At 28.9% G+C, this 72,089-nt stretch overlaps 4 protein-coding genes across 7 annotated transcripts in view; 2 read left to right on the top strand and 2 right to left on the bottom strand.

Moving 5' to 3' along the window:
- Window positions 1–4,009, bottom strand: part of LOC133698327 (protein SCAR1-like) — a 6,328-nt gene extending 2,319 nt beyond the window's left edge. Inside the window, exons 1-7 of one of the 4 annotated variants that reach the window (XM_062121207.1) lie at window positions 3,897–4,009; window positions 3,559–3,782; window positions 3,096–3,259; window positions 2,514–2,637; window positions 2,273–2,405; window positions 1,836–1,903; window positions 1–1,754 (exon numbers count right to left, since the gene is read on the bottom strand). The exon at window positions 1–1,754 is cut by the window's left edge and continues 665 nt beyond it. In XM_062121207.1, the coding sequence (XP_061977191.1) occupies window positions 1–1,754; window positions 1,836–1,903; window positions 2,273–2,405; window positions 2,514–2,637; window positions 3,096–3,259; window positions 3,559–3,716 (2,401 nt within the window). In that variant the 5' untranslated portion in view covers window positions 3,717–3,782; window positions 3,897–4,009. The other 3 variants (XM_062121208.1, XM_062121211.1, XM_062121209.1) reach the window with 3 other exon arrangements.
- Window positions 4,010–37,667: 33,658 nt separating this feature from the next.
- Window positions 37,668–45,268, top strand: LOC133698792 (protein LIGHT-DEPENDENT SHORT HYPOCOTYLS 10-like). The gene is made up of 2 exons (XM_062121859.1): window positions 37,668–38,395; window positions 44,843–45,268. Exon 1 carries the CDS (start codon window positions 37,837–37,839, stop codon window positions 38,368–38,370), a length of 534 nt encoding a protein of 177 aa, XP_061977843.1. The 5' UTR covers window positions 37,668–37,836; the 3' UTR covers window positions 38,371–38,395; window positions 44,843–45,268.
- A 14,270-nt stretch (window positions 45,269–59,538) lies between these two features.
- Window positions 59,539–61,037, bottom strand: LOC133698971 (uncharacterized). The gene is made up of 2 exons (XM_062122082.1): window positions 60,170–61,037; window positions 59,539–60,038 (listed from the first exon to the last, which is right to left on the bottom strand). The coding sequence occupies exon 1, from the start codon at window positions 60,728–60,730 to the stop codon at window positions 60,194–60,196; it is 537 nt and encodes a 178-aa protein (XP_061978066.1). The 5' UTR covers window positions 60,731–61,037; the 3' UTR covers window positions 59,539–60,038; window positions 60,170–60,193.
- A 10,911-nt stretch (window positions 61,038–71,948) lies between these two features.
- The window catches only part of LOC133699965 (peroxisome biogenesis protein 7), a 1,307-nt gene continuing 1,166 nt past the window's right edge, over window positions 71,949–72,089 (top strand). Inside the window, exon 1 of the mRNA XM_062123507.1 lies at window positions 71,949–72,089. This exon is cut by the window's right edge and continues 1,166 nt beyond it. Coding sequence (XP_061979491.1) covers window positions 72,072–72,089 — 18 coding nt within the window. The 5' untranslated portion in view covers window positions 71,949–72,071.

The following is a 72,089-nucleotide window of genomic DNA, read 5'->3' as shown; positions in this document are numbered from 1 at the left end:
CATCAGGAAACTTCAGTTTCAGTTTAGAATCCTCAAAGCCATCAATAGGTTGGAAAGATATTTTCATATGTTCTAATGGTGGTGAAGACGTGATTGAATCGATAGAATATTTATGTCCCAGCTGCTTGTTGTATGCTTTCTCTGGAGTTGCTTGATATGTAACTTCATTGTGCCAGCTCTGCTGCTCTAATGCACCACTTCTCAGCAACCTAGCCGGTTCAAATTCACCATCATGGACCAGTGACACCTTTCTACTAAAACCATTGACAAGTAACCTATGACCAAATCCAAGCCTTTGATATGAGTTTTCATCATTTTCCTGACTGGATTCAATAGGTGGAACTTTGGGGTATGAATCATGCTGCAACTCATTTCCGGGTGTTACTGCACTAGTAATATTTCGTCCATCCTCATAGCCATGACTAATTCTATTGCCTTGATGAAAATCACCAGGTTTTTCAACTTTGGAATCTTGATCATCATGCCATGATGTGGAGCCTTTGGAAGTTCGAGCCCTTTCGATGCTTCCTGCATCCTTGATCAATCTGCCAGGTTTTCCTCCATCATTGATTGGCATGGAAGCGTGATTTGTAGGCAGCCCTGTCTCATCTTTACTTCTGGTCACAGAATCTGGACTTTTAGCATTTGATACAGCAAAATCTGGAGGCTTTGAAGGCTCAAGTCCTAACAGGCCACCATTTGTCCAGAATGTAGTAGACTGAACACTAGAAAAATCATTTTGAGATTCTTGAGACTTGTTGGAACTACTTATGATTTTATCACTCAATGGCCCTTCTGCATTTGAAATTGAAGTCGTAGAGACAGAAGATGAAGGAGGATCACTAACAGATTCTACTTTTGAATTATCTAGGACATTAGCACTTGTAGAACATTCAATGCCTGGTGAACTGTCCAGCTTAGAAGAATTTCCAGATACATGAGATTCCTGTTCATAGGCAAAACTCTTCAAGGAAACTGAGCTGGGTAACTCACAGGGAGATTTTTCATTTGAGGAAATTACAGATAAGGTACAAGATTCATATTCAGATGGATGATGGTCTGAAATATGTGATGTTACCTCGAGTATTGTCTCCTCAACTTCATTGTTAACACTGGAGGAAAATTGCTCCACTTCACATTTTGTTTGGCAATCGATGTCATTTTCAGATTCTGACTCTATGGTGTTCAGTGCATCCATGAAATCATCTGGCTCGCTTTCAACCTCATCAAGCTGGCTCCTGCTAGAGCTTGATTTTGGTGTATTTGCACCATCAAGTACAATATCCAGAGGATTAGGATTTTTAAGATTGACAGTTGATCTATCGTGTGTATTTAGGTCAGGCTCTGCTGCGAGCACCTCTGAAATTTCATCTTCATCATATTGCTGACCACTAGGCTCCACTATTTCTTCCTTTTCATCCCAAGTAACAAAAGATGAAATAGGGGCAGCAATCTGCTCTGGTGATGAAGTGTGATGAAAATTGTTATCTACCATCCCAGGTTGTCGATCAGGAAAAACTGAATCAGGGACATCATTCTGCTGCATGAACCTTGAAGAGAATTCCTTAGGTTCCTCTTCTTCAGCTTGCACAGAGGAATTTAGATGGAACACACATTCAATATACCCTGACCCGGTTCTTGAATCAAAAGAATTTGAATGATCACCCGCATCAGATTTTAACGTCGTGTCAATTGTAGAAGTTGTATGAGAAGGAGAGGTCTGCCCATTGCCATTTGGAGTGGAAAATTGCATTCTACAGAGCAAATACCATGTACACATTAATTTCATCCAATTAAACATGACAACACTAGCTTCCTTCATAAAGATACAATACCTGCCACTATGATTTGACATTGATGCATAATGGGCCACGTCTCCATTCCTTGGTGATGAATGTTTTTTCTGTTTATTTTGACATTTACAATCAGTGAAATTTGAAAGAGAAAAAAAAAAGAAGAAAAAGAAAAGGAAGCAAAACTCAGAGCAACTATTTTATTAAGCATATGCTGGGCGAGGATAATGAAATAAATTAATATCTCAGTGAAAACCTGAGAAGTCAGTATAATGAGCAAGAACGCTTGTCATCCACAAAAAAAAGTTTGGAGGAACATGCAACAATAAGTTGTTGAAAAAATATTTTCCCCGTTAATTGTAATTATGGAGAAAATTAGTTCATTAAATAAATTCAAGACTAATATCACAGGATCAGACCTAATCAATAGAAAGACACTTTTCACAATGGCTGAAATTTGTTATAGGAAAAAATATCACCTTGCTTTTCCGAGCTATCTTATCTTTTGGGAGTTTCTCAGCATCCGGTCCCGTGACATTACCAGATACTCTCCTAAAGTAGGCCGGATCCGAATATCTCTTTAAACAGGACCCTGGCCCACCAGTATCAAATCTGAATGGCATACCAAAACGAGTTAGTATCTAGGATCAAATTGAACTTCATTATTCAAAAACACCAATCAATTCACTCGGGAGGCTAAGGAGATGGGGATGACCATACTTGTCAAGCAAATGCAAACGTGGAGGATCACGACATTCTTCATAGGAGTCCATAATGAATCGCGGCAGGTCATTGTAGATGAAATGATTTTGTTTGTTTTGAATACAAGGATGCCACTCAGAACCTGCAAGATAGCTGTTTTTCATCAGCATTTGAATAACTAGAGATTCATGCAAAAAATAACAGAAATAGAGACTTGATTATGGCATATGGGGCACCGTAAGCTTCTAATAACAACTTGAGACAAGACAAGTGAACAGAGGGTAAATGGAAGTTGCCAAACCTCTACAAGTTCTTTATATGCTCAAATATCTCAAAACTAGTAATAATAGATACAGACATGAATTGAATACTAAGCATATAGGTACCATGGAAGTGCACTAGACAATTGATGATCCAAAGCGTCGAGGTTGTAACAGCTATGCTGAGGTAGCCATGAATAGCATAAAAGATATGATAACCAAACAGGCTTAAGCCAAGAGAGCCAGAGCATACAAGGTGGATTTAAATCAAATCAGAAATTCTCAGGAGAGGCTAAATAAAAAAGAGAGAATGGCTTTTATATCAGGTAACGAGCCATACCAGGTGTGTAAGCAAAATGTATGTGGCTTGTTTGGGCAAGCACCACCTTTTCAAGAGGAGGTAGCGCAGCTTCAATGTTTTGCACGCGAACCATCAATTTATGACTTCTAGAAGCTGTACTCATCACTCGCTCTTGTAAGCCATGGAAAACCTCTGCTGCAAATCTACAAAGCAGCTCAGATATACTATTTAGTTAGATTAGCCACTTGAGATTTTGTCGTCAAAATCAAAGTAAAGGCGCATGTTCCGTATTGTTAACAAACAAAACATCTCCAGTAAAGAAGAAATTTGAAAAATCTTTAAAAATAGAAAACCTCCTAAGGAGAGGCGAATCATACATACAGTTAAGAAATCGCTCTAATTTCTCCTATTTGAGTTGAATTAATAGTACAGTCACCTCTTTAATTAAAAATGAAAGAAATAGAAACTGAAGAGAAGAAATAAGAGAAGAAGAAGAACAGACTCGGCAAGATCGCCTAATTGTCGCAAGATCCCAACCAAGCCAGCAACAGCAACACCATCGAGCACAGCTTTTGAATCTCCTTCACTGTTTGCTTCCCTATAAAGCTCACCCTGTCCTAACCCGTACTCATTTCTCACTTCAAACCGAACCAGAGGCATTCTTTTTGGTTTTTGGTTCTTCTCTTCTCTCTTTATCTCTCTTAAGAGATTCTTCTCTATCTAGGACTTAAACAGCAGCGGCATTAGCATCAGTAATGCATTCAAAATTCTATGAACGAATGAATGAAATAATAACTGAAGAAATACGAGAGTAGGTGAAGGAGATTGGAGCAGCTTAACTGCCAGAGATGAACAGACGACACCCCTGCCTTTTTTCTCTTTTTTTTTCCCTTTTTGTATTTCTTTAATTTTTATTTTTACTATTTTGTTTTTAAAAAGATTAAAAAAAAAAAGGAGTTAAGCCAATACATTTATTTACATTGCCAACTCTGGAAGCCATTCTCTCTCTTCCCTTTTCTTACCCAAAAACACAAAACGGAATTTTTTTTTTATTATTATTATTATTATTCGTACAGTGAGGCTGTGAATGCAAAAGACTTAATTAGCCTTGCTGTTGTGTTTATTCACTTGGATGTACTTGGTAACTGTGAGTGAGAGAGCGGAATATTTTTTACGATTCCGAGTTGCCAAGAAAATAAAGAGTGGGGACGCTGGACAGCGTGATTTCCATGAATTCTTTGGATTTTTCTTTTTGTTTTTGGTTAAATTGTCTCTATAATGGGTTAAAACTGTAATTTACATCGTTAGAATTTGTGTATATATTACATAATTTTCAGTTTTTCCATCATTTTCAGATTCCATTTAAAACAAATTTTGAGAAAGAGAGATTTACCAACGTGGAGTGTAGAAAGGGGCAAATGGAATTTATGAAGAGAAAGCGATCTTTCTTAATGTGTGCTTTCATTTGGTAATCAATACACCATGAGAAGGGGAAAGGTAACCATTACTAATCCTCAACCCTATAATTAAAATTATTGGTATTTGTTATTGTAATGCATTTTGTTTTCTAAATTATTTTTTATTTGAGAATTTATTAAAATATTTTTATTTTTTAATATTTAAAAGTAAATATATTTTTAAAAAATATCTATAAAAAAAATACAATTTGTAGGATACAATACAAGTTGTTCGTGTGTTCTATGCATTTTTAGAGAAGGGTATTATATCTGGTAATTAGTAGGATCATGTAATAAGATGAATATTTAACTTGTTAGACTTTTCCTTGCATGACGTCCCTGCTCTTATCTAAAATAAACATTCCAAACAATTTACATATGTTAATATTTTAATAAAAGAAATTGTCTATTTTTCTACATATACACGGATTTTTTCAACAAATATTGGATACGATTGAGGATTTTCGCTATTGGTTTGATTTTGAAGACTTTGCGTTGAACTTTCTAGAAGCTTCTATTAGGTACCCATTTTGTATGATTTTCTTATTCAACTATTTAATTTATATTATATCTGGTAATTAGTACGTTCATTGTATTATCTTGCCCGCTCCTTATCAAACAAATTCGATAAAAAAATCACTACAAGCTGTTTTCTCAAACTCTACGCTTTGTATTTATCTTTTCTTTCAAATTTTATTTTTTATTTTTTATAGATATATGAATTATCATTAGTTTTTAGCTTTCTTTATCTTTTTATAAATAATTTTAATTATTCGATGGAGGGGGGGAACCTTCCATTTTGTAGTTCAAAGCCTATTATCCTATAATCATGTGGATTAATGCATAAGAGCTCGTTATACTAAGCTCGGAGAAGCTAGGAAAGGGGAGAATAATTAAGGAGAATAGGAGGCGTGTACAAAAAGGAAAAAGATATGAGAATATGTGAGCAGATCATATATATGGCAATATCTTCAATACTTTTTTATATTTTTCTTTAGTTGCTACTTTCCTTTATTTATTTATTTATTTATTTTACCATTTCCGTGTGAGATATGTTAAATTCCAATTACTTTTTTTCTTTCTAAGAGCTTATTTATTATTGTTTTGTTGAGTTCCGCGCGTACTGTATTGTTAGATATATTGATTTAAATAATTAATTATTGTACTGTACTTAAACAGTGCTAATTAGTTAAATTTTATTGTTGTGTGCTTTCGAGATATAAAATAATCAATATATAAAGACTCTAGTATTCTAAAAATATCGACAGCCTCTTAAACTTAGTTTACATGGCACGTGTCCATATTTGTTTTCTCGAGAGTCATTATTAAGTGCAAATAACTAAAATAATTGTTAAATAAGAACGACCATTTTTCTCCTTCCTCTTCTTTCTCCTGTGAAGCCCAGAACAGCAAAACTTGATCTTTAAAGTTGTCCCATTTCTCTTGCTTTGACTGCAAATATTCCACATTAAGAATACTTTATTAGCAGAGACAATCAAATAAAACGCACCGTACCATACTAGCAAAGATCTGAATAGTGAACATTATTTGCAAGGATTAATTCACGTCCAATAAAAGCAATACGCTGAGCGATTTCTGTCGGTCTAGAGAGTTGACTCATGATATGCTAAGGTTTGGTGAAGATTAGAATCTTAGTTAGCTTCCACTCCACCCAAAAACAAATATATAGTGTAAGCATGCAATTATCAACTAGGCATTTATACTATTATTTGCACCTTTATTATTTAAAGAAACTCCATGGACGTGTATCTGCAAGTAATTAATTGTTTGCTCCGAGGATATCCAGCTAAGGTTTGGATTTTTGTTTTTTTCCTTGTCTTGTACAGCTTTGGGGATGGAAATATAGCGAATCAGGCCAACTCAAAATCTAAAGTATAGATGGAAGCTTGGAGCATGATTGTAAGTGAGATACCTAGTTCTTACCTTGTCAGATACGCGACATGTGCCATCTGCCTGTTTCCTACTCTCCTCATGCATGCATCGACGATTGAGATTAATTTTGCCGAGTTGAATGAAAGTTTTAGGGTATATATTAAGAAATATATGTTTAATAAAATTAAAAATCAAATTAGTATGAAACAGTTTTAAAAAATGAATTATAATATAATTTTTTTTATTTTTAATACATTTTTAAATTAATTTTTCCAGACATGAGTTATTATATATATTTCAAATTAATTTTTTATATAACACATGTTTATGTACGTAATATATAATATCAAGTATTTATTAATAACTTGTTTTTTATTTAAAAAATCTTGACTCCACCACAACCACTACATGCATCCATTATTGAGATTTTGATATATATATATATATATATATATATATATATATATATATATATATATATATATAGTCTCAATAATTAGGCTGGTAATATTGCTGAATAGCTAGCCGAGTTGCTTGCTTGATTTGGCAGTGTATCAATCTGGTTGAGAATTAAATGTTTTTTTAATGACTTAATACCATCAATTGTATAACCAGGTGCGGAGAAAAGAAGACTGGCAGGGCCTGACCCCCTTAAAAAAAAACCATCAATATTATATACAATCTTAAATTTTAAAGTTAAAATTAGTAAAAAATAAAATTTGCCTCCTTAAAAAATATTAAATAAAAGCTTAGTGGAGGGGGGGGGGGGGATTTAGAGAGATCCCCTTCTGACCCTCTCCTGACTGCAGGAAAAAAAATCACTGAACTTACCAGATTACGCTTGTAAAACTATATTTGAATTTGCTACTCTGAAAAAATATAAAAAAAACCTAACCCAAGTAGCTGCTCTCGTTTCCAAAGTTATGGACCCAACCAAAAATCTGTAACTAATAAAATTTAGGTTAGTTAAATAATACATGGCAGACCAAGCACATTATTGGACCAGAAAACATGCATGCTGCCATGATAGCTAGTGTCTTTAGACATCTATTTTCCTTTATTAATTTAGCCTGTCTAGGCACTTCCACAGTAAAATATTACGTGTGGCAAACCAGCCACATGACGAGATCCAGGTACAGGGTATCATGCTACCATCGAGCTTCAATTCACACAGAACTTCAAATCTTCAAATGTAAAAAAAGTTAGCAACAATTGAATCAGAGGAGACTATTTTATTAGTTGACGCTTGCAATTTGTTTGATTAGATTAGAGTCTTTACTTCAAAGGGTTATCTCATCCAGCGTTCTAGATCTGTTTTTCATTTTTTAAACACCTTTGCTTAGTTCAAGGATATTAGATTAATTTAGTATATGGATTCACCGTAAACTTATGCATAGCGCTCTTGATACAATACGATATTCAGTATATACAGTTGCCTCTAAAATTTACCACAGAGAGATCTAGATATAAAAGGTGTTTTGAATTATAGTAATTATTGTTTTTTAAACTGTTTTTTATTTGAAAATACATTAAAATAATATTTTTTTATTTTTAAAAAATTATTTTTGACATCAGCATATCAAAACAATTGAAAAACACATAAATAAAATTAATTTAAAATAAAAAAAATATTTTTAAAATACAAAACCAAACAGGTCATAATATATACTGGTCATAAGTGGATGCATAGAGTTTTACTTTATAGGATGTATAATGAAAAGAATGACATCAGAGTTTCTTAAGCTCTAAAATAAGAAAGATAGCAGTGTTTTTAAGCTCTAAAAATTATAGGTAAAATGTTGAGAAAATATTGAATGCCAACAACGTTTATTTGTTATGAAAAATAACATACAAGTTATTTTAATAATAGTTATACCTAATTAATAAAACTTGAATCAAATAAAACTCTCAAATCTATGAAAGAAACATGAAAATAACTAGGATAGTAAAGAAAATTCTAAGCAACAACTTCCAAATTTAAGGTGGATATAATCCTGAACTTAGCTAGTGCTAGCCAACCAATCATATATAAAAAAAAAATTGTAAAATGCAATGAAAAAAATTTAATTTAATCCAACAATCAAATAAAAAAATACATCTTTTTTTTTTCTTTTAGAAACTTATGACTCGTTCAAACTTTTTGGATCCGAGAAGTTCAATCTTGAGCATAAATAATTAGTTAAAATCCGCATGACCATAAAGTCAAAATTAATATTTTAGTAAAAAAAATAAAAGAAGAAGAAAAAGGTCCAAACCTAGACTGGAACATCACATGGAGTCATTAATTTCTGTGTGCAATTATGGCTTCATCTTCTCTAATCAGGGATTTAATTTGATGAAAAGCACAGTGCATGTCTTCAATGGTCATCAATAATGCCTGCAGTGCTGGTTTTGTGTACTACAAGGCTTAAAATCCAATTTAAATGCAGGTTCATTATTGTGATGGACCTGGCACGAACCTTCAGGGCAAAAGCCTACACTTAAAACAAAGAAGCAAGCTGTCCTAAGAAAAATAACTATACCAACTGGCCCTAAATACCTAAGGCAGTGTCCCACAAAATCATACCTTGACAAGTAATTAACAAAGATGCCACTGGGATTGGAGAATTCACATCCCTAACAGTTAGAGGTCATGCAACTTTACCATCCACAATAATATCCACATGATATAATGATATTTCGCGTTCGTGTGTGATTTCTATATAATTGTTGGTGATATATACGGACCGGTCACCCAATTAATTATTTTTTGTTGTTGAAAAACAAAAACAAAAACAGAAAAAAAACTAATTATCTTCGAAGAAAATGACAACTTAGTCCCTAACATACATATGGCTCTATTGTTGTGCGCCATCGTGTGTGTATAATTTTTTTCTCCAGTTAGGACACATCGGTTTCTGAACTAGTTAAAACTATACTTTAGGGCATACCAAAGTTTATTTTGTCTTGTTTATCAGAGGAAGTAACTAACATGTGCAAATTACCTTTAAATTTGAAGGAATTTTTCAATTGTCACTGTCAATGAACGGATGAAAGAATGATTCTACCCAATATTCAATACCGATTACATTTTTCCTTATCTTATTCTGTCAAAAAATCATTACGTGTGTGTGTGTAGATCTATTACAAGATTTAAAATTAAAAAAATCACATAGGAATTTAATGAGCTTAGTCAAGAAGTAATAAATCTAATAGAATGAATCTTTATATGCTTTTTGGATCATATATAAAGTTATAGGTGAAATCTCGTATTATATATCTATCTGCTATTGTGTGTATTCTTAACCATTTACAACGATACTGCAAAAAACAAACAGGGCTTATGAAAACATTGTGTATTATGAGTATTTAGATTTAAGTTGTGTTTTTCATGAAATACTTTGTTCGACCTTGCAAAATGTTTTGTTCAATTTCTTCTCATGCTTTGTGTGACATGTTTGTTGTTCATTGAAAAAAAAAACTTTTATGTTTTACTATTCATTCAATTGTTGCACCAGTTAGAGATTGCTTTGAATAGCACTAATTGAATGAACAGGAAACACTTACTTTCATCTCTTTTTGTGGACGTGTTCCCTTCTCCACCACATTTCTTTCTTCACTTTTTTATTTTTCTATACCTTAAATGACATTTTTTTTAAATCAACACCTTTTTAAAAAAAATAAAAATGATAAAGAAAATAGATGAGATGGAAAATCAAAACAAACAAAATAAAAAGAAAAAAAGCATATTAGAGAAGAAAGATTTGTCGAGAAAAGGTCTTATTCTCTCGTCACTAGTTAGAGAAATGGTGGTGTTGATTGTCATAACCTAATTTTGGATCCCATAAAATTCTTTTATAAAAAATATATTTTTTCCTTTTTCATTCAAAAGTAAAAAAATCATAAATTCAAAATTCAAAAATATTTTTAAGATACAAATATGTGTTTTTTTTAACCACAACAAGTCAAAATATCATAAGAATAGTTAGATTAGAATATTATTGATGAGATAGGCTGAAGGACTTAATTGAAATAAAATTAAGTTTGAAAGTCAATTTGACCCAAATTAGAAGAATTAATTAAGTTCAAGGGCTTAATTAAACTTCTAATAGGATTAATTGATTTAATTAATGACTTATTTGAAACAAAGTTTAAGGTTGAAATCCAACTTAACCAAAATTTGAAGAATTAATCAAGTTTAAGAGCTTAATTAAACTTTTAAAGGGTTTAATTGACTTAATTAAGGATTTAATTGAAGTAATTATTAAGTTTGAAAGCTAATTTAACCAAAATGGAAGAATTAATTAAATTCAAGGGCTTAATTAAACTTTTAATGGGTCTTGTTGAGTCAATCAAGGACTTAATTGAATAAGAATAAGTTTGAAAGCCTAAATCGAGTCAATTTGCAATAATTGAAAGATCATATACCTAATTAAAACTTTAGATAGCCTAATTAGTACAATCAGGGGCTTAATTGAAAGAAATTTAAAGGTTTAAGGTCAATTGAGGACTACATTAAAGAAATGCGAGACCAGGTCCACTTTGTAAAAACTGATGAAATTCAAGTGTCTAATTGAAAAAGACTAAAGGTGAAATTGCAAAACATCCAAAAGAATAGGGCTGATCAGGGGTTCAATTGCAAAGTTTAAAAAATTTAGGGATCAAATTAAAAAAGACAAGCAGCACTACTACTCATCCGCGTTCGATACGATCTAAGTTATAGTATAACTGGGTCCATATCACCAACAATTTGAATTTTCCACTTCCAGTGGCATCTGTATTAAATATGTGGATGGTGAGTTTACCCCACTTTCATGAAGATGATGCTATCGAAGCACGATTTTGCTGGGACACTGCCTTGGCTCTGAGGGATCGTCCGAACAATTATATTTTCTAGGACAGCTTGCTTCTTTGTTTTATGTGCTTGACTGCTGCCCAAAAAGTTTGGTGCCACGTCCATCACATTAAAATTGGATTTAAAGCTCTATACATAGTACACAAAACAAAATCAGTACTGCAAGCATTCTTATTGACCATTGAAAATCTGCACTGCTTTTTATCAAATTAAATCCACAAAATAATGAATTGATGTTCTTTAAACCATTAATGCACACAGAAATTAATGAATTGATGTGCTGTCTAGGTACTTTTGGTTTGATGAACGTTTTAAATTTGACATTATGGTATCCATAAAAGTAAAAAAAGAATTCTATTTAGTTTAGAATTTTTTTAATTTTGTTTATGGTATTTTTTTTTCAAATATAAATAAATTTATTTAAATTGTATTTCAAAAACTACTTCAAAAAAAATTAATAATAAAATTATGAATTAAAGTTTTATGTGAAAACCTTATTAAATTTTAATTTTATCTTTCTAACTTGTTGTGTTTTTATTTGTGTTCTTTTCAATATTAAAATTCTCACTTTATTATATTTACTTGAATGACAAATTTTTTATTGGTTTGGATTTTTAAATTTATTTTTATATATATAGTTTTATTTTTCAAGTACAAATGTACAAATTCTTAATAGGTATCGTATGATTAAACATAATTTGTTGAATAGAATGCACAAAAAAAAAATTAACCCATTTTACATAGAAAAATTCCATAAAAAATAAAAATACAAGGGCAAACATGCCATTAACCCATTTTGTATCACTCAATAGGCCTATTAAAATTAGTCTTGGTCTTATACACCCAACAACAACCACCAACACTTGTACCAGGAGGTAGAAAAACTAAATCCCAAGTATTTGTCTTATATAAAATAGAAAGTTTCTCATTCATAACTTGTTGTCAAAGAGGGTCAAGAATTGCTTCTCTATAGAAAGAGGGCTTATAGAGACAATGAATAAAAGTTAAAAAAGAAATAAATGATGAAGAATAACAAGAATAAGAAAAATCTGGTAGCTTTATGGATTGACGTAAAGGTGAATCCACAATTTCAGACGAAGCTTGGGGGACTGTAAATGAGAATGTAGCTTCAAGGGTGCTAGAAAGTAAAGTGTCAGTACCTACAGAATGACGAGTACAAATTGATTGAACATGGGGAGATGTATCTGAGGTACTAGGAAGCTGAGATGATAAACTATCAAAATCCTAAGAAAAAAAGATCTATACAAATAAGATCAGATCTAGTTAAGTTATGAGTAATGGATGGAATAGAAAAAAAAAGTATATGCTCGAGAAACACAACATGACGAAACACATAAAGTTTCTAAGTTAGTGGATCAAAACAACAATACCTTTTTTTATCTTCACCATAACCAAGAAAGACACAAATAGAAGATCGAGAGGACAACCTATAGCGTTCTACATGAGGATGAAGAACAAAACTAGTACAACCAAAAACTCTAAAAGAGGAATAATTAGGGGCATACTCATATAACTTTTCAAAAAGAAAAAAACCTGAAATATGAGAAGATGAAATTGTATTAATTAAACTTACAGCAGTAAGGACAACTTCTTCCCAAAACTCACTATGAATAGAAGCAAACAACAAAAGAGAACAAGCAGTTTTGACAATGTGCCTATGTTTTCTTTCAGCAACTTCATTTTGCTTAGGAGTATCTTGTTATAAAGTTTGGTAAATGAATTCATCTAAGACAAGTAACTCACTATTTACTAGAGGTGTATTCCTCACCTAAATCACACCTAAAATATTTGATAACAACATAATGTTGAGTTTTGATAAGAGCTCTAAAGGTTGTATGCTTGTATATATCTCAAAGAATTTAGAACGGTGTTTCATTAAATAAACCCAATAATAATAAGTACGATCATCAATAAAAAAATATAATATCAAGACCCTTCTTTTGTAGCAACAAGAGAAAGTCTCCATACATTATAATGAATCAAGTTAAATGAAAAGGAAGAAACAGAATTATTTCAATTAAAAGGTAAAGCTGAAAATTTTATTAGTTTATATTCACTACAATCAGAAATATTATAAGTTTGAAAATTTTCTAAAGCTCATGCTAATACTAAAAATCTCAAACGAGAAGACGAAATATGATCTAAATAAAAATAACATAAATAAAAACTAAAAGACAAACGAGAACACGAAACATGATCTAAATAAAAATAACATAAATAAAAACTAAAAGAGAAATGACTCAAATAAATAAATCAACACTAGTACTCCAAAGTTGTGCACCAGCAGCGCTGCCACCGTGCAAAGGCGGAGCCAGTGGATTACTTCAAAGTTGCGGGTGTTGAACTTTTCTCGAATGGGTATAATGGAGGAGAGGACCCCATGAAGTTGGTTGATTGCAGGAGTTATTGTGTGCTTGGGATTTTTCTACCAGGGGGAGTCTTCCAAGTGTTTGCTGGCTCCTTGCTTGGTACGTCTCTCCAATCCTTCTCATGTTGCCTATACAAAGACGTCCAAGTAGATTTCTTAATTTCACTCGAAAATATTAAGTTGGTCGAATTATTGTGATGGAATTAAGATAAAGTACCGAACAATGTGACTGTACTTTGAACTTCGTGAATTTTATATCGTATTTGCAAAATTATACGCATAGTAATTGTCATCGAGTGATAAATGTTAATAACTTATTAGATAAGATTTATGGTTCGTTAATTAGTAATGAAACTGGTAAAGTATAATATCTAATTATGACAAATAAAAGAAATAAAAACATAATCTGCAGACATAGATACTATTTAACAACTAATTTATAACAAAAAAAAGTTTTCATTTACTTGAAAAGAATAAGAAATTAATTAAATTTTTGAAATAAAAATCAAGATGTGGATATAAAGAATTTGCAAGTACTAAATTAAAAAAAAAAAAAAACCTCAAAACCGTGAACCCATATTCTTATTATGAATCAAAATTCAGCACTTGAAATTTTTAAGCTCATTGGGCCAGGAGAGCTTCCAACCCAATGGCAATCATGCTAACGAAGCATTAAGAAGAGGCCTGAAAGCTTAACGTAAAAAATGCCTCTATATAACGCCCAAACCGCTGCCCTCTAATTTCTCCCTTCCATTATGTTTTTATCTTTTAATGGTAAGACCATCTCCCATACTAGTTTTATTTTATAGTGATATTAAATAGGATGTCGTATTGATTTTTTTAAAAATATTTTTTACTTAAAAATATATTAAAATAATTTTTATTTTTTAAAATTTATTTTTAACATTGACACGTCAAAATTAATTTTAACTAATTTCTACTGGGAATACAATCTCAAACAAGTTTATTAACAAATCATTTAGATTTAGACTTATGTATATATAAAAATCATTATTCTTACTGTCTTTTTTTAAATATTTTGAATCTAAATAATAATAATAATAATAAACAAGTCTCATTGAATTATTCTAAAATTTAGATAAACTATAAATATTATTGTTTAAATTTTTTTCTTGGACACCACTGTCCGTGACGCTTGGTGAAACAATTAGCTTTCTAAAAAAGAAGTAAAAAACAGCCAAAGAGGCTTTCAGTAGGTACCATTTCTAGATTTATTCCTTGCGGTAAAGCTGAAGAATATTGAAGGCAAGGCAACCCTCCTTTTCACCTTGTGCCCTAAGTCACTAACATCTTAAGGCTCTGGTCCCCATATCGATTATGTTCGATATGTCTATGAATGAATGCTGGATTCAGTACAGTATATAGTCTAGCTCACGCTTCAATTATTACGAACAAATGTTATTCCTCATATAACTTATCGCGCCTGCCTTCACTGCGTTCATAGCAAAACTCCCAAGTTAATTTCTAGTGGAAAAGAAGATGTTAATATTATTATAAATATGTTTTCTAGTATATATCATGAAATTTCTTGATTAAAAAATAGAAAGATAATGTTTAAGTTTAATGGAATGGCAAAGTGAATGAATTCCTTGCCTAATTAGATTAGGGTATTGTTTGATATTGTAATAGCGGTTGTTTTTCAAAGTGATTTTTTATTAAAAATACATGAAAATAATATTTTTTTTATTTTTATTTTTAATATCAATATATCAAAAAAAACACCAAAAAAATTTATTTTAAAACAACTTTTCTTTTAAATAAAAATAAAATATAATTTCTATGGCAAAACAACCGAACAAACAATGCACGTAGGCTTCTCTAAGCCACGCTTATGTGCCTGGCCTTTCAAGATAAAGGCATGGTGCTATTTATTTCACCAATAACATATATTTTCAAATAAAAAACACCATAACATATAAAGTAATCTTTTATAAAAAAAATAAAACAAAATATTTTGATTATTTTATGTGAATATATATATAAAAAATTAATTCAAGAAAATAAAATAAAAAATCAATAATATATATATATATATATATTATTTTTATTCAATATTCATGCGCTCTATATTTTAGAACTTTTTCATAATAGTTTTATATATAATTATTGCAAGCAATTATAAATGTTACCATAAAAGGCTTTAATCTCATTTAAAAAGCATGGTATAATTAAATAGTTTTTTAAAATATAAATACCATTATTTATCTAAATAAAATTTTATTTATGTAATAAAAAAAAAAAGTCAATCAAGCTCATAAGCTTGGGCTTGAAAGGCTAGATATGTGTGTGCCCCTTCAAGTCGAGGCCTGTATGTTTAGGTCTTCATGCTTAGAGTTTGGTATTTTATTTAAAAGGTAATGAAAGATAAGTTATCCACAGACAGATGAAATGTGTCACCCACCGTAACATTTTTTTAGCATAATTGGTTGTTAAAAAATTAAGGTTCAGAATTTTGAGCTTTCCAAATTTAAATTTCAACTTTCTCTCTCTCAAAAAAGGTAGAAAAAATTGAATTAATCCTCTCAAATCTCATTTCTAACTATAGAACATATCGTAAATATACATATAAATTTAAAATTTAAAATCAAATCAAAATAAATATTTCATACCTTAATATATTTTTTTAATATTATTAAAGCCCGAACCACCTCTATTAAGCTTCTCTTTTAGAGAGGAACTTGTCAATGCCAAAATTAGAGTTTATGATGGTTGATGTATGGCTATTTGAGAATTTTTTTTTAATTGATTTTCTCTCTCCTTTCTAAATATTTAGAGATTGAAATGGAGAGAAAAAATTGTTTTACTTTTGAAATATAAACTTTGCAAACAACAAAGACCTTATGAACAGTACCAACAAAAAAGCGTAACCCATCTTTTTGTCTTTTTATCAATTTTAGTACATGTTCATTAATTTTTTTTTAACCTGAACCCTTTAATTATACTTTTTAATAACAATTTGTAATGTAGTGCAAAAATAATATTTGTTCATAGTACATATGCGAGAGCATGCACATGGAATCAAATCTCAACACTAAAACCCATGCCAACACAACTTACAAGCACAAAAATAAAATGTAATAAAGTTCAATTACTGAATTACCAAAAAACAATTAAGGACTCTGACAAAAAAATAATAAAATAATAAAAAAACAATGAATAAAAAAATAAAAAAATTACATAATTTCATTTCTTTATTAAGTTTTTTTTTTTGTTCTTACTTGATATCCTCACAGCTTAATTTTAAAGGATGAGACTAGTTTCATTCGGGGTTTGTAGTTCTCTCTCCCACTAAGTATGATATATTAATTAGTACATATGACTTCATTTATAGTAAAAAGTACTTTTAGAGCACTAAAGTATTTTATTTCTTCCCTAGGTATAATACTTCATCAATAAATACATATTAAAATGAACTAAAGTAATTTATTTCTTCCACATAAATATCGGTTCAAATGGATTATGTAATTTGCTTACTAAAAGGGATATCTTAAGAATTTCAAATGGGCTAATAACTTAAGTTACAATTCAAATTCCAAGCTCAACACATGAAAACATTTAGCCTCTTGGACCGTGGACATGGTTCTAGATTGGTCAGTTAATGAGTATAAATTTAACCAATTAAGTTTTTTAATAGATATATTTTTTAGTAATAAAGTCTTAATTACTACAATAAATTATAATTATAGTAGTTTTTGTTTTAGAATGTGATATTGACAACAATAAATTATAATTTAATGGCACATCTAACAACATAAATTTATGATTATTTGACATTGACAAGATGTCAATATATGAAAGAAAAACACAGGCATTTACCCCCCCCCCCTTTTTTTCTTGAGAATTTAATAGCAAATATAACAACATAAATTTATAATTATTTGACATTAACATCCTTTTTACCTCAGCTACATAGATGTTTAAAAGTTATTTTTTAAAATATTTTTTATTTTGAAATATAGTAAAATATATTTTTGATATCAATACAATAAAATAATCTAATGGCTAAAAAAATTAATTTAAAATTAAAAATTTAAAAATTTTATAAAAATACCTCAAACCACGGAAATAAACTCTCTGTTTACTTGAGCATACAAGTATTGGAGGATGCTTAGGTGGAAAAAAAAATAAAGAAAAAGAAAAGGAAAAGGAAGAATAAAAAATGGGACTCGAAGGACCGTTGACTAGAAAGGTGTAGTGAAAGGCAATTGGAGGGGAGTGTGGGGGCCATTCACGTGGATTGGCAGGTCTTTCCGCTAAGGGAATTAATAAAGAGGAATTGCTTACCATCTACTATATGTTTTTTTCGTATACTAAAAGTGATTTTCAGTGCATCACTAATAAATAATTCGCCTTTCACTTTTTCTTTGAATGACTAAACGCTACGAATTGATCTTGACCCCTCATCACCCTACCCTAGATATTTGACTTAATTTATTCCTACCATTTTAGCCCCCATATGTCCTCAATTTTCTTATACATAGCTTGGACATAGATTTTTAAGCTAATTTATAACCTAAGAGAAAAAAAAGCTAATTAATGTATTATTGCAAGAGTTGTTAATTTTGATTATAAACTAAAGTGGAAAATTGATTTTTTTATATATATAAGAAGCGAAATAGACATATGCAAGTAACGTTTTAATTGTTGTCAATGAAAAAAGATGTTCATTATAAGGACATTAGTTTAAAATCAGGAGAAAAAAAGTATTTTCTTATTCAAAATTCTCCTTCAAAAAAAATTAAAAATTATCATTGTCTTGAATGAAAATTTAAATAAAAAATCACAAATCAATAATTTCTACATTAAATGCAAAACATATAAAGGATTTACAATTAAAAAATAACTAAATACACAAAACACACACACACCAAATATATTATTTTTTTTGAAAACTATTTCATATTCAAATAATTATCTAAATATCATTTGATAAATTTATTCAAAGTTAATCCTATTATAAAACATATAAAAAAATAAGGACCATTTTAAAAAAGTCAGGCGTAACTAAACAGGAGAGATTGGCCTTGGTGCCCGACCTAAAACTATAAAGCCTAGGTGCTTTTGAACCTAGAAGGCTAAGCCTGCATGTTTGATTTTTTTTTTTTTTTCATTTTGCTCATTCTTTTCTGAAAAAAGAAAGTAGCATAGAAAACATATCTTCATCCTATAACATTTGTTTAACCACCAAAGCTAGTTTTAATGGCTAAAAAAATTCAGGCTCCTACATATTGAGTCTAAAAAACACAAATTTCAACTTTTGTTTACTCAAAAACATTTAAAAAAAAAACATTATATGGACCTTTACGACCTTATTAGTAACCACAAAATATATTTTAATTGGATAAAAAAATTAAAATTAAACCAAATTAAAAATTCTTTTTGAACCCCTGTCTACCTTGCCGGTTATATATTATTAAAGGCAAAAATCACCTCCATTTAGTTCTTCTCTCGTATGCAAATCCAAAAGACACCGAAATCACTATTATTAGTGGTTAGAATTTGATGATTCAAAAACTTTCTCTTTCTTTTTTTTCTTTTGCAATTTTTTATATATTCTCTAGATATTTAGGGACTAGAATGCAAAAAAAAAAAAAAACTTATGAACACAAACATAGAAATCCCAAAGAAGATGGATTGATTATGAAAAAAGTGAAACTTGAGGGACTAAATTGAATATTTTCGTGCCTTTTGGATAGCTAACTAGTGAAAACACTCAACTTTCTTTTTTAAAAGTATCAATTTTTGTTCTTGATTTTTCAATTTTAGTTTTAAGGATAACATAAAATTATTATTTTTTTGTAAAATTGATCTATAATATGTTTTATTTTAATTTTTCAACATTGAAATATTTAATGACAAATCAGACAAGCAAAAATATGTAAATTGAAACATATAATAACAAATAAAACTATGCCAACATAACCTATAAAAATATAATAGAATATAATTAAAGTTTAGCGATTAAATTAAAATAGATTAAAATTCTAGGGATTGAAGAATAATTAAAAACATTTTTCATATATAATAAATAAATAATTTATTTTCCAAAATTTTTATTTTATTTATCAAAGCTTGTCTCACCAATTAATTATTTTCTTTTTCTTTCAACTGCATTAATTAGTTCTATTGGTGGATTTGTCACTTGAATTTTCTTGATGTCGTTAGGTTTATATCTTAACAATTTCTATATTCTTATTATTTTCTTCTCGTCAATTTCTTTGCACTTTGTTTCAGGTAGGTTAGTCTCTCTCTCTCTCTGTTTTTTTATATATATTGACTGGATATATTCCATACCTATTTTTTTAAAACAATTTCAGGATTGTTATGATTCTAAAATTTTTAATGTCAGCTTCTTTTCAAATTCTCTAAATAAAAATTTTCACTAAAGTTATTTCACTTTGTTTTTTCTCTTTAAAAAAGGTTTGAGAATTTTGGATCTTAGTTCTAATGAGTAGCTAACAAAAAAAAAATTTTAGAGCTCATATTTTTTAGCTAAGAAACTGAATAGTTTGCCAAATAACTTGTTATTTTTTAGACGCAATGCAGAGTGCTTCAATATGTTCTGTTAGAAATTTTAAGATTACCTAATCACTTGTTATTTCATTATTCATTAATTAGGGACTGAAAAAGTAATTGCCAAGTTTATAAACATAGTTCAATAACTTGGATTTAGAAAAAAAAAGATTAATCTTTAGTTTTTGCATATTATCACTACCAATTATTTATAAAAGAAAGTTACTAATTTAAAATTATAATTGTTTAATAAGGGATTACAAACATGCACCGTTTCCGTTACAAATTATTTAACAATGACATTGACATGCAACTTAATGAGTTGGATGATGGTTTCATTTAGGTGAGTATGAAGTTATTTTTGTGTGTAACATGTTTAAACTTGAGTGATTCTTTCTCTATTTTCAATAAAAAAAACTTATTCGCCTTACTCATTTTATCCTAATAAATTCTCTATAGTGGATCTTATGGTACTTGGTGACCAACTTGATATGTATATTATTGATCTACGCTGTGATGATGAGTTCTCTGGTATTGAAGGTATTGCTAGTTTTGTGTAAAAAATGGTAAAAACAAAGAAAAATTCAATATTTTTCATTGATATATATGCTTATCAAATTTTCACTGCTTTTAACAGTTACAATTGCTACAATGAATAAAGTTTTTTCTGCTATGCATATTGTCAAGAGTAGATTGCGAAATAGGATGAAGTGGACGAATAACAGTTTTGTTGTATACATTGAGAAATATATCTTCGACGAGATTGATAATGAAGTCATTATGTAAGAGTTTTAAAATATAAAAACTCAAAGAGAACAGTTATTATGTAAGTTTTCTCATTTTAAAAATATTTTTAAATTAATTTTGTTTGATATGATTTAGTATATATGTTTCAACATGTCTATATAATATCAAGTATTTATTAGTAATTTACTCTTTTATTTAAAAAATCCTAGTTCTACCACTGTATACATTACAAATAATAGCTTAGTTATTAAATAAAGTATTTTTCATGAAGAAAGTGAAAAGAAACAAATAATCTAGTTTCTTCATTTACAAATACGTGTAAAATATTATTTTTGGATTATACAATGATTATATTAGAAGAAATACAATGATAAATTACAGATCATTAGTTAAAATATGTACATTTATTTGTTGTCTTTTGATACTCTTGAAAGGACATCGAAGTCGATTTGTAATTATCTTGTCATGGCCACACAATCACATGTGACCATCTCTATTATATAATTATGTTCCCCTACAATAACCATTATTTATCAGAAAAATAACCATAATTAGCATTACTATTAGCATCATCATCACGATAATTATCATGTCGCCAAAGCCGATGTCATCACCTTGCCACTATTTCACTATCAAAATAATTAAATTACATAATATAATTAATAGTTTTTATATTTTTAATTGATAATATGTTTTTATATTCTTAAATTAAGCGTGGAAAGGGATTTCCGTCATATTTAGTTTTTTTTAAAAAAAGAATCAGTTTTTTTTATAAAAAAAATAAACCCAAAACAGTACCTAGTGTGCTCCTCCAATTGGCGTTTGTTTTGTTTCTGTCATGCATTCAATTTTCTTTTCTTTTTTTAAAATAAAAAAAAAACATGTTAAACACTATGTCTTTCCAGAGAAATCACTATGAATTTGCACAATGATTTCTTTTTGTTTTTTCTTAATTGTTTTGGTCATTTAATTTCTTTACAATCTGATCCCTTTATATTTTATTAATTTAAAATTAATTTTCATAATTTGTTTTATAACTTTTTTTTTAGGTTTTATTGTTTTAAAAAGATGTTTAGATATTAAGTTTGTTTTTGATTTTGATGAAAGTAATTTAATTTCAATGTTTGCAAAGAATTATATATGAGAGGATCAAAATTAAAAATATGTCTTTAATATATTTTTTTAATTTAGCCATCGAGCTTTTTTTTTCTTTTATATTCATTGTTTCATATTATGTTGATTGATAATTTTCTTCCGATACTTATAACTATCGCATCATAAATTTGAAAAGAGATGTTAAGAAATATATTTTATTTTATTTTATTTATTAAGGGTATAATAATATTTTTATTTTAACCTATATATAATCTCTTTGTATTTAGATTAACTCAATTTTTTCATAATAAAATGCTCATACAATATTAATAAAATCCTAACTTTATCTTTTTTTATATTTCTCTTTATTTAATTTGAATTGTTATATTTCTTAACACAACCAATATAGCTTTCAAGAAAGATTATACTCATTCTTCTTGCTTTCTAGAATAATAAGTGTTTATTGGAGGTATATGGAAGTATTTGTCACACAAAATCTTACCAAACCAAACAAGATCTCACCTAAAATCAATTCAGTCGGTCTTGAAGTCTAACTTGGGTTTGGCTCTATTCAGTCTTTCCTAGTATTTTGTTTTAGGTCAAAACTTGATTTTTTTTTCTCAAGGTTTCCCTTCCCAATTAAAGTTATATGATCCTCATAAAAGTATTTTGTTATATTTCTCTAACTTGAGGTTTTTGTGTGTCCTTGTTTTTCAACTTCATGATTTAATTTTTAGTTAGTATTAATATTTTTTTAGTGTTTATATATATAATCCTTGCATATTTTATTAAATGTATGCATCATTAAGATTTTTTTATAGCATGAAAATATGTTAGAAGAAATTATAGCATGAGAATATGTTACAAAGAATTTAACGTTTTTTTTACATGTTAAGAAATTTTGTAGCCCAACTCATGACGTACCGCAGGTTATTTATCTAGTTAACAATTAAAGGTGTATTTGAAAGTATGGTAACAATTGTTTTTTAAAGTGTTTTTTATTTAAAAATATATTAAAATAATATTTTTTTTATTTTTAAAAAATTAATTTTGATATCAGCACATCAAAATATCTGAAAATATAAAAAAATATTAATTTGAAGTAAAGAAAAAAATAAAAAAATTTAAATTATTTTAAAATATTTTTGAAACACAAAAATAAATAGGTTCTAAATTATGCTGCTTTTTGTATAATTAAATGGAATAATATTTACTTTTATTATCAGAAATTAAAAAGAAAACCCCTGAAAGGTGACCTTTATTACCGGGTTTACAGAGAAAAAGAAAACGACTTAATAGTGTTTCTCAATGGACATTAACTATACCAAGTGGAACCTGTTTAAACATATGTTCACATGAAAGTTACAGGTTTGTACTGCCCCCCTTCATCTCTCGATTTATAGCCCAATTGGGTTCTCAAAAAAAAAAAAAAAACTCCCTAGTTGAGTCTCCCAACCAAATTAAGCCTCTCCTTAAAATTTATCTACTTAGTCTTAGTATGATTCTCCAAATATTTGCATGGTTGAATGCATAACACATTACTTAAGAAGTTTGAGAATTAAATCAGCAGAGGGGCAATATCTACCCGAAACATGTTAATTTAATAATGATATTGACTACGATAACAATGATGATGATAAAAACATAGCCATTAAACCGCCTAGGATGTGGTAGGGAATGCAATTATTTTTTTTAAAGCTGAAGGGCACAGGAAGATTAAAGTGAAGCACTCAAACCAATAAAAGAACAGAAAAAATGACAGACAAAAACGAGCAAAAATGGAACCAATCTACCACAATAAAGTCCGGCAAGAGTTGTAACAGAGGCGGCAACGATAGTATTATGATTTCTTGACATCATTAGCATTTGAAAAAGTTAGGTGCAGAGCTTAAATTATTGTTTGCTACGACAGAGACATAATATCAAAAACTATCTCGTAGGACCTCCCATATATCCTACCTACTCTCAAGCATAATAGGTAGAGCTCAAGACGAGAGGGGAACAGACATTTTAACTTTTGGGAGAAAGGGATAGCACTGAAGGGGAGTGTGAGGCTGTCCTATTTAGGGGTCAGTACTACTACTATATAGCTCAAAGAATCACCCCTAAAGAAACAAATGACAAGACAAAATGCGTCTAAACCTTTTATCCAATAATTGAGTATAAAAATTGAGTTCACGGATTTCATTTTCCTGAGAAAACATGGTGTTGGGTTTTAAAATATATTGTAGATATATTTGAAAGTGCTATAGTTACTTAGACTAAGATTATAGATATTTTCATTGAGATTAATATAAGGTATTTTTCTTTTGATAGTTTATCTTTGTCAGATTCTACTTTATACTATACTATTGTTGGGAGCTTAATATATCTCACTATTACTTATCTAGATATTGCATATGTTGTTCATGTTGTTAGTCAATTTGTTACTTCTCCTATTATCGTTTATTGGGTAATTGTTCTTTGTATTTTGTGATTTCTTTAGGGTATAGTCTTTTAGAGTATTTTACTTCCATTCATCTTTTTCTTGGAGCTGCATGTATACTTTGATGCTGATTATGATAGTAATCCCACAGATTGCAAGTTTTTTTTATTAGTTTTTATATCTTTTTAGGTGATTCTTTTATTTCTTGAAAGAACAAGAAACAATCTATTATTTCTCAATCTTCAACCGAAGCAGAATATCGTGCTATGACATCTACTACAAAAAAAAATTTGTTTGGTTACGTTGGTTATTTGCAGATATGAGAGTCTCCATTTCTCATCCTACTTCTATGTATTGTGATAACTAAAGTTCTATTTAGATTGCTCACAACTTGATTTTTCATGAACTAACTAAGTACATTGAGGTTGATTGTCATCTTATTAGTCATCATCTCAAACATGACACCATTACTTTACCTTTTGTTTCTTTTTCTTTGTAGATTGTAAATTTCTTTACCAAGTTGAATTCCATTTTTTATTTTTATTTTCTACTTGACAAACTTCTGATGCTTGTAACTGTCGCATCATGAGTTTGAAAGGAGATATTAAAAAATATATTTTATTTTTTTTATTTATTAAGGGTAAAATAATATTTTTATTTTAATCTATATATAATCTCTTTATATTTAGGTTAACTCAATTTCTTCATAATAAAGTGTTCATGCAATATTAATAAAACCCTAACTTTGTCCTCTTTTTTTGTATTTTTTTTATTTAGTTTGGATTGTTATATTTCTTAACACAACCAATAAAGATTATACTTATTCTTCTCGCTTTCTAGAATGATGAGTATTTACAGGAGGTTTGATAAACTAGCTATTAATTGTATGGAAGTATTTGTCACACAAAATCTTACCAAAACAAACAAATCTCACCTAAAATCAATTTAATGGGTCTTAAAGCCTAATTTACTTAGGTTTGGCTTTATTCAGTCTGCTTTAGTATTTTCTCTTGATGTCAAAACTTGATTATTATTTTTAAGATTTCCCTTTCCAATTAAATTTATACAATCCTCGTAAAAGTGACTAACATGAACGATCCTATTGAGGTCTTTTCTAATAATATTAGAAAAAATCATAAAAATATTTCCATGTTTTCCAATATAAATACCTTCATTACTTGAAACTCTAATCATTTCACTTTGAAAAATAATCCAAAAAAAAAGAAGCTTTCTTAACTTGAAAATCATATGATCTTCTTATCAAAGAACCATCTCAACCTAATAAGTTAAGCTATTAGGTGAGGTTGCAAGATATAATTTATATTATTTCTAACACATTTCCTCAAGTGAAAACCCTTTGGGCTTGAAACTTGCACATGCTCATATTACCCTGTGTTTAATTTTTATCAAATAAATAGTGATAGTGAGATTCAAACTCGTGACCGCTTAGTCATCAAGGCTCTGATACCATATCAAAGAATCATCTCAACCCAATAACTTAAGTTATTAGGTGAGGTCCCAAGATTTAATTTATATTATTCTCTAACACTCCTTTCCATGTTTGCAAAACATCATGCTTCCAAACAAAGTGTATATAATAAGCAAGTTTAGTTCAATGTTGCTTCCACCTAGCTTAATCAAATGAAATATATAATATTAAATAATTTCAAGCACAATAAATGCAATTATATTAAATTATATTTCCAGTTATATGAATTTCTTAAAAAATATTTTTATAAGCTCTCACTATATATAAATATTTTTTAAGAAATTCATATAACTTTCATATTGTTGACTTAAGGGTTGTCAACTCTAATTTGGATGAATTATCAAACTAATTTAATATAATTGAGATTAATAACTAAAATCAGAATTTCATATATATATATATATATATATATATATGAAAATTTTATTTTAGTTATTAATTATCAAAACAATCCATGAAAAATTAATAAAAAAATATTAAATATATAGTTGAATAATAATGTGCAAAGCACATGGAAAAAGTATTTATTAAATATAGCTAAAATATAATATTTTTTAAATATCAGACATGAACCAATCAATTTAAATTTATTAAGAATATAATAAAAAAATCACTCTTTTAAACATTAAAAGTGAATTTATTAGTAATCTCTAATAATGAATAAAGAAGATATACAACAATGTGTTCAACTTTTATTTATTTCTAGTAATTTATCCTCAACATTTATATTTAGTGTGCATAAAAATATATATGGTTTTATTCAAATTTTATTACTATATAGAATTTGATTGGATTTTAAACTCTTTGAGTTGTTTTTCAATTTTTTAAAATTATTTTTAATATTTTCATACAACTTTCATTGATACACATGCAAAGCATGTGCTAAAATTACCAATCATTTATATACAAAAGCAAAAAAATTTGTTTCAAAATATTTAATTTGGTAAAAATTCCCTTAAAGTTTTTGAATCAGCTAATATATTAAGAGGACTTATTTGATAAATATCAAATATATTATCTTACCATAACAAATTCTACATGCCAAAATTAAAATGACTTCTACTCTATATAAAAGGAAAATACTTATTATTTTCTATCACAACAGTAAATATATTCCAATAAATTCAAATCTATTATATTTCTAAATGATAAGTTAATCCTACTTTTCTACTATATGCTTATTTGCTTATTTATTCATCCTTAATAAGAGAGCAATCTCCTTAAATCACCCCTAACCTATAAATGAATTTATTCAAATTTTATTCATAATAGTGTTTTATTGATCCCCCCCCCCCCCTATTTTTCCACTTTCTAGTGAAAACTGTTTGATGCTTTAATGCTTTTAATCTACTTGCTGGTTTCAATTCATTAATTAATTAATTTTCCTCAAAGCAAATCAACTAAAAGTTAAAAAACAAGATAAGCAAGCGTCGTTAAATATATGGCAACCTAGCTTGCTACGCCAAGAACATGATGCAACTGGGAGTACGAAGCAACGAGTCATGTCAAAAAGACTCCAACCGCGATGCTTGCACCAGCAAAGAAAACAACTGCAATTCTTTGTTGTTGCATGAAAAATACACGGTCCCACAGCCCACGAGTGGTGATTGAATCTATGATATAATTCTTGTAAGAACTTGTCCCAGACAAGATTTTCTCAATATATGTATTGATGAGAATGAACGCACGATGTTCTTCTCTCTTGTTCAGATTGTTGATTAGAAATAGGAGGACAATCACATGAAGGCAGTAATAAAACTCGAGAGTTCTCTATCTCTGGCATGTAAAACGATTTTATTCTTTTAATAAAGAAATGCATTTATTCATCATGATTCGAATAATTTGGCAATTTCTCCATGTTATTTCATTTTTGAAAGTTCCATTGTGCTTTTTTTTTTTTGGAAGAAAACACATGCATTCAACAAATTAAAAAGCAAATTAAATATTTACTATTTGTTTTTTATTCTAAAAGCGTTTTTAAAAAAGTTTAAATTTTATTTTTTTTATTTTAAATTAATATTTTTTTAGTGTTTTCAGATTATTTTGATGCGCTGATATTAAAAATAATTTTTAAAAATTAAATTTAATGCATTTCCGAGTAAAAAATACTTTAAAAAATAATTATAACTACACTTTCAAACAATCTCCTCCGTAAAATCACTTCAAAGGGCTCGTTGCCAGCCCTCATTAGAAAATGATGAGGGTTTAAAACTAGAAAACTAGGAATTAATCATAAAATATTAGCATAAGTGGTTAATGTTTGGATTAGGATTCATATCTTATCTTTAAATAATTTATAGTCTTATAATCTTTATAGATTATCTGTCTCCGATAGGCTCTATCGAATATTCAAGAACTAACATATGACTTGATGATGCAAATTAACTATAAAAGATAGGATCTTGTAATCCTCGTAGACTAATAAAAACACAATTACTTGCAAATATATACATAAGAAATTAAATTAAATTATGAAACAACCTTAAAACCTCTGAAAATTAATGATTATTCACTATACAAATTGGTAGCAGATTGAAAATGACCTATCATCTCTCAGCACATGTAAAACAGAGCCAACTAAACACCTGAGCATGTCTGGACTCTCTATCAATAATTTCTTTTGCAGGACATCTTAAAATTAGTGTTTTGCCCCACGTTTCAACAGTGGTTTTTTTACATTTTGATTTTTTGATTTTTGAATTGATGTTCTATATTAAAAATAAATTATAAAAATATTATTTTCAAACAAAAATACATTATAAAAAATAATCTCTCAAATACCTTCGAAGTTTTCTTCTTCTTCTTTTTTTCAACTAGAGCGACCCTCTAATCCAATCGGCTACGGTCATTCTTTACATTCTTTACGGAACAAGTTAATTGACCAAAAGAAAAGCGCTAATCAAAATTAACCAACCCATTTGTATTAATCTGATCTTAATTACACCAATACAGCTAACCAGAAACATGTAAATTATATTTAATCATATATATATTCGGCCAGATTCTCTCTCTGGCTGCTATAGAGGAAATCGGATCGAGATTTTCTATTAGTTCAATGCATACCGCCTAATTAATTCACCGAACTTACTAAAGGAGATCTTGGAAGTCATTTTCATCTCATAAAAAACTATATACTAGCGTCTGATTTTCGAACACCTACCCAGTGGTTGCAATGTCACAATTCCCTTTGAACAAAGAAAATATATATAACCGGGCCTACAGGCATTCAATAATGTCTCTAGATGTGTCTTTATAGCATGGATTGCTACGAAAATTGATGTCATTGTACAACGCCCTTGATACTCTAAGGTATACATAAAATAAATAAATAAATTATACTTTACTAAATTTGTCCACATCATTTTATAGTTAATGCATTATTAATTAATTATTTCATTTCTTAATTATGATCGTGTTATTAGATATGGAATGATTCACATTCTAAATATAATTTACTAAATAGATAATTTGAACAAATTTAATGATCTTTAATACACATTACAGAAAATTTATATTGTTTCAGTAGCATTTTCGTACCAATTTAATTACCAAGATGCTATTATAAACAGTTACTATAATAACACTTATTTAGCTTAATGCCATTAATTTTTGTGGCATGCAATATCTTATATTGTGTATTGCTAACGAATCCATTAAGGTACTTGTTAATAATCATTTAAATTGTTCATCAATCTCTAGTTTTCTTTTTTTATTTTTTCTTATAATAGAATTCATTATGAACATTTAAAATATTACCATATAAATAGGCTCACTAATATTTATAATTGTCTTTTATTTAGTTATTGATATTTAATCTTTTTCACATGAACCCAAAAAGAAAAGAGAAATTAAAGACAAATAATTTCATTTAAATTTTTTTAATGGAGCCTCTAAACACTTGTTAGTATTTTGTTTATTTATTTTACAGAGAAGAGTACTGATTAGAACTTGAAATCTTTAGAAAGAAGAGGGACATTATTATCAACTGAGTTATAGCTTATTGGCAGCACTTAATTAATGGCTTTTATTTTAGATATAAACTAGCCATAGGATCCGACCTTATTTGCAATATTAAATAAGAAAGAAAGTATTTAATTCAAATATTGAACTCGTAAATATTATTTCCATGAATGAATTTTGGAGCTTGCCAACTTTGATAGAAGGTCGACTCTGTCATTTTTTTTTTATCTAGGGATATTGATAATAGATATTTTTTCCCTTTTTTTTTTAATGTAAGCAAATTATTATAGAACCTTTTACTAGTACCTTATTATTCAGGGGTTCTTGGCTTTAAAATATCCATTGCATTGAAACACTAATTATCAGTCATTATAAGCTCATAGAAGGTGGGCATTTAAGCTTCCACTGAGTTCATTTAATTAAAAGAGCTTCATATTCAACCAATAATATTAGTGGAGTTGGAGAGCTCAAATTGAAGTTCATATTAAAAACTTTTTACTTTGAGGCCTACAAACACAATCCCTACCTTGTATCTAAAAACATAAAATTTCCAATTGATTGGCGGTGTCATGGATATAAAAGTTGTATTTTGTTCATGTGTTAGCTATTCCATGAACTCATATTCAACAATAAAAAATATAGATGTTTGGGCTTTCTTAGCTGACATTAGTTGTTATTAGAGACTAAATTTCTCCAACTCAATAACCCATTTTGACCTAACATATCTATTTTATCGAGAATTTACTCGATCAGTCAGGATAATCACTTAATATACTTAGAAGTAAGGTTTCAACTTCTTTGTAGCACTTAACAAGGCTAGGGTTATCTTTTCCACCTCCAAAAATATCATGGAGTCTTTTAATAGTTTAGTAAACTAGCTTATGCATTCCATCTGTTTCTTCATAAAGATGATGCTCAAGACCAGATATGTCATCCTCAAGTAGAGGAAAGATGGAAACAAAATTTTGAATTTGTCAAGTATCCATAAAAGCTTTTTGTGATTTTAAAGTCTAATAAAAAAATAAATATGTTCTTATATATCTTAAAGAATAATAAATAACTCTTTTCTAAGCAGGATATGAATTTGTTGAGAGTTACCACTCTTCTAGCGAGCCTATACATATCCTTTACAAACTAAAGAGGTTTCATGTTTAAAATGACCTAAAAGTTTTTAAGATTATGATCTATTCCTACTTGTTGACCAAGATTTATAAATATTCTCCACCTTAATGGTGAAAGAATAATTGACAGGATTCAACTTTATTTAGTAATGATAGATAACATAAAATACCTATTGGGGATCTTAGAGATGTAGATCAAAGCTTATACTTTTCACTGATATGACATCCATATAGACTTTTATATTCTTCATCAATTAGTCCTTGAAAACCTGATTCACCATTATTTGGTAGATGACTCTAGTATTTTTAAGTTCAAAATTGTTGGGTTTCTTGAAACATATAAATAAAAAAAGTAGTAATTTAAAAATTCTAGGGAGTCTCAAAGATCCTGTTAGACAATCAAGGATCATTTAGGGTTTGTGTGAAGATTATCTAAAGAAAAAAAAATCATCTTTCTTAGTTTAGATCAACTTTTTAAAGCTGGATTATCGCAAAACACAAGTTATCCAATTATCTAGCTTTTAAAAGTAATCGACACGAATGACTAGATAAAAATTTCCTAAAACCCTTATAGGAGAAAAAGAATTATATACCTTTAGTGCTAGCTTTTTATTTTTTCTACTCTAACTATCTATACAGGTTTATCAGATGTGTAAAGTGCATACAATATGTAATGTTTTGTATAGAAGGCTTAACATTCTATTTACAGAAAAAACCTAATAACTCTATAAATAAATAAAAAGCTTTTCTTTTAAATAATATTACATATATTATTTCAAGATAAATTTAAAAAATTATACAATCAAGTCCCTACTTGACTCTTTTAAGTCTAGAATTGTAATCCCTTGTATAAATTACATTCTAATCTTTAATTTTTAAAATTTATTTATAATCAAATCACACTTAATTAATCATCTCATTTTTATTTTTTACCGATAGTTTCTAATGTGTATGATATATAACACGTGGTTGATATATAGCACATGGTTGATACACGTGTCTTTATTTAACACAAATATATTTCATCCCTATAATTGGTGGCGTAGAGACTGGACTTTACCGAGGGTTAATGCACTCAGGGTTAAATGATTAACATTAGGGTATTTCTGACTACTTAGAAATTCTTGCAAGTCTTATACCTTTGAGCATTTACTTACAAAGTTTTATAGGAATTTAAGCCTAATTTATACACATTTTATAGGCCTCATTGGTTGATAAGACTTTTAAGAGGCTAAATTGACCATCCTGGATCTAGTAGAGTAATGGGTCAAACATTATACCTGAACTTAAAAGGTTGCAATCTACATTTAGGCTTTGAATGTTTGGATGAGCTTCATGAATCATTATAGCTTTAAGATTGTGTCTTTTATGGGTCTTGCCTTAAACTATTTGACATCGACAATATGATTGAGGGTATTGATTTTAGACCTATCAATATGGAACCTATCATGTTTTAAGCATATTATTTTAGATCTGTAAGAGTTTTGTTTGCTCTAATATTCTCCCTACTCTCATCTTCAATTCTTAGATCAGTTAGGAACCATCATTAGTGTTAGATTCCTTATCCTATCACTATAAATAAAACTTTACCCCAATCATTTAAACACAAAAGCATATAAGAATAGCTAAGTTTTTGAAGACTTTTAATGTTAAAAATTTGAGCATAAACCCTTTTTTTAACATCCCTTTATCCTTTTCATAAAATAAAAACAATAAAATCATATGAACATTATAACAATATTAATAAATTTTAATAATGATTTAGTGGCATACCTTTTCTTTAGGCTTTGGAAATCTTTTGCTAGGATCGTGATCTTTTTACTCCTTAACTCTATATATTATTGTTATTTTTTCTGATAATTTTGGACGCATGATTGAGAAGCATCTTTAAATGATTTGAGGACTTGGTTTAGTGCTAGATTTGCATTGATTGATCTCTTTAAACATTGAAGAGTAGATAAGTTTGAAGTGTTGGGTTCTAATTTTAGTCTATGAGTTTGAAAGATTAATATAAACTACTAAGTAATGCTCTCTATTTATAGTGATTAGAAAAGGTATCGAGAAAAATCACGATTATCATACACTTATCTAATGGTTGGAACTTAGGATAGAGAGTAGAAAATGTTAGAGAAACATGTTTTACTTAGAGAAAAAAGGCAAAAAATGCAAGCAGATCCCAAAAATGATTTCAAACATAGGGATGAACATTTATTTAATTTAAATGAAATATTTTAATTTTGAGTAATTACCTAAATTTATTTTTCCGTTTCATTATTTATTTTTCCAATCAAACAACTCAAGTTTTTTTTCCAAACCAAAAATCTGAATGATAACTTTACTAAGATTTCTACATATAACCTAAAATTTCTACTCATTATCCTATTAATTTTATTTACCTAAAATACTAAGAAAATCACAATTTACTAGCCAAATTGTGGTCTAAAAAAGTTGACTTGACAAAATTAGGTTTAAGAAAATTACAATACCATTATTTTTAAAATTTATAAATAAAATAAAATAAAATAATAAAAAATATAATTCGACTAATTACTAATGTTTTATGTAGGATTTTAGTAATGCATACAAGCAAATAAAATTTTATCTTCACCATCAGTTAGTAGCTCTATATTTGAACATGCTCAAATGAGGGCAAAAATACATGTGACCATTTAAGAACCCAAATAATCAATTAAAACTATAGATAATTGGTTCATTTGTTTTCAATTAATAATTAAATAGTTCAACTACTATTTAATTGAATCACGCTATGTCATGGGGTGATGCAAGTGTTTTCTTTTACATACAATAATATTTTGGTATTGCTAACTTGTTTTTAACAACAAATAAAATATTATTTGTAAACTCAAACATGATATGCATGTTAAATAAAATAAATTGAGGGTCATATGCATTAATAAATATAAAAAATAAACTATTAATGCTAACTAAATATTAAGCTGTAAAGCCGAGAAAACAACTGCAAATTAATATATTTGATTTGATGTGACTTGATTGTCTTGGCAATTTTAAAGGCAATTAAGATGAAATTTTTTTCTTAAAATGTTAAGGCAACAAGATCTTGAATCTATCTAAGTTAACCTTGGTTAACCTATCAAATCTATGTCTCGGTCATTAAATTGACTGGGTTTAATAATTTTTTTTCTTAAACCATCTTTTATAATTATATGATAAGTAAAAATAGATTCTAGCGTGAAAGCAACCCAATAAAAAAAAAAAGAAGCAAACATTATTGGTTACACAAAAATAACACGTGCTAATTTTTTTAAAACACTACTACAATCTTATTACAAAAACAAAGTAAAAAAAATTGAATGATATTTAAGGAAATAAAATCTAAAATATACTCTTAATTAATTTAAGAAAAATTTGGTTGAAATTCATAATAAGAAAAATAGAAAACACAAAATACATCAGGCAATAAGCATTGGTGTTTAACACTCTTGACACATTACAAAAAGGATGGGCATGTGCATGATTTTTTTTTAAGGAGTTTATGGCTCATTGTTTTTATAATAGGTGATAGGTCGCTTGTTGTGGCAAACAATCTATCACGTGATTGATTATTTTTCAGTCATTCTTAGTGACTAGAATATTAGAGTCAATATTTTAGGCTTTAGAAAACTGTTTTCCAACTAATTTTTACATGGAAATATCTCATAAACACTGTAAATACCTTGATAAACTCATTCCCTGCCAAAAAATCTTTAAAGTCACTTTAAGAAAAATTAAAATCAACCGAATTTTAAAAAACTAAATGGACCATGGTCTATTTTTTCAATATTTTTATAGGAAACGACATGACCATTGAACTCGTCTCAAGAAAACGAAGTCATTGATACCAAGAAAGATCAATTTTTATTGTTAAAATATGGTTATCCAAATGTTTATTTTTTATCTTATCTATCATTTTTCAGCTACCCTCTCTCTCCTTATTCGAACCTAGGGACTGATTCTAAAGGAAATAAATTTGAAAACAGTTTTTTTTTTAAATACATGTAGTATATTCTAAATAAATTAATTAAAAAAATTAGATTGAAATGCATAAAAAATCACAAAATAGTCAAGGCAACAAGCATAAGTGCCTAACACACCTAGCTTATTAGAAATAAGGTGAGGCGTGTGCTTGACTAATTTTTTATCATTTTAAAAACTTTAAAAAACACAATTAAAAATAAATTATGAGCTTGAAATACTATTTAACTTAATCTATAACGATGCAATTGAAAAAAGTAAATATTTGAAAAAAAAGTTGAAAAAATTAAAAATATAATCCTAGTAAAGAGTATTTTGTACAGTAAAATCAACAAATCTTAGTTTACCTGGTCCTTTGCTGTATCACATCCATCAATTTTTTTTTAATTTCTATATGAAATTTCTCTCTATTATAAGAAAAGTGAACTTATAAAATATAATAATATAGAAAAGTGATCAATTTACTTGGCCAACCAACCATCGAGGTAACTAGTTTATTATCTAGTGGTATATATCCCTCCCTTTCCTAGTTCTGTGAAGAAATGAGATTGCCGACAGGGAAAGTTTTGGGTGGTGTAGTTGCATTCGATGACCCTTTCTTGTAAATAAAATATATGTACAAATTAGTAGAAATATCCATATTTGTTAATGATGTGCGCATATCATAGAGTACGAAGCTCAGCGAGAGAGCCACTCTGAATTGCGAAACAACTTGTACAGAGGGCACTGTCCTCCAAAAGAACACTATGATTCATCAGTGCCATATTCTGCGGCTCGGACCCATCTTGCAAATATGTCTCTCTAATTTTTATCAATCCTTCTTTTCAGTGTCTTGTGTTTTCAACTTATTTTCAATATAAAGGAATTATTCTTCCAGTCTAAATATTTACATTAATATGGAGAATTTCCTTACCTTGATACGGTGCGCTGTTGGAGTTTGAGAGCCCTAACCATCAGACACAAATGGCCGCCAAGTCAATCCTTGCAACATAATTATAGAGTATGTCTACTCTTTTTTCTTTTTTCTTTTTTCTTTTTGCAACTGGGCATCCCAAATCACTCTACCCTAGATCAAACACGAACCTATTCCCTAGCTTTGCTGTATTTCTGGACTGTTCATCTAGCCATAGTACAAGTCTACATTTTTCTGGGCTGTTCATCTTTATTAAGTTCATGTGTCTTGGCTTCTTAAATTAAAAAAGTTAAGGCCACTATAATTGCATTACATCTTCGTAATATAATATATAACGCATTATAGTATCTTTGACTTTGGAAATTGAATACCACATAAGGATATCCAGTAGTTTAGATTTTCGATTTTTATTTGAAAGTCTCAAGTTTAAATTCTAAGAATGGTGGAGATTTGAAAACTTGATTGGAATTTAATATATAATTGGCTGTCAATAATGAAGCTCTCACTTGCAATTTATACTCTATGGATTGGATCCTCAAATCATTACTAAGCCATTGGACCTTAATAGTTTTATTATCGCATCGAATTTAATAATTAAATCTAGGTTTACTTAATTTAAAATATTTAAATCTTATGATGATCAATAACTTTAATAACTCTACTATATTACATTATATTCTTATATTTACTCTATATAGAACATGTATACTAACAAATTTAACCTTGAACAAAATTTATCACAAACACAATTTTGGGAAGAGCATCGAGATTTTTTTTCCTTTGATCGATAAATAACCAAGAGCTTTGAGTTATTTCAAATATGTAATTGTATGTGTAAAACTATGCTTATTATTTTGGACCCCCGTATAAACGGAAAATCCCATCGGCGCTATCTTCCTCGTTTTCAAAGGCCAAAAATAACTTTTTTCAATTTCGAACTTTTGACTCAAAATGTTGCCTCCAAAATCAAGCAATTGAAAGGCAGCTAGCTGGTAGGCCTAGCATCCCATTGAACTTGTATTTTCTTGCACAAGCCAGCACCCTAATTTCTTTATAAAAAAACGAAAAACAAAAAACCTGCTATGAATGTTATCCGTTTTAATTCGATACATCTACACATGCATGTTCATGTGTATGTGTCATTTCACCCTTGCATAATTATGCACTGAAAAACCTGACAAAGAAATGGGCTCAGAAATTCAAAACATGATTTATTAGTATCTCTTATGGCCAGCTGAATTTTTGTGTGTTACTCATGTAAAATTTGAAAAACAAGGATGGAAGATAAGGACAGAACATATTGATACCATTAATATTAATAAAGAAAGAATACATCAGCAATTCCACTAAATTAAATACCATATCCTGGATTGTTGCCTGGTCGTCTTTACTTTACTAGTTGATGGTGGGTAATAATTTTCTTCACTAGCTAAAACTTCGTGGATCAATAATACATTTTTCTAGATGCGATTTCAACCTCGTCACTTCAAATATTACACACACACACGCGAGTTAAACAGAGTTGTTAATTCTGACTACTGCACCGACTGATTAGCCATTAAGCACATACACACAGTAGCAATGATCGAAATTCAAATGAAAATGATGGTGATGATTGTATTGATGATAGCAATGGGTTAATAATTGTAAATCTTATTTTAAAAATATAGTTAGTGCAAAATAGTGTCATTAAAGGAAAAGAAATCAAAATTGTTGCTAATTGGACGAGAGGAAGAAAAAGAGAACAAAAGCACCTTCATAGGGCCCATTCATGTCTCCTCATGAGACCTAAGCTTCCCCCCCACTGCACAATCACACTATTCTTCTTTCATCTCTTTTCTTTCCTTCTTTCTCCATCACCCACCCGTTTTCTTAATTTCAATTCTTGTCAAAATAGTCTTCATCATTTTCTCTGCAAAAGAAATTAATCATGTCAGGTGATCAAAGGCCTAAAGATTCTGCTGAAGGCTCTTCGCGATCTGGAGGCGATCACCACCAGCTTCAATCAGCTCCTTTGAGCCGGTATGAGTCGCAGAAACGGCGAGACTGGAACACTTTCGGACAGTACTTGAAGAATCAGAGACCCCCAGTTTCATTATCTCAGTGTAATTGCAATCATGTGCTTGATTTCCTTCGGTATCTTGATCAGTTTGGCAAGACTAAGGTTCATCTACATGGGTGCGTCTTCTTTGGACAACCTGATCCTCCTGCTCCTTGTACATGCCCTCTAAGGCAAGCTTGGGGGAGCCTTGATGCCCTAATCGGACGCCTTCGAGCAGCTTTTGAGGAGCATGGAGGATCAGCGGAGACTAACCCCTTTGGAAATGGAGCTATTCGGGTTTATTTGCGTGAAGTGAAAGAGTGTCAAGCTAAGGCAAGAGGGATTCCTTACAAGAAGAAGAAGAAGAAGAAGACTCAAATAAGGCCAAGAGACGAAGCAAAGCCTTCGATGCAGACAGCTTAAGTCCTTTGGCTTCTTCCGATAAATGGTAATTATTTTTTTTCTCCAGATCATACATAACATTTAAATACATATATACCAATCTTGTGCTTAGTTTAGAAAATCTTATAGCAAGACTGGCTAAATATAAATGTATCTTTAATTTAACTACACGGCAAGCAAATAACCAGGTAAAACTTAATCAATTCTTGAAAATGGTATGGCTGAGTTAAGACATATAGCGTACGTCTGGTGGTAGAAGGATGTCGAACGGCAGTGATTGATTGGACTTCCAATACATTGAAAGGCTTCATGACATACGGAAACTAGTTTGTGTGGAGTTTTTCGTTTTCTGTCATAAACCCTAAACCCACATTCCAAAACCCTAATCTGATATCACTTTCAAGACTGTGCAAGATGAAACAACTCTCTAGTTAAATGAAAAATTTACCTGAACAGCTTTTACCCTTATTTATTATTTCAAGAATACATCAACTACCATTATTGGAGAGGAGGGAGAATAGTAGTCTGTTCCCCCCCCCCCCCCCCCCTCTCCCCCTCTCTCTCTCACATCACGCTATAAAACACTGTTCAGGTGCTGTTTCCAAATTGGATTAAATAAATTTCGCAGCCTGTTTTACTTTTTGCCTTGTTTTGCCTCTTTTGTGATTCTGCGTGATTTTTTGCTCCCCATGATTCGAATGACCATCATGTGATATGTCATACGTTGCATGTGATTTTTATACACATTGACGTTGGGATTTAACATGCATAATTATAGTCTCATAATATTTAAACTCCCAACTATTATTTTTTATTACTTTTCTTGTTGTGGAACCAAAATCTTGTATTTTTATGTGTATGTGCTTTCATTATAAAAAACCATTAGTCTTGTTAATAGCCAGAAATCTCAAAAAATGCTTGAGGGAGATCTGTGAAAGCAGGTACGCTGGTAAATTTATGAGTCAGCACATATGATGTCTGTCCTAGGAAGTGTTGTACACTGCATTATTGTCTTCTATAGATTTGAATGGATGGTTGTCCGCATTTCATCACATTCATTTGCATTCCCTGAAATTAATTTGTTTGAGAACAAAAAACTGAAATATATGAAAATAAAGAATCTTTTTTATTTCAAAAGCAGGCGATCTTGAATTTTAGTCCTGAGGAACTTCCTTATTAGCACATTTGTTATGAAAATTAACTTACTTGTTCCTCTGAGATAATAAACAAAGTATCAAGCATGCTACGTCTCTTAATCCAAAGTAAAGTCTCTTGATCACTACCCACTATTTGTCTTCACGAATTCTCAAAGATTGTGTAAAAAGTGTTTGTTGGGATCATATAAGGTTTGATCTCCCTTAAACCAGATTTCATAAGCATGATTTGACTCAAGGATTGAAGTTTTGTGATTAGGGATTTATTTTGCCTATCCAAATAGATGGATGGATCGAGTTAATTTTCAGGAGATGTCTAGTAATGGTGAGTTTAATGGATACGGAGTGATGTGCGTGGTTGAGAATCGACAATGTGATAGTCATTACAGTAGAAGAAGAAGCAATCGCCATAGTTGTGGCAAGGATTATATATATATACTTTTAATTTAAACCTTATATCCTAATTAACGATTTGTTGTTTCTGTTAGTATATTACAGTTTCCACAATGTCTCTTGGAAAGTGACTTATGTGTGCTTTTAAAATCTCCATCTTTCAGTAACAAAATAAAATTTGCTTTTCCAATCTCAAATGCGAAAGTAATATTTGCAAACAAGCTATTCTTGAATTTGTAATCAATTTCATTTATAAGAGTTTGTTTTAGAACGGAAATGGATATTCTGCATTACATTAATCTTGGAAATCAAGTACGGTAACCCTAAATCAAAAATTAATTTTCCTGTTTTTTTTATGTTAATTAATGCTTTAATTAGTTAATTTCTGAACAAACCTAATATAGGGGACGTCTTACGGTTTTAGGAGTTGAAGGTAAGAACATGTTAAATGACATTCAAAATTAGCTTATAGCTGAGTCGCATAGATTGGTTTTCTTGAATTCATTTCCCATGGACATTTACTTCCATGTATATGAATGAGACTAACCTCAGTACATCATGCCACAAACAAAAGGCATTAATTTTGCTGTGAAGTTCAAAGTTTTATGGCCTTACTATCGTATCTTGTTAGAGAAAAATAAAAATTAATTATAAAATAATATAAGTCTGTATAAGTTTCAAGTTTAAAAAATTTTTATTCAGAAAAATATATCAAAAAATTATTATAAATTATTTTTTAATATTTCACATAAAAATTTAAGCTATTAAATATAGATGATTCTTTAGCATATTTGATACCCTTACCACAACTATAGTGATTGCTTCTTCTTCTTTTATACTGCAATGATTATAATTATTGACTCTCAAGAACACACATTACTTTTTATCCATTAAACTCACTACTGCTATCTCGATCCATCCATCCATTTGGATAGGCAAAATAAATTCTTAATCACAAAACTTCAATCCTTGAGTCAAATCTTGTTTATAAAATTGATAATTGAGCTATTACACTTTGATGATTGAGCTAAACCCTCTATTTCCATCTTGAATTTTTATCAATTCGTTATTAAAAAATCCCTTTTGTGGTCAATTGAGCACTTGTATTGTTAATCAATTAAGTACAATTTATCTAAAATAAATAAATAAATAAATAACCCTACTCAATAGGAAGGGTGGTGTGGACAATAATATTAAGATGAATGAATAAAAAGGTTAGAATAATAACTTTACATGAAGATGCGTATTTTTTTGTTTTTTTGTTTGATAATAATTGAAGATATGATATTAATTAATTAAAAGTGCATGGATATTTAATTTCCTTGGAAAAAGAGTTTAGACAACACCTAAAAGGAATTTAATGAAATGAATAATTGTACTTAATTGGATGAAATGAAAAATATAGATGTTCAATAGGCTGAATTGATCATTGGTCTAAAAAATAATTTTTATATGATTTTGTAATATTATTTCTTTCTAAAAGTTATTTGATCTTGAAATTTATATAAAATACCACTATATTGTGTTGACTTAATAATAATTAGAAAATAATGAAGGTAGTAATATTTAATTTCATGATCATTTAATTATTGATATTCTAATACTATGTGAAACAATTATTTTATTCTGAAAATATAATTTTTTTTAAATAGTTTATATATTATTCTCTAATAATCTAATAATAACAGGGAGGGTTTTTTGACAAATTGATGAAAATATAAGGTGGAAATAATAGGTTTCACTATATTAATTAAAATGGTTTTGGAGTGATTTGGTTGGTGATGGTAAAAATCATAATGATTATAATAAATAATATTTATGTTTTTTTTTAAAAAAGTTTAATACTAGCTCCACAGCAGAAGGAGAGTACTATTAAGGTGGTAATATTGATGTGATAATGTTTGTTATATACATATAAAGAAAAAAAGAAAAATATATGTATATTTAGTGTCTAAAATTTTAAATTTGTTCCATTTTAGATTTTGAGTTGTTATTTTTTTCATTTAAGCATGCAGTTGTTCAAATATTTTTAGATAAATATTTTTGTTATGTGATATTGATATATGTGTGTGATGATGATAATGATGATGAGTTAACTATTGAATTGACATATAGTAATGTTGTTATGTTTTTAAGAATGCATCACCTTTGAATTGGTTTCTAATTATGTGTTTCTGTCTTTGTTATTTAATCTTTTATATTTTTATTATTTATGCATTAATAATTTAGAAAATTTATCAATTGAGTTTTATATATATATATATATATATATATATATATAAGAAAAATTAGATTATTGGTGATGTTTTCACTCAACATTCACTTCCCATCCTTATGCCATGTTTGATCACATAAAAAATAAAAATAATTCTTAAAAAAGAACTTAAAAGAATTTATATTCATTTAATTTCCTTCAATTTCTTACCAATTAAATAAATATCCAACTCAAAAAACTAATAAATTGAATTATTTTCATTACATAAAAAAGTTGTATACTTTGTAAAACTCTTAGTACTTTCTCAATAAACTCTTTCAATTCCATTGAACAAAAAAATAAATAAAATACAAATCCATATCAAACTTCTTCATGGTAAAACTCACACCACCATTTAATTGCTTTTATTTATGGCCAATCATCAAGACCAACTCAGCCCTGAAATACAAAGTGAAATCATAATAATGAAATCCAACAAAAACATTATCATAATAATACCATAAACAACTAAAAGGTGGATTTCTTCAATTTTAGTTTACAAAGCAATAAACTTATTTTTTCAACTTTTTTTTCTTTTTTTACATGTTCAAATATGACACTCACAATTATGTATATTGGACCAATAACGTGAAAATTTGCAATTAACTAATGAAATGCAACAAAAACACATTATTGATAAATATTTGAAATTAAAAATACAATAAAAAATAGATGGAAATTAAATTACAAATAAATTAAAAACTTCATTCACAATCGGCAAACATGTCAATATGGCACGTTCCTATGCAATAGACGAAAACTAACAAAACTACTTGGGCAGATAAATTTGAAAATCTAAACATGCAAGTAATAAAAATAAAAATACTGAAACCTAAATAGAAAAAATTGAAAAGCTCAAACGCTGATATGTACTCAATAGCAATCCTATATCATTCTTTGGAAAAATTAATCTTATTATCGTTTCTAATTTTCATTTATAGCTCTTTTCATAAGAATAATATATTAATTTTCATTCTTATTTCCACTTTCATTTTTATTTCTTTCAACTAACTTCAAAAAAAAAAAAAACTTTCATTTTCATTTTCATACTCCAAATTTCAAACTTTTAATGGCTGTTCATTCTAATAATTAACTTCTATCAAATGACTCCTCCACATTGAGGCCCTAATCCAGCCATGCATGGAAGTAGAATTGTCTAAAAAAACACAATTTTTTAGACCAATATTTTGCTTTCCATTTTCTTCTTTTTTAAAAAAACAAAACCGGATAGAAACTAAGCAATACCTCCATTAGAAAGTACAGATTGAGACTTTACATATTTGCTTACGGTGTGTCAAAGGATATTGTTATTAGTATTAATCTGAGTTTTGGAAAACAATAAACCCTAAGAATGTTAATTGCCTGCACAACCAAACAATGTTGTTTAGGCTGATAAACACTTTTCTTTGAAGAAAAAAAAGAAAAAGAAAATTGTTTACTGAAATCTTCTTATGGGCTTTTGACTATATGATATGGGTATGAGTCATGGACGCCTACCCGAAGGGTCAAACCATTGCAAAGAAGTTGATAAGTTAACTAGAAAGATGAAATAAAGGCTTACAATTATTTCTAGTTGTTGAGTGGTTTTGTAATGTACGTGTGTACATGCATGTATCGGAGGAGTTCATTAGGGCTTCAGGGAAACATATCGTTTTACTAAACCTGGGAGAAACGAAGCAAGAAAACTCAAGCATAACATCAATTCCAAGAGAGTGTATAATTCACGATTTTTGGTAATAGTTATTGTTTGACGAAGTTACAGTTCGCTTTGTATTTTCTGTTAGTTAATTATAGGGTTGTTTGGTTCAAATTCGAAAGCCTGTCCACTTACGAACGTCCACTAAATCTCTTCTGATCAACAGTCATACGTACAGAAGTTGAGCTTTTCTTCTCCAGCCTATTACTTTGTTAAACTTCGATGATTGCTACATGTTCTTGTATGCGATTGTTCCTTTTTATTATTACTATTATTATTCTTTAACTTGATTTTTACTGTTATAATTCTATTTACATACTCGAAAACTTTAACCTTGGACGATAGAGCTCCCTCCCTTAATCCCTCTCTCTATATTACTTACTTGATGATAGTGTGTGTGTGTGTGTGTGTGTGTGTGTGTGTGTACAGACACATTTATGGTTGATGAAATGATTTTGATTGTGTAGGGCAGTCCAGGTTTGGAGCTCGGATACCACCAAAGTTTCTATAAATAGAAAATGCTATTGATCCCTTAATTATCTGAGAGATATTACTATATATTCGCTCAAGATGACATGTGATAACATGTTACTGTTAGAATTAGATAAATTAAGCTAATTCGGAGTTTATTGGCAACTCTTATTGCTGTTTTGGGTTTTGTTTAGCTGCAATTCGAAGCTTCAGCTGTTACTCTTTGCTTTGTTTGTTTTTTCGCTTTTGGTCTTATGTGCAAAATTTAAAGCTGTATGTTCTGGCCTTGAGACATTGTCCTCAATGAGGGGAAATTTCTTAGATTCAATCAGGTAAAGAGTTTATGCTTGGATAACTGGTAATGTCACTAGGAGTGGATGAGTGGAGGCCTGTGATTGCCTCGATAGAGCAGGTTGTGTAGGTTCTGAAGTAATTAACCAGATTTAACAATTACGTATATGCTTTTTGCTTCTTGTTAATCTTGAATTACGGCAGTAACATTTTGCTTTTTGTTAATCTTTGCAGGATCACAAAATAGGACAAATGGAGATGAAGTTCCAGAAAGGCAAATGTTGGGGGTCTAGCCTCTGCTTCAGTACTTATTATATAGCTAGCTAGCTTCTCTCTTTGCAGATAGTGTTACATCACAGCCTACTTCTAAATAATCTTGTCCTGGCAGGTGGGTCTAAGAAGCTATTCCTAGCTTATAGGAATTAAAACTGTAGTCGTACTGTTCTACTACATCCTCGACTTCTTAATTAGTAAGACATTAACAATATATGTCCAGCTCTGTTGTTTCTTTGCTGCAGAAGAAAACTAGTGTCTTAATTCAGCTAATGGTGAAAATGGCTCTTAGCTTCTGCCAAAATGTAGCTTTGGGCTTGCCTCTCATTAGATGATCTGTACTTACTAGTAATCCTTCAATTGTCCAAAGTACCAAGTTTTTCTTCATGTTTAATCTTCAGTTAATTTCCGGCATATGCGAACATGTAGTAATTTTTATCTTTAGCTAACTGCTTTTTCTTTCACTGCATATATACAGTACTCCATTTTAGACTCTACCACGAGTTGATATATATCCGAATCAATCTAATTCCAGGATACGAGGAGCTTGGATTTCTCCCCAGATGCATACCTTAATTTATCAGCTACACAAGGATAGAGGGCGGAATAGATCACTAAACCATACATAACACCGCAAGATGCCCAACAATGATTTATTGTGAAGGCAGCGTACGTTTTCTGTTTTCAGTCTAATTGTACTTTTGAAAAACTCAAATGTCGACTGCCATATTACTGAAGTAGGAAGTTATTGTCTGATCCTCGATCTTTTTTTAACGGAACAAAAACTAATTAATAAGCAATAAACAATTTCCTCTCAGCTTCTCTCTAATATACTTTCTTCCTCTAACCCACTTTTAGTCGATTCTTCGTATGGATTATAAATTATCTAAACTAAAATATTAGTTAGATATGCCAGCACATAGTGCACTACCTGAAAAATAATATTTTCAAACAAAATATTTCACTCGGAACACAGAAATTCCACGAGAAGTTTAATTTCTGATTGGAATATTTTCAGCAAAAAATCACTCAAATTAACTTTCCAATAGAATATTCTTCCAGATTTTTTTTCTTTGTTTATTTTTCCTGAAATTTAATTTTTTTAAAATAATTAAAAATTAACTTATGAAGGAAATTTTAATCCAAAATTTAAAAAATACATAACACTCAAACTTTTTAGAAACATATTTAACAATATTAAAAAGTTGAATATTTTTTTGCAATTCCTTGGAAACAATAAATTCAAAAACTCCATTAACAAAATATATTCATAAAATCATGAAACCTAAACCCTATAATACTAGTTAAGCACACAAAACAAGCGCGCGCATATATATATATATATATATATAAAATTTAATTACTTTGGTGAAAATAAATATTTTCATAGTCATTAACTAAATATATTCATAAAATCATAAAGCCCAAAATCCATATTTCAATTAAACGGAAAAAGAAAAATCAATGTTACTTAAAATATTTATCCTAACAAAATTTAATTTATAATTGTATATAAAAGCACAAACTCTAAATAAATTATCTTAAAATATTGAGAGGACTTTATCGGTAAATATTAAATAAATTGTTTTAATTTATATGTTAAAGTCCTATTATTATTATTATTTATTGAGAATGCTGAGGATTTTATTAATATTGTACCGCATACACCATAAATTTCTTGATATAAAGAGCCAATACTTTTTATCTAACAGAAAGAGCCAAATATTAGGTACAAGAAAGTTGATCAGTATTACAATATATATACACACACACACACACTAAAACAACTAGGTAAATAACTATAGCAATCTATAGTATCATTGTTTTTTTTTTTCATCCTAATTTTTTTCAATTTCAACCTTTTATGTACAAATTAATTATCAATTTCTTAAATTTTACTTAAAAAAAGAAAAAACAACAAAAAAGGATCAAAGTATATATATAAAAAAACTCATGCCAATATCAAACTCGATAGAAAAAAGGTTATGTTTAGTCCACCTATATAAAGTTTTTATAATTTTAATTATAGTATAAAAATTTATTTTCTTGACATTTTAATCTTTTAAGTTTGAGAGAGGAGAGAAAAAGTTTCTTGAGGAGAGAAAATTATCAATTTGGTTATATTCATTTGGAAAAAAAAATTGATATTTAGGTTAAATTCAATAAAAGGGATCCAATTGATGTGTTTTTGAAACATCGTCTTACTTGAGAAAGTGAATTGAGGTCAAGAGAGGAATATTTTTCCTATTTGACTTTTTATTTTAGATTTTATTTTTATTTTTTCTTTTGTTCGTTAAATTGGATTTTTGACATTCTAAAGGTGATTTTTTTATGAAAATAAGATTCAAAATAATTTTTAGGACTAAAAAACTCCCCTGGATTTTCCGAACACCATTGTTATTATGAACAAACAAACGACACATCATCTCTTACTTATTTAAAAAAATAGACCGATGATTCGTCGTATGTCCAATTTGAAAAAAAAAGATAAATAAAAAGTTTCAAACTATCTAGGCCACCCAAAACCACATGCTTGGATTATTTTTTTTATCCTTTTATATTTTTTTTTAGATTCATTCTTCAATATTGAGTTTTTATTAAAAAAATTTATTAGTTTTTTTTAATTTCATCATTCAACGTTAAGTTGATTTTGAATTAGTCTTTATGATTTGCTTTGATTTACTTTCTATGAAGTTATTATAATCTCAAACAAATTAATATCCTGATATTTTGTTGGCGCTCAATTTTATAAGTGTCAATTTTTATTATCGCATAATCAAATAAAAGCTAGTTTAAAAAAAATTAAAGTTATTAAACCCAGTGAAATTTATGACTTGGATAGCAGGTTTGACAGTCGATTAGAAAATTTGGCTTAATTTATTTTTGTGTGCTTCTTATAGGGTTATCACATTCTTAAACAAATATCTTGATATTGTATTTGTGCTAAATTTTACAAGTATCTATTTTTATTATCATATAATTAAGAAAAAAATAATTTAAAAATAAAATTATTAAACTCACTGAAGTCTACAGTTGGATTTGCGGGTCTACAGGTTAAGCCATGAAGCCTGAGTTGATCTTATATATCGTTGTCTTAATATTTTTTTAAAAATATCATCTTGATTTTTTTTCTTCTTAAGTTAAACCATGCTTTTATGGGTCTTTCAAATTGTCTTTGGATCGATCTGTCAAGTTAACTAAGTTATGTCGGGGCAACTTTTATATGATTTAATTCAAAACCTGGACTAGAAATAAATTAGGTTAAGAGATTATAAGTTTAACATGTTGATTCGAGTTTAATAACCATGCTTAAAACAATTTTACAGATTAAGTATTTTTTTATATATTTAAAAAAAATGATCTAATTCATGTCATTGGGCAGGTAAATTATATAGTAACATGACAACAGAGTAAGTTAACCCTTGGCCCATCACTTGTTGTGCCATTTTGTAACGGTTAGTGACGACAAAATCACTGACTCATTTTGATCAAAGGTGTCCGTCCACCTTGTAAGGTACAACGATATAGAGCATATAAAAATAAAGAGCATATGGCAACAAAAATATATGATCGCGACTCTTTTGCAACCACTAATCGGTGCAAAGTGATGGGCGCCGCTTGAATTATTGCATGTATTTTGCACTCCTACTTGTATTTTACACCACAAAAAAAGAAATGTTTTTGAAAAAATAACCTTCTTTCAATTTTCTATCATTTTTTTTACCAATCAGAATATCGATCTGGTTGCATCAGAAAGATAGTATACATATTAGAAAGCTCTTTCCCACCTTTTCTTTTTTCAATGATCTTTATATAGGACACGATTTAAAATCTTATAGTGTCAATGATTAATTCATTCGTATGCTTATTTAATTCTACCAATCAATCTCTTACTCGTGAATTTATAACAAAACTAATACATTCAGATTTTCTAATAACTCTCAATCAAATAATAGGTGATGATTTTTATATTAATCAAATAAATAAAAAATCGTCAACGTACACCACGTCAGGCACATGCAACAATGTCTTATTCATCAACAAAATAAACCTATGAATAATCAATATATTTAATTACTTTCATAATACGTTCTTTCAGCCTGCGATTAATCCCTAGAATGTAATTTTTTTCCTTGATTTATTAATAAGTTGAATGCATCTTGATTTATATAAACATATAAAGGTAGGTTTTTTTTTCTCTCATTACATTGCAACTGTGAAAATTGGAATGATTGGAATTCAAATATTTTTTTTATTTAATGGAATGATAAGATAAAGCATCGCTCTTATAATGTCCATTCATTATATTTGTTATTCATATATAATGAATGGACATTAAATTCTGAATCCAATGAAGGCAAGTCATTCAAATAGTTGTACCTGACCAATAAAAAACAAATCATACATAAATACTACAATTGAGCCTGAGATAGTACATTGTAAAACATCAAATAGATGAAATTGTTAAAACTAATTTCTATTTCCAAAACTAAAAATAATATGAACTTGCAGATAGTTCAAAATTAACTATTACTAAGGTATCTGCTTTGAGAAAAATATATGTATACATATCAGAGAATTCTGAGATAGTAGCCATGAAGTATAAGAAAGTGAAAAAACAGCTGGAATGGCGTAAAGCCTTGTAATTCTTACTTCTTCTTTAATTTGCTTAGGAAGAATGTTGCAAAAGGTATATCAACAAGAATACCTTCAAACATGGCCTGCACGGAGAAGAGTAACAAGGCACCAGTATAACTAAGAATCAGATAGCATGCAGGCCAATTAAACAATCAATATATAATTAAACTGTTATCATGTAAAGGCAATCAATCAGATAAGATACGTAATCAGGTCCTTCATATAGGGGAGACAAAGGACAGACTGATAGGAATTTCGATATTAAACCCTTGAAAGGCTCATTGTGTGCATTGGAAAGACATTGAACAGGAAATAAAACTAAGATGAGAGCAGTGACTTTTGCAATCGGTGGCATATCCAAATAAATGGCTTCAAGCCTTAAAGCATGATCAACATATATAATAGGAGGAAAGTCTTTGCTCCTCTGTACCAAAATGAGAGGGTTCAAAAGCTGTATGCAATAAAACTACAATGCCTGTGCATGATAACTCCAACTTCTTCTTTTTTGAAACAATAACTCCAACTTAAAATCCAAAATATGTCTATTCCACATAAATTAGCAAACATAGAAATACCAGCATCATGAATTAATAACAGAAGAATATTTAATTTTTTCACAACATGTAAATTTACAAAGGTCCCATCAGTAACTCAAAAGGCTCTGTTACAGTTATTTGGTGCTAACTATAAGATAAGCTATATATGTGTTCAAGACAACTTCATATATAGCTTTGGATCCATTCACTCCAACCTATATTTGTTATTCATTTATCTGGCCCACCAACCCGTGTGAATCTGTGGAAGTATATTGCTTCCCCCTCCACAATTTTATGTCGGCAAACAACGGCTGATTGCAAAACATTTATGCATAGTTTTTTTATTTCCACTTAATAAAAACGGATTTATTAGCAATGGCAAATGTTTGAAAAAGTCATACCTAAAATCTAGTGGGTAGGCTGGTAGCAGAGACAAGATTTCAGCTGTTTTATTATTTAGATTAAAATTATAAATATTATTAAGGTAGGTGAAATTTCTCGAATGATAATTTTAAACTAAGGTTTTATATTTTGGTTAAGATGGGATATTTATTTTTATTAATGACTTAATGTGTTCTTGTTTAATTTAAACTCAAGTAATATACCACGCTCGAGAACTCCTTGCTCATAGGAAAAACACGCATTTGAAGCTCCAAATGCTAGGCCAAGATTTAGCCAATCCAAATTAATTGGATAATACATAATTAATGGCTCAAACTTCACTAGATCTAAGATGGATTTTATTTTTATATTTGTCACTCATTCATGTAATCGGGCTGTTTATGTATGAAGTGGCATCTATAGCTCTATCGGATAATGTAAGTCCGAATAATCACCTTGCACTCGTAGGAAGACTCCAGCATTTGCCTTTGTGAGCTTCCTTTCCTTTGATATATAACTATTTGATATTTGAAGAGAAAAAAATAAACTCAATTGGATGAAATAGCATTAAGTTATAAGATAAGTACTGGTTAGAATTTTTGAGAAAAAAAAACTTTGTTTTTTAAGAAATTAACTACAAATTCTAAAAAATGCTTAAGGAATAAAATAAATTAATATATCTCTAAGAAAATTTAAAAGTTTCAATTTTACTGAATTGATACAAACATCTGGACACTTTTGGGGATTTCCAATATAACTTAGTTCGAAACTTTATATTTTGTTGATCTCTTAATAATCCACCCCTTGATATTGATACTTGCTAGATTCAAATAGCACATGATACAACCTCTGTAATGTGTTAAGACAAATTATACAAGTTATGGCAAATTTTAGTTTTTTATTTTTATTTTTCAAAATTTCAAAATAATTAGAATTAATGATATATTATGATTGATTATTTGATCATATTTTATATAAGAGTTATTATTATTTTAGAAAAGTAAGCAACGTAAGGTTTATATATATATATGACAAATTAAAGAAAGGTGAGTAGCACCAATTAAATGTGAAAGTGAAAAAATGAAATTGTGATTAATTATTCTTTCATTATTATTATAATTTTATCCAAGATAAATTAATCTTTTTTCTTCTATTATGTAGTGGTATGTATTTAGTTAAAAAACAAAACCCAACCACAATTGTTTAGTTTAACAAAAGAAAAGCATGTTAAATGAAAGAATTGTGTAAATGTATTAGACTAGGTCTAAGTATATAGTTTATCATAAAAAAAAACATTCAAAACATATAAGATAATCAAGAAAAAGCCTAGAGTTTATACAGGTTTAAATTCATAAATATTTAAAATAAACTATACAGGTTTAAATTCAAGAAAAACCACAATTTGTTATGTAAAATAAAAACTCATAACAAATTGCTTCCAAAACAAATATAGTAATAAAATTAATTATAGAATGCATACTAAGAATATATTCAAACTTCTAAATAAAGTTTTTAAATCAGAATAAAATAACTCAATTATCTCTCAACAAAGTGAACATAATCTATAGATTTAGGATGAAACACAAGGCACAAAATAAAAAGGAAAACACTACAAAATGAAGTGAGGACGAATGTGTAAGAATCTAGAAAAAAACTTGTTATAAACTCTTCTTTCACCCCTTTTTTTATAATGAATTTTAGAAGTTAAAAGGTTGAAGAATTAATTCAAGTAATTAATAATTAGAATTAATTCTCAATATTATCAATCTTTTATTAGCCACCATAAATCAAGATTTAAAACTGAACATAGTGGCCATAAATTTAAATTTTTTTAGCTGAAAAGATTATTAAGATGTTACAAAAAAAGCTTCTAAAAGACATTATTAACATTCATGGGCTGGACTAGAAGAAATAATTATTCATGAACAACACCCAAGTCTAATTTTTTTAGTTGGCACAAAACAATGTTATGCAGCCCAAAATATTATTTTACAATAAACTCAAACCCAGACATGAAGCCTTAGGTGAGTTAGGCTAGCATGCATTCGTGTGTGGGTTTAAGCAGAATCTCACTTTACATAGGATTTCTTCCATTTAAAAGCTTGGATGCCTGTTGGGTCAAATTTTAACTTCTCATTTTATATGCACTAAGAAAGTTTTGCTTCTTTTCTATGTGGGATAAAGTTTTTTTACAAAGTTTTGGGTTTCACCAAAACATGTTAACCAAAAGTTCTTTGAGAATAATTTCTCATTCACTCATAATTTGTTTAAACCATGTTAATGTTTCATTATAAAAAGCTTATATTAGATATTAAATTCCAATAAAGTTTTAACCCAAAAGTGAGTGGACCCTACCTTTAATTTTGCTTCAAATGTGCCTATTAAACATGTTTTGACAAATTTTCCAATAATCCCCCACATAAATGGAAATTGTCTAGCCAGTTTGAAAATTACTTGAAGATTTGTTGAGAAAATATGTATTTGGAAAATTACTACATTATGATAGATAGCTTTTGAATTTTAACCTTTCTTAGTGGAATAATATCATATTTACTCTGCTAAATAGCGAACACAATGTTGTCTTGAACTATTTAACCTTTTATGTAAACTAAGACAATAGTACCCATATAGTTTTCTACCTAGAGATTTCTTTTGGTTCTCACTATTATGTTCGTTTTGATAATGAACAACTCATAGATTCATGAATGTTCTAGAAAATTAAGCTTTTATCAAAATTCTCAAACAATTTGGCATATTTCTCACTCATATAGGTAATCTTTCATTAAGAGTATTTTTTTTATACTCCATTTGATGTACCAAGATGTGAAAGTCATTAGAAGTACAATTCACCATTTATCACACTATAGCTAGCACTTTTTCATCATATAAATAAACAGGGAATAATAATTTCCTAATGTTACTGAGAATATTATATGACTTAGTTTTTTATGTGTACTAAGATCTTAGGATCTCTAATCAACTAGGTATGGATATCATCATTACACTCTTTCATCTTTTAAGGCTTTAAACCTATTCTCCTCAATGATTAATATTCAAGATCTTTCAACAAACCCTTGGCTAGTGGATCCATAATATTTTCTTTTGACTTTCATATTCAATGCAAAAAATAAAGATTTACTATTATACATACTATTTTGTGCTTTTCTAATTGCTGACTGACTATCACAATCGACACAAATATATGGCACTAGTTTTGGCTAAGATGACATATCCTCTAAGAAATCATAAATCCATCTGGCTTCCTCTCTAACTTTATCAAGATCAATAAACTTTGATCCCATCATGAATCTTGTAATACGTGTTTATTTAAAGGATTTTCATGACATAAATACTTCACCAACTGTGAAGACATATCCATTTATTCATTTTGGATCCTTAGTTTTGAATTTCCAATTAGAATCATTATACGATTTTAGTATTGTTGGGTAACCAGTATAGTGTATTCTATAATTTAAGATGTATCTCGGATATTTGAGTATCATTTTTATTTTTCTTCCAATGATTCACTTTTGAATTACTTATAAATCTACTCAGTTTACTAACCAATAAGCAATAGCAGCCTTTGTGCAGCTCATAACATACATTAGGCTTTCAATTATCAAAGAATATTTCAATTGGTTTATTTATTTTCCTTTATTTTTAGATAGATATACACTTATATCAATTAGAGTTTTAACATTACTATTGTCACCTTTACAAAATTTATCAATAATTTTCTCAATATAATAAAATTAGGACAATATAAATTTATCAGGTGTCCTAGAAATTTTTACTCTTGTTATGATATTTGCAACACCCAAATCTTTCATATCAAACTTGTTAGTTAATATTTTCTTAGTAGACTTGATCATGTGATCGGTATTGCTTAAAATAAGCATGTCGTCCTCATAGAAACATATAATGGCATAATATATATATGTTTTTCACATACATATTTATTAACTTTAATGATTTTAAACTCATTTAACAACATAACATCGTCATATTTTTCATGTTATTATTTAGCTGCTTATTTCAAACCATATAATAACTTGACAAGCTTAAAAAAAAAAAAAAAATTCTTGTCCATTAACAACAAACCCTTTAGATTGTTCCATTTACACCTCCTCATCAACATCACAATTTAATAAAGTTGTTTTTACATTTATTTTATGTATTTTAAGCTTCTTAATAATTGCAATGATAATGGAAGTTATTCTTGACATGGGTAAATGTGTTAAAATAGCCCACACCTTCTTGTTGTCTAAAACCTTTAACAACAAGTCTAGCTTTATATTTGTCAATAATGTCATCATCTTTTATTTTTCTTTTTTGAAGATCCATTTATAGCTTAATGGTTTACTGATGGGAGGAATATCCAATAGTTTTCATGTGTCATTATTCATAATAGATTCAATTTCACTATTAACTACCTTTTTTCTAATAGAAAGCTTTTAGATAGGGCATTGCCTCAGAGTATGTTTAAGGTTTATTTTCTAACATGTTAAAAAATCAAAACCAAATATTTTAGTCATTTTTTTCTTTCTTACTCTTTCTAATCTCGACTTTATCATCTTTTGATTGATTATGATTACTTGAGTTAGCCTCAGTTGTTATTTTAAGAGAACGACTTTCTCATGTTTTCTTCCATGGAAACATATTTTCAAAAAAATGTGTCATTTTTTTATTTCATAATAGTATTAGAATTAATATCCTAAATACTTGACTTGTGTATAAGAGATCGATATATCTACGTCCATTCCAGTTCTTTATTCATAACACAACCAAAGCTCCCCATACTTTGAGATCAATATAGCTACGTCCATTTTTTTACTACTATTGTATGTATATCTGATAAATATATAATTTATAATTTTAGATCTTATCTTGATCTTTTTAAAATCAGGTACTACTACTTTTGCAAGACACCCTCATACTTTGAGGTATTTATAAAAAGTTTTTCTATCTTTTCATGATTCATATGGTGTATTTTCTAACTTTTATGAGGTATTTTATTAAGTATATAATTGACAGTTAGAATTGTCTCCCCTCATAAGTTTTGAGATGCTCCTAAACTTATCAACATAGCATTTATTATTTCATTTAATGTTTAGTTCTTATGTTCTATAATCATATTTTATTGTGGTGAAGAAAGAGTAGTAGTTAGATAGATAATATCATTTTGGGAACATAATTTACCAAATGATGTTTTATATTCTCCACTTTTATCATTTCTTATTACTTTAATTTTTTTGTTAAGTTGATTTTCAACTTCATTCTTATAATATTTAAACATTTCAAGAGAGTTATATTTGCTTTTAAACAAATAGGTATAACAATATCTTGTGCAATTATCTATAAAATTAATGTAATATTTTTTCTTCACCTCTAGTTTGTATAAAATTTAAATCACCGATATTCAAAAGAATTAAACCTATAGGTTTACTACTTCTTTCAATTGAATGAAAATAAGTTTCTTTTATGAATTTTGATTCTACACAAACCTCACATTTATTATTTTTCTAAAAAATTATTATTGGTAATAAATCAAATTTTAGTAACCTTTGTATAGAGTTGTAGTTCACATGGCTTAATTCGTCATGCCACATGTCACTAGACTCAAACAAGTTTGAAGAAGAGCATTATTATTACTCTTCCCATCCATAACTTGTGTCATAACCCAAAATTTTACCCTTATTTTTATATATATTTAAGAAAAATACAAAAAAAAAAAACATGTCTTTTTAGTAAATTTAGTTCATTTTCATCATTTATGTGTTAAAAGAATCATGAAAATCATTAAAGAATACAAAAACAAAATCAAGAAGAAAAAAATAATAAATAAAATAAAATACATAATTGAGATTGAAATTTGACCAATAATTAAGTATCACGGGAAAAAATAAAGCTTGAGCATTTTTGGGTCATAATTGAGGGTTGAATTGAAGAAATAGCTTAAATTGGCTTAATTTGGCTAAAATTGAAAGGAATTGGAAGTTTAATGAAGAGTTTCAAATAAATAGCCAAGTTATAAAATCAATTACAGGCTTAATTGAGAAAATTTAAAATTGGATTTCAATTTAGCTTAAAAATAAAGAATTGAAGAACCAAGGACTGAAATGAAAGATATAGAAAAATCAAAGGGCATGTTGTGATTTAATCAAGGGTAAAATTGAAATAAATTAAGAGAAAAATAAGAAAATTGACAAAAATAAGAAAATTCAAAATCCAAGGATTGTAATGTAAAGGTAAAGATATTATAAGATTCAATCTTTGTTCTACATTGTTCTTTTCAAATCAGTCCAATTCAATCCATTCAATTCAATTTAGTTAATTGGATCCTTGACTTTTATGTTTAATTAATTCAATTAAGTCCAATTGAATCAAGCAATTAAGCCTAGGATCACAATCCCTTAATTTTAGTTTTTCAAATTTTAGACATTCAGCCAAGATCCCAACTTCAATCTCAAAATCCCTCAATCACGACCTAAGTCATTTTTCAATTTAATCTCCTTGAATCAAGGCTTTAAATAATTCATCGATCAAAACTTCAGCATTTTTTCTCCATAAAAAGACAAGAAAATTCACAAGGAAAAAAAATCAGCACAACATTGGGAGATGACAACACTATAGCCAATAGCCTAGATAAACATTTGTTGATTTTCCTCTTACTCATGCTTCCTAATAGCTAAAAAAAGCTTATTATCAATAAATTCTTTAACACCAGTGATTTCTCCTTTGCACAAGTCATCATCCCAAGGTCCACCCACTACCAGCAGCACCCATAATCTTCTAAAAAACAGACCACTTTACTCGGCCAAAAAAAGACCAACCAAAACCCATTAACCTAAACACGATCAACCACTCAATCGACCACCATACCAAGCTACTTCAAACCACCCTTCATGTTTTGATGCAAAATATGATTTTCAGTTGTGGTTGGAGGTCGAAGCTACTAGTGGACCCAATAGGAATTAAGTTTTCGGTATGTCTATGACTATAGCCGAGATATGTAGATAGGTTGTATTTGTTTTAACTTTAGGCATCTTATATTCTGGCCCCAACCAGCCATCACCAACCATTCACGAGAAGCTCCAAGAACAAATTGATAAACAACTGTTTGTTCTGAAGGCTGATTTGGAGACAAAGTACGAAGAACGAAGTAAAGAGCAATGAGAGCAAAAACAGGCATACTTGTCCTCCATCTCTTGGAGATCCTAAACCTCTCGGATCAGGATTTTTTTCCTCCCTTCCACCTCCAACTACATTTTATTAGGAATATTTCTACTATAATTAAGATATTTGTATTAACTGTTAAATTAATATTATAAAATTTTATTGTTCAAATTTGTTGTAGTTTTTTTTTGTGATTTTAGGTTGAAGAAATGCAATTATAGTTATAATAAATTAATATAAAAAAAAATATCAATAGAATCATCAGCATATATAAAAGTTTTTGTTAGTGAGTCCGTCAAAATATCCAAAATATCCAAGCTAATCTTGCCAGAGAATTATAATTTTTTTATGACTTTCTAGACTCGCCGATAAAATCCACGATGGATGCTATATCGATAATTTGATCAGTGATGTAGTCGACAATATTTAGTTCCTGGCCGACGACATCACCAACATAATATTTCGTTAGTACTTATTGAAAAGGATTTTTCATCAATTCATGGCAAGATTTGATTTGATTAAATTATTTTAATAGGATTTTGTTTAATCAAATCCAAAAGTTTAGGTATTGAAAATACTTTAATCCTTAAGTTAGGGTAATCTTTAATGACATATAGGATAAATATATTTCACGATAAAAGTATTAGAGGGACATTGATTTAATTCAAGCCACTAGCTAGGAAAAAATACTTGGCCCTCAAACTTCGGATTAAATTAAGATTAATCCTTTTATCAATTATGTCTCAGATGAAGGATATAAAATATTGAATAATTTAGAGTTCAAAGTAATGTTTTGAACTTGCAAGGTTCAAATTGAGGTGGGATATTAACTTGTCTTTTACCCAAGAAAATTATCAGAAGAGGAAGGAAGCAGATAGCATAACAAAAGCTGTTGCATGATAAGTATATATATATATGGCTCGAACTGCCTCTCTGCCACTCTGACAAGCCATGGAGTGGTATCCTATTGAATTAGATTAAAATTCCAATGATATCAAAGCCCTGTCCTCTTTTCTTCGGTCCCAGATGGTGGGACTCGCAAAATATTTGCTTAGGATTTTGAACATGGGCTTGCTCAAAGGCTATCCAGCCAATACAGAGGTCAAAATATACTGTAAATTACCTTTACAGATGCTGGTGGCACCATCTAATAGTCATCATCATCATCATCTCTGAGAGAACAAAATGCGTAAAGACATGCCCCAGCTAGCAAGCCCACTTGTTAGTGAAAGCTAGATAGAAGTGCCTTACTAATTATTCAACGGTGGAAAGTTTTGTGGGGACATCCACCTCAAAGTCACTTTGATTACAGGGAATGTACACCATGGGTACGACCTCCATCGAAGCCGATGGGCAAGCTCTGGGACTCTACCCTCAACCCGCATCTTTCAGAAGGGAAACAAGGAGTTTCCTTCATCGATGATCTCGATCGAGTCATGATCTAATATCAATAATCAACACATAATTTCAGGTTGAATCTTGCACTGCCTCTTCCATTGCATCACTTGATAATAGGGCCCAGCAAGCCAGTAACACAGAGGAGGAATATATGTATATTTTGCTTGCTAAATCCCTGGATTTATGGATGAAAAATGGCTACTTTTCATTATATATATATAAAAAAAGGACACACGAGTGGTTGGAAAATCGGAATCAATTGTAATTAACACAACTAGTTAATTAATTAATTAACCTAACATTATTTATTATATGCAGTTGAGAGCCCAGCTAAATCGGCCGTTTTTAAATCCGTGAATTGGAACATGTTTAGCTCTTACAGCACAATAGAATTATTTATGGATGGTGTCGTGACATTATGTATTCTCTCGAATAATAATAGTTTATGCTCTAGAAATAAAAGGAATTAATACTCCTATTACATTTATTGCTTTATGCCCACTTATTGAGAATGATGCAAGCATCATGTCACACACAAAAACACTTGGTGTTAATTTGAAGAACAATTTGAGCTCCATTTACATTTTTCCTTTATTGAAGATTGAAAGGCAAGAACAATTCAACAAGATGATGGGCAGTGACTATAGAATTCCAATTGTAGTGTAATAATCATCATATATATCTCGATCATTCTCCGAATCTGATTGGTAAAATGCACAGTAGAAGTGGGATCTCTATCCATCAACAACGGCAAAACTGAACTTACAGAACATTTGCTTGCACCTCTTAAGAGCTTGTGATCTTCCAAGATTGCAAAACTATAGCTTCCATGAATTGCCTGTGTGGCTCTTGAAACCCGAACTTCAATGAAGTTCAAAGCAACTACATACAGCCTTAAAACATATGATGATACAAATTAAAATCCCACCACGGCTGTTCTGGATGATCATCTTGTCTCCACAATTTCCAAACTTTGACTCCCCAGCTTTTGCATTATTTTTGTTTTTCTCTATATGCCTCTATATACACTAGAAAGAAGAAAAATGAAAGAAAATAAAATTTGAATGAGAAGAAACTTCCTGATGAGCCCTAGTGAAAATTAAAAGAACCTCTAAAATGAATCACAAAGAGAAAAAAGTAAACAAGAATTTGATATAACTTGACATGAGCCGGACTCTTTTATTTATGCATCATATGGTGCCTCTGATATGCTTTCTAAATGGGGTCTCCACACACCAACACGGCCTCTTCTTCGATCTCTCTGGGTTGATATCTTTTCCGATAGAATCTCACTCAAATACTGATCAGAAATGAGAAGGTTTGTTGTCATTGAAATGGAGTCGGTACCGTGATGGGTCGAGTTGTTGCTTTCACTTCTGTTATTATTGCTTATCTCTCTTCTTTTCTTTCTCGTACCGGAACCTCTTGATGATCGAGAACTCTTGGATTCCTGTGCTGGTGGAGCTGGCATCAAAAAGTAAATCTTTCCACGTTGTAGCTCTGCATCTGGTGGGACTATAACAATCTTTGGAACAACCCCATCATCAGATGGTGCAGATGGCTTTTTCAAGATATGTTTTGGATATGCTTTCATGATCTCACAAGCTCGGACTGTTCCACTGATCTCTTCTACACGACCATTAGAGTGTACTATTCTGATTACATCAAGAGCTCCGCATGGTAGAATGCAAGAGATACAACACCTTATGGTGTCCTTCATGGCTAGTACTTTCTGTGTGATTCTACCACTCTCTCTCTCGCTACGAGTCTTTCATATTTGAGAGAGAGAATAAGAAAGGAGAGCTCTGTAGAAATTGAGGGGGATCAATATATGAAGAGAAAGAGAGAAAGAGAAAGAGATAAAGAAAGGTGAAAGAGAAGGGCCTTTTTTTTTTTTTTCCTTTTGTTATCTAACACAATAACAGTGAGAATCGGTCACTTAAAGTGGATTATGTACAAATGATGTTTTTTTTTTAATTATGTAGTCTCTTTTCTCACTTGCTTAGGATGAAATTCATGGCTTTAATAATTGCACCTCACTCTGTACTTTGCCTTTTGGATCCATCATACGGGGACCCTCCCCCTCCCCCCCCCCCCCCCCTTGCATTCACCAAGTTCGATAATTTTGAGTTCGGCTTGCAAGGCCGGGGGAGCTCATGGGTAAGGGCAACGCATGTTAGTACATACATGATCGGGACTGCCGAGTAAGCTACGACAAGACAGACCCTTCTGCGGAGGGGTGATCCAAGACATGCGTGTCAATCAAGATTTGAAATTTGGCAAGATACGACTGACTGAACTAGCCAGAGGGATTAGGTGGAGAGACTGCTAGGTGGGGTCGTTTTGGGAGAGAGTGGCAACTGGCAAGGCTCGGAGTGAGCTGGGTATGGGGTGAGTTAGGGCTTAGAGAAATCTTCTTTTGAGAAAAGGGGCCGTGATCTTTCTGCATCCCAAAACGAGATCATGTGGATTGTGGCTTTCATTGAAAAGTGAGGTTGTGGTGGACTTCTTTTACTCTATTTCTACTGTAGATTTTTAGTTTTGAGAAGTGCTTCGACCAAAGAGATGGTAAATTGTCTACTTGCCCTTGTGTCGAAGGACAATTCACCCCGCTATGAGGCGCATACCTGATCTTAGCTTTTTATAATCGTGTTGCTAGGTTATGTTTATTCATGTATATATATATATATTGGAAAAACCAGACTGTGATTGTTTGGATTCTTTTGCTCGTGGTGGTCAAGACTTGAGAGGTTTTTTTTAAGTGAAACAATAAAATTCAAAAATCCCATCACGACAAGTGAGAAGATCTCTCACAATGCATGATCCTCTCCTCTTGAGAGTGATTTTCTACGAATGATGTGATTCATCCATAATTTCACTTTGACCAATCCATTTGTGAGCCCACGTTGAGATTTGCTACCAGAAAAAACTAGTTAAAACTATATCCTGTTATAAAGTATTTTTTTCTGAAATATATTAAAATAATATTTTTTTATTTTAAATTTTTTTTTTTAATATCAAAACATTAAAAAAATATTTCAAAAATATTTTTCCTACTACAAAAAAAAGACTTCAAGTGTCCCATCTAAAGTGTGGCCCATCCATTAAATGGTTTGGATGTAGATGTTAGTGGGCAGCATGTGAAGTATGGAGAACGGTCCATTTTGGATGTGGTTTTGATGTTGTGACCTTCTTTTCTCAACTTTGTATCACAAAATCCAGCAACTATTAATGCTAAATTAACTCGTCAAAAAATACTAATCATGAAACAATTAATTAACACGCATTTTGAACCGTCCGTCCTCAGACAGATTTCAGATTTCCGAATGTGGGGTCCTCTGAAAATAGACGGACATGTTTTATTTTTATTTTTATTTTTATTTTTATTTATCTATTAGCCCACCTTCTGCCGGGGAAAAGGCCAAAAAAGAGGAAACAAGGTACCAAAACCATCGATTATCAAGAACCGAAAAATAGTTCGAATGTTATAAATGAGGCTGTTCGGGAAGGCTCCAAAACCAGCCAGCTTGAATTCAACCACTTCTAAATCTGCGGGATTGTGTCATTTTCCCCCGGGAGAAGGCCTTCAAGAGCTCATAAATTCCGTTCGGAAAAAGCCAGTTTTTATGGCGAACCCTTTTATATCTAAGTTTGTGAGCTTTTAGGGCAAGGAATTTATGCGCACTGCATGTGAAAGAGTAAGCATGAAAGATTCATTCTTTTTATAATATAGTTCTCCCGTTCCTGCTGCCCGCTTTGTTTTTCTTTTTATTCCCTCTAAAAATTGGAAGCCGTTGAACTGGACGAGTAATAATATCTTCGAGAGTATAGTTGCGGTTATTTTTTAAAGTATTTTTTATTTAAAAAAATATATTAAAATAATATTTTTTTTATTTTTAAAAATTTATTTTTAACATCAGCTCATTAAAATGATCTCAAAATACCAAAAAAATATTAATTTAAAACAAAAAAAATAAAAAAATTTAAAATTTTTTTAAAAATACTTTTAAAACACAAAAACAAATAAAATCTAAGAAAAAAAATAGTTTATATCCACTTTATAGTTTATCCTTTTAGCTTTCAAATCCCGTTTGGTTAGTATAAGAGGGAAATGAAATATACATATAAAAATGATAATATGTTTTGTTGTTGAGATAAAGATGAATACATATAGAAAATTATCTCTAAAAAAAATTTAAAATGAATTTTTATCTTTTCAAAATAAAAAATATACGAAAACATGTTTTCTCTGTCCGTTTTGGTATATTTTATCTCAGACAATTACTAAATAATATCTTAATGATGTAAAGTTTCTCTCCCAATTAAAAAATTCGTCGACAATCTTGATTTTTTTTTCCCGTCTTGAAAATTGTATTGTGGGTTTGTGGTTGTAGCTTTAATTTGTGATTGCAGCTATTGTAGTAATCAGAAACAAGAAGTGATTTGATTAAAAAAACTCGTCATTATAAGAATTAGACTTTATTAATCTACTTAGGTTTAATTTTATTTAAAAAGAATTTTATTTAAAAAATAAAACAAAAACAAAAAAACAAAAGGTGAATTGGAAGAGCATGAATTGGAAGGGCCTGTCTCACATGCTAGGCTCGAAAGATAAGCCTAGCCTTGTGTGGGCCAGGAAAGCCAGACTTGTGCGGCTATATTTTTTGTTTTTTGTAATTTTAAATGGATAGACTACACGTGTCGACCCTATATATTTTTTGTTTTTTGTAATTTTAAATGGATGAACAACACATGTCTACCCTATATAGATACTTTGTAAATATAACAGATGGCATGTCCTCCCATATAATCATTTCTAATAACGAGTGCTGGTTCGAAAATAGATCTTCGAGAAATAAATGGGCATTATTGAACTCTGTTTTACCTTAAAAAAAACATTAAAAATAATAATAACCTCATTTGTAAGGTTAAAATACCAATACTAAAAACTTAAAATTAAATTAAATAAAAAAATATTTTCAAGCTTCGATCTACTTTTCTTTTTAAAATGAATCTAATAACACTAAAATTCGATTTTTTTAAGTGACTTGAATGTTACTGGCCTCTAATTTTTTATTTTTTTTTATGATTTTTTCTCTTATCTTAAAGACCTGATGACAAAATGTAATGAAATGAAGTTGTGGATTCAATTGTAAATCTATAAAAATATAGGGATCAAAGTGGTAAAAATCTTGAACGTTATGGACCAAATTTGTTAAAATTACTATTCCCTTGCAGTGATGTCCATAATACGCATGGTTGTAGGTGAATAATTAAAAAAACTATTTTCTTTTAGTATATACTACTAGTCCTATAACTTGCATCATGTCACGTGTATGATTTCAAGTGAATTTTTAATACAAAAGAAGAAAATGTCAACGTTGTTTATGTGTTTTCGGGAAACATGATTTTTTTTAATTAAAAAAAATTATATCTTAAAAAATGTATGAATTTATAAATCAAAAAATAGTTATTAATGTTTATTAAATAATAAAACGGGAAGTTAATCGTCCTAATAAAAATAAAATATAGATGCGCATGCAAGTGTTTCATCCCATTATCTTTTTGTTTTATACATTTTTATTTATTTTATTATATCAGTTAATTCTAGTTTCTAAGAATAAATAATTTTTATTTTTATAAATGCATCAAGCAAATACAGCTTACTTATATAAAATATAAAAGACAAATAAATTACAACAATCTCTTTGAAGCAATATAAGATTAAAGAAACAATTAAACAATTAATTACTATTTTAAAAAAGTTAAACTAAATAATTTAAAAAATAAGATAGGGATTATTAATTAAAATTTAAATAAAAAAACAAAATGAAAGCTAAAAAAGGATTGCGTATTATTGAGCCTGTTAAGCTAGGCCTTTACATGCACATGGCCAAGCATTTAAAAAAAACTTTTTTTGCAAACCTTATTTTTTTTTTAAAGTAAAAGTAGGTGATGCATCATTTTGGTCTAATTTTTTTCTTAAATTGATGACATTTTATCTATTTGACATATGACTTTTTGTTTCCTGAATAATTTTTTGATTACCTTTAGAGATTAAGAAATACAAGTATGAGTTTTGAAATCTCAAAATTCTTTTTTTTTTTTACTTTCTTTCACCTAAAAATATCCTAGAATATTCAATAAACTCATTTCCAACTCTAAAACACTCTTTAATCACTCTAAAATAAATAAATAAAAAAAGCTTTATAGACCTTAATATAATTTTTTCAGCACAGATAGAGGGCAACAATACTTTCGTTGAACTTCTCTAAAAAGATGAACTCATTAACACCAATATAAACTTTTTTTATGGCTGAAGTGTGATTATATGAGCACTTTTTTTTTCCTCGATATTTTTCAATAATGTTCTCTCTTCTCTTTCAATAACCAGGTACTAAAATAGAAAATCTGCCCATTTCTTCTGTGTTTTTCACTTTGACACCCTATCTTTCAATCTTACAATCTCCAAACAAAGTAGCCTAAAATGACCTATAAATTGGTCCAATAAGGGCTCCATAAAAAAAATGAAAAATATATATATTATAAACAGTGAGTCCACAATGTTTAGATCCATAAGACATTATACACAGTGAACACATTTTAGATTTTCATACTAGCTATTAGACCTGCACTGTGCCGTAAGTAGGATAATTTTTTCTCCCAACACAAAAAATGAATATGACAGCTTTTCATATGTGTTTTTTAACTTAAAAAACCTCAATCATAAATCTAAAAGTTTATACATGCATTTAATTAAATAAATGAAGAATTATTACCTCAACCTCAACAAATTAGAAAGCTTAATTCTTGATCAACCAAACTTATGAGCCGAGTCATAGACTCAATCAAGTTCAACAATTCTTTTAAATAATTTTTTTTCAACTATACGATAAAAAAAATAGACGTTCATAAAGTTGAGAACCAACTAAATATCATGGCATCTATTTAAGATTGCAATAAACCTATAAATATTAAATTGAAATAAAATATGTTGTCCAACTAAAAATAAATAAAAGATTAAAAGATTAAATTGAAAAAAAAATAAACAAGAAAAATCAATAAAAATCCAATTATAAAGAGTCAAATTAAAAGAAAAACCAATAAAAATGATAAAAAAAGATAAAAAAAAAAAAACAATGCACAGGCCTGGAGCTTACGACGTGTCGCTTGTTCTACCTAGATTATGATGACCAGAGGTCACAACAAAGTCAGGTAGGGGTGTTTTACACAAAAAAAAAATTCTATTTTCATGCATTCTTTGACTAAAAAACACCAGAATAACATCTTAGAGACCTAATATATTTATTTATGCCTTTAAATAATCTAAAAAATAGTTTAAAAATAAAAAAATCAACCTTGAACTCAAAAACTTATTGAGATTAGATATAATTTTTAGACAATTTTAATATGAAAAACCACTCTAATGAAATTCTTTACATCAAATAATATACACTAAGTTTAATTATTTTGGTATGCAAAATCGTTCGATAAATATTTTCTCAATCAATTATTTCCCCCGATTTAGATACCTCAGACAAGACCTTTTTAAAGGGTGCCCCTTTCCTCAAAGGGCTGGGTAAATTCTTTCATTTCTTACACTAACACTTGTAGTACAGTAAAAAAGACCTTCAATCTCACTTGTGGATGACTTGGCACTTGCTTAAATTTTCCAGAAAACCCACATTAAAAATTACTTTTTATCCAAGGCAGCCTGTTTTATTTATTTTTTAATTATAAGAAATCTTAATGCTTGTTGTTGCTAAGTTATTAGCTAGTCGTGTGTGTCTATGTATTGCAGAGGAACTATTTTTAAAACCTAATTTGGTGATAATCAAAATATATATTTCTAAAAAATTTAAAGATTTAAATTGTAGAGAAAATGTATTTTCTAGTTAAACTTTTCTTTTAATATTAATGTGTGTTTTTTAATTTTGATGAAAACATGATTATTTTTTTAATCAGCAACATGATTTTTTAAATGAAATTTTAATGAAATTAAAATAAATATTCACAAGAATTCAAATGATTTAAATTAAATAAAAAACAAATGTTATCAAAGGAAAATTTCAAGACTCCATGCGATGGTATAAAGAAATAAAAGAATAGTTAATTTGACACATTTATATAAAAATTTACATGAAAAACAATCAAAAAATATATTTTATTCTCAACAAGTATTCATTGGAAATGTTTTTAAATTGTTTTCATATAAAATTTTTCATAACATAATTGACAATATTACCATAAAAATCTGCAATTTTATTTGAAAAGTATGGCATAATCTGAAGGTTTTTAAAATTAAAAAAAAATTATTCTAAAATAAAAACAATTAAACAATTAAATATAAAAGGCCAAGAAAATAAAGACTAAATATGTATAAAAGGATATCCTAGATGAGCGTAGGCTTGCTAGGCCAAGCCTACGAGCCTAACCCTTGAAAATAGAAAAGTCACACGTAAACTTGGAAAGCCATGCCAACACACCTAATTTTTCACACGTAAACTTGGAAAGCCATGCCAACACACCTAATTTTTTTTTATGAACAAGACGGGCGAAACTTGCATCACCTGCAACAACTATGTCCATCCAAAAGATTAAGGTACAATCTATTTGGAATTTAAAAACTTAATTTTTAATATATTTTAATATAAAAATACTTCAAAATAATATAATAAAAACCTCAATAACCTCATTTATTATCTCTAACCACCCTTCAATCATCCTTTGCCAAATACTCGTGGGTCTGGAGGTCAAGACTGTGAGCTTGTTTTTTTTATTATTATTATTAATATAAGTATTTGAATTAACTTGCGTGTATTTTAATTAATTTTACAGGTCTTGAAGTTAATGATTATATAAACTTCCAGTAACTCTCGTATGTTTTTCTTTCATTCTTGATGATAGATGATTAATCATCATCTAAAATAATTTCAATTATTCTTGATGATTGAAAAATTAGGATATAGTCAATTTTAATAATTCAATCTAAATTTATTTTCATCTAAAAAATTATAAAAACCTTAATAACTATATTTATAATTCAAAACCACTTTATAATCAATTTAAAAACTCAAAATCAAATCAAAAAATTTTTCTTTGCCCGAATCTTATTTTCTTTTTTGCTCAATCAAAGATTCAAAAACCTCCATTAAATAATTATCTTCAAAACTAATCATTGATACTAAAATTAGTTTTCTCTTTTTTCAGTATAATGTGGCTGACTGAAAACTCGGCCACTCTTTTCTCTTTTCATTGACTTTTTTTCATTTTAAATTTATAGGGATTGAAATGTGATAAGAGAAAAAGTTTTAATAAAGTGAAAAAAAGTGTAAAGTTAATGAATGTGATTTGTGAGCGTGTGCATGAAAGGTGTAGTATAGTATTGTTTTAGTTTTTTTAATTAATAATTAATAGTTACTACACTTTTTTTAATCTATTTTTTAACTCTTTTTTTTTCGTCATGGATCTTAATGATCCTTTAAGAACATGTAGAAAAGGCTTCGACTTTCTTTTTTATTGTATTTCTAATTTATGCAATTCTTTCAAATCAGTTGCTTCCGTCCACACCCTTAGAGAAGCAAATGGAGTGGCCGACACAATTCATGGTTTGGATGCTATTTTTACTTGTAAACTCATGACCTCGTAGCCACTACCTTGATGGCTGCCTTTGCATTACAGTATAATTATCACACACGAAAAAACATCTATTATTTCCTCGGTATAATTAAACCTTTTCTGCATAGAAATTCTGAACTTAATAACTCTAAAAATGGTATTATAACCATCAATACTTAATAACTCTAAAAATGGTATTATAACCATCAATATTCATAATAAACCCAACTATTAGTAATTTGTTTATATTGTCATAATTGTAATTAAATTACAGTCATGATAATTCCTAATCAACAATAATATATGGATAGTGTTTTTAAAAACAAAATCTCTACGTACCTCAATAAACCAATTTCTAGTCTTAGACCAACTTTTAATCAATCAAAAAACTAAAAAGTAACTTGAATAAAAAATTTCTTGAGGAGCGATCTACTTTTTCTATAAAAAAAAAAGGTGTGAGAAATGCTTCAATATAATTGCTTTTATCAAATGAAATCTATTAATATCAAAATTGATTTTTTTTTATTGTTGTAATATAGATAATTAATAATTTTCTCTCTCATATGTTGTTTTCCATCGATTCTCTCTTCTTCAAACATAGAAATTGAATATGAACAAAATAAAATTTTGGATTAAAAAATAAATTTTTCAAACTAAAAGAATTGAAAATAAAATAAAACAAAATATACATACAAGAATCTTTAAAAGCCACCTCATGAATAGTTATAAAAAAAGTCTACATTTTTTCCTCATTGCCAAATATGGCCCCCATGATTTTAATTTTTTATATGTAATAAAATTGAATTTTATTTTATAAAATCAATTATCAATCTAATATTGAAATTGTTTTTGACACCAACATAACCTTATATATAATAAATTAAAATAAATTACCAAGCTAAAACTCAATCAACACAATAGGACGAGACAAAATCATTAAAAAAAAAGTCAGCGACCATAATAAAAAATTCTTCAAGGAAAAATAAAAGTAGAGAAAACATTGTCGTAATCCATGTTGTTTTCTCCTACAATGAACAGTACAACCCAATGATCCAAACGGTGCAGAAGCCCATCTTGTTGCCAAGAACACCATTGGAGTTTGGGATACAGTTGCTTATAAGCCCGAAAACTGTACAAATTCTTCGGCAGGAAGACACTATTATAATTATTGAAGTTTCACATTTATATAAGAATAAGATAAGATTTATGATACAGGACTTATTAATTCATAACTATTTTAAAATGATTTCTGTCTAATTTAAATGATATTTTTTAAGGTAATAAAGAATTTTTTATTCAAATTATTATAATCAATATAAAATGCATTTTGAACTAATAAAAAATAATTTAGATTGTTAATATTTTAGTATAGAATCATTGATCAGTTAGCATCATCACAACTATCTATCTAATTTGTTATTTTTTCTATTTAAATGCAATATTAATGATATGAATAAAAATATAAATTATTATATAAAACCTTAGGAATCACCTCCACACTCAAAATCTCTGAAAATTCACAATCTTTCTCCTAAACATGAACCAAACTTTATTGAAGAATCACCCCAAAAACCTTTGAACAATTGAGCAACATATCTAAGATTCCTAGATGTTTTCCCAGCCTCTCTATTTTATTTAAAACCACACACAAACTCGAAATCAACCCGAAATAAAAAATCTTTCCGCTCTTAAATATGATTTTTTTAGGCAATTTAAAGATGAATAAACATCTAAGTGGAACCCATTTAACCAAATAAAACTTGTTGACATTAAGATCGATCATAATAAATATTGATGTTAAATTCTAGATCTGAGTTCAATCAAGAAGTTTAATTTTCAATCAATTTAATATTGAAAGAAGAACTAAAAAAAATAAATATCAATTTAAAAAAATAGCAATTAAAAGAATGAGGATATAATCTGACTTATAAAAAAAAATATTAAAAGATGATGAGATTGAAAAAAAATAAATTTTACAAATTATTTTATATAAAATAAATAGTAATTAAAAGAACATGTACGGAGTCTGAAGGAAAAACAAATTGAAGGGCAGCTTTGAAAATTTAGAAGGTTAGGTGTGAAAATCAAAGAAGAAAAAGAAACGAAGAAAAAAAGACCATCAGCGCCAAACCTGGGATTAGTTGATCACACACGTTGCCCATGAATTAAAAGGTCGTTGAGACAATTCTAACACCGCTTAAAAAAACCAGTATTTGGCTGCCAGGAGACATCGCGTGCGTTACTTAAAAACTAACATTGTTGGTAATGGTAAGGGAAATAGAGATTTCATCCTTCTTTATTTTTTTTCGTTTTCATCATCCTTCTATTTTTTTTCTTCTTAAACTTGAACCTCATTCTTTTAATTATTATTTTTTTTATTTTGATTTTTTTTAAATTGATGTTTTCTTTCGGTTTTATCTTTTAACATTAAATTGGTTGAGAATTGAGATTCTTGATTGAGATTGAATCTAGGATCTAACAGGTAATGAGTTTGGGATATTAACCCAAGTTTAAGACATTCACCTGATTTTTCTTGTTTTTTTTTCTTTTCTCTTTTTTAAAACTCATGTTTTTTCAATTTTATCCTTTAATTTTTATTTAATTGGAGATTGCTTTCCATTATTTTTTATTTGTTTTTTATAGGGTTTTCACTAATTTTAAAATAACTCATGTTATTGCAGGTCTTTTTATTTGTTGTTCTTTGTTAAATTTAGCTTTTTTTAAAAGAATTTTTGTTTTAGAATTCAATTAAATTAGTTGATTAGATATAAATATGAAATGTTTAGTTCATGATATTTTATTTGGTTTTATTTTTGGATTGTTGCTTTGATGATACGTGCAAGCTCTTTTGATATCATCATACAAACTTATACATTAATGTTAAAATTGTTTCGACAAGCTTTTCCTAACGATAGGGTAATGTTCACGATGAAGTAATAGTTCAACCTTGAAGGGTAGCTCAACTGATTAGGCTTTAGATTTGCTCTCCAATAATCAAAAGTGCGCGCAAACTGGTCTGGACACCTATATTAATAAAAGAAAAAAACTTCAATATGCTTTTTTTTTCCCCTTCAAATATGATATTATCAACTCATTTTTTTATAATTAATTTTTTTTCACTTTATTTACTATCAATATATTTTTTTAATTAAATTATTAATTTAATCAAATTTATTAAATCCAATCAATTCAATGACTTACATCTCAGATTTTTCTCATTTCTTTGAAAATAATAGCATAGCTGAACATCATTTTTTATTTTTTTATTTTTAAATTGACGCACTTATCACACCTATAAAAGCACGTTTGAACCATTCTTACATAATAATAATAATCAGTGTTCAAATTAATCCTCCACTTTCTCGAAGATAACAAATCAATCCAGTCCACCACCAAACCAAACATTCCCAAAATTCCAACCACCTCGTTTACCATTACCAACAATGCCAGTCTTCAAAACC

Source organism: Populus nigra, chromosome 7, assembly GCF_951802175.1.
Source record: "Populus nigra chromosome 7, ddPopNigr1.1, whole genome shotgun sequence".
NCBI classification, from domain to species: Eukaryota; Viridiplantae; Streptophyta; class Magnoliopsida; order Malpighiales; family Salicaceae; genus Populus; species Populus nigra.
The sequence above is the reverse complement of the archived record's forward strand: the minus strand, read 5'-3'. Positions and strand labels throughout refer to the sequence as shown.

What these genes read in the sequence shown, in the direction of transcription:
- LOC133698971 (XM_062122082.1), bottom strand. Translation starts at nt 60,730, where the DNA reads ATGAAGGACACCATAAGGTGTTGTATCTCTTGCATTCTACCATGCGGA.
- LOC133698792 (XM_062121859.1), top strand. Translation starts at nt 37,837, where the DNA reads ATGTCAGGTGATCAAAGGCCTAAAGATTCTGCTGAAGGCTCTTCGCGA.